A 72089-nucleotide genomic window follows, 5' to 3' on the forward strand; every position below is an offset into this window, starting at 1 on the left:
GGCACTATACTTTATGATGTTCCTCTGGTATGCACAACAAGTTGGTAAACTTGGTTTGGTCCAATTATACTTTTGCATCATCACTAAATATTTAATTTAGTAAACCTGCCATTTCTGGACAGATTCTATGTTTACTTGAATTCGATTTGATTAACGTAAGAATCATGCTTTGATGTTTATAAATGATTGGTAGAGAATTTCATAAGCTTTCCAGAATGTCCTCTTACAAGTCATTTGAATTTGTAGAACTCTTGTTGTGATTGAATTAAGGAACTGCTCGTTTGCATATGAAACCTTAACGTTTGATTTAAGTATGCCTTTACTATTCCTAAGCTTGTGGTAATGTTCCTATGTGTTAGGCCTTTAACTGAAGATGAGCATCTTTATCTTAGGTTATTCAAGTTAGGTAAGTTGATCTTGTTCTTCAAGTTAAGTTAGATACATGTTTTAAAGTGATTTGAAGAAAGCTATTCCTAATCGGTAAACGAGTGTCCAGTGATGTTTTCGTTAAACACTTACTGTTATCTATTCATTATGAGCATCATGTCATTCCTTATGCATCCATGATATTTATCTTATGCATCGGCATACAATAGGTGTACCGAAAGGAGTGACACTGCTGGAATTCAAGGAACCGAGCGGGGAGTAGCAGCAGCCAACACCGGAGGTTCAGGAGGTGCAGCCCTCAGGAGAAGTGCCAGACAAGGTCGCCGTTGAGTGCCCGGATCACCGTCCATGCAACTTTATGAAAGGCAAGCCCCAGAGCATATTAAGCCTCCTAATTTCCAAAATGCATATTATTGTTACATATATATATTATTGCATTAAGTTTAGGTGTCGGATGCAAACACTTGCTGCATTGGTTATCCAATCCTTGTCCAGATATTGATACCCTGAATCCTATGTAGCTCAGGCTCATGTAGTGCTTAGCCCTGCTTAAACACGGTAGAAGTCAGGTGATTTCCTGTCACCTGCGAGCTTTAGGGATATACATATGGCACGGTTGGCTATATTTGCTATCGTGGAAAAGAACCTATCTTAATTTGAATTGAAGACCGAGCAGAGGCTTGCCGGTTTGTAGTGACTCCGTCTGTGTCGCTTAAGGACTAAATCTTGGAGCCTTTCCTGTTCATGTTGAACGCATGCCTCTCTCTTAGTTGGCCAGGTCTAGAGACCGACCACGAAGCCGAGTAGCTCACCTCAGGCCGGGAGTCGATAAGTATAAAGTACGCCTTGGAAGGGAGCCGTAGGTGTGAGTCCAAGGGCAGGTGATTTAAAAGTCCTGATCGTCCTGGTAGAAGGGTAATCCCTGAGAGTGCTGGCGCTGATCGAACCCGCGAATTTAGTTCCTGAGTTGTACCAAAGGTGACCCACGGCTACCCTTACAAAGTATGCTAGGGTGAGAGTTAGGAATACCCTCTCAGCTGAGTTGTAATTCGATTCGAGTCACCGTCTCTCATCGGTTAGTGAGAACTTGACGGGCTTATCTCCAAAGTAGATACACTAAATAACATAATGGTTCAGAAATGATGATATGATGATGACAGCCTTAATATACCTACTATGGTTAATATTGTTTGCTCCTAATAAGTGAGTGCTCTAGTATAGGTGCTAATCTAGTGGACAGGTAAATGATGATAAACTTGATGCTAAGTTTAAATTGGTCACTATATTCATAAGCTCTTTTATGCGACTGTGTCAAGCTAGCCCACCTCATAAGCCTTGCATGACCCTTGGTGTCCTTTATTTCTGGTTTTAACGGGTACGTCTAGCTGAGTACCTTCTCGTACTCAGGATTTATCTCCCACCTATTGCAGATGACCAGTTCTACTTTGGTTGCTGCAAGTATTGCCTTCTCCCGGCTAGGGATAAAGACTAGACCATTGGGCGCGGTCTCTCCTAGTTCTCGTACCTGAAGATACTTTTGATGGGACATGACTAAGATCTGGCAATGTATTTGAAACTATGAAGTTATGTACTAAACTATGTTGCTTCCGCAAATTTGAACTTAGTTTGTAATATTTTATTTGAACTCTGATGGATGTAATCCGGATGCCACTTGTGAAATGTTGTAATGAATGATGTGTTGTGTTGAATCACTATGGTCTTGGTTTGTATGTTGGGAGTTGTTTGAAATCCTTCGTGGTTTCTGGACTACCAGGATTATGGGAGCTTAAGTATAGGAATTTAATCACTTCGGTGATTGTTTTTGTACTTACGTTCTTATAATTTGGTCGGTTCTGTTACAACTGGCATTAGAGCGAGATTCAACACTAAACATGTTATTTGTGTATTTAAAACAAAAGTATTTGTGAAAATTCTAAATAAATACTAAGTGTTGCCAGTGGTCATATCCTTTATGCCCAAATAAGGACTCTTAGGTGGCTTATTAAAGTACTAACTTGGGGGTTCCTACTTGTTTCTATTTCATTGTCCATACGGCATGCTATTGTATGGATGCCATCCGCTTGGGTGGTAATGTATGGATCAAAATACCTCTACGCTCTGGTAAGTGGGAGTTGTGAGAGCATGACCGTCCAACCGTCGGTCTAGGGGAGAGTAGTTGTGGTTGCTCGCATACTTACATGTTCGATCATGTATCTATGAGAGTACTTAAGTGTGGGTATCTCTGTCGGATAGCTGTGATACTAGAGTATATACATCAGGGGGTGTATGTATGAAAGTATTTAGTTTACTGCTTACTTTACATGCCTTTTTAGGAAATTATTGGGCTGAAATGAAATTTGCTGCAGGTACACTAACAACGTATCATTGTAGATCGACTAGCTACCGTATACGAGAGAACATATGTATGCCACCATATATTTCGCTAGCCTTTAATTTTTTTTTCTAGGTTTGTGAGGACGTACGGATCGTGCATGCATCATGTTCAAGCATACATGACATTCTTGCATTACTCCCTCCTTTAAAATTTGATGTTCTCGACTAATTAAATTTCGTATCCCTTAAATGATTCTCCCCTTAAGTTGCAACTTTTTGCTACAGATGGCATGCATGAAACGCACTGCTCGCAAGTCCGCCGGAGGTAGGGCGCCTCATCACCAGTTAGCTCCTCGTGAGCCCTGTTCGGAGCCTACTGAGGAGGAAAGGCTGAGGGCAGAGCTGGCCTGGGTGACTGCTGAGAGGAGTGCGGCTCAGCAGCGTTTGGAGCAAGTAACGCAGGAACGGGATCAAGAGACCCTAGAGGTTCAGAAGTTGACAGTTGCTCACCGCAACTGTGAACGTATGTTGATTCACATGTTGAATCAGTGGAATGAAGCCTGAAACAAAGAGAATGCGTTGAGAGTGCGACAGGTTGAGCTGGAGCAGCAGTTGGCAGCTGTAGAAGAGTACAATGACCATCTCCATGAGGAGGTTCACCTATTACACAATCAGCTTCACCCTCTCCTGCCCCCTGATAATGAGGATGAGACGGGTTCTGGTGTCATCATGGCTGAAGATGATGATGACATTGAGGTTAATGGACCTAAGGACGTTCCACCTGAAGAGGAGGAAGATGAGGAGCTAGAACCTGCTAGTGATGAAGATGGAGGAGAGATCTTTGACACTGACTCCGAGGACGATGCGTAGTTTAGCTTACTACTTAGCTAATGCACTAGAGCTAGTCTTTTGTTGATCCTCATGCATGAATGAGTAGCTTTGTAATAAGTTAATTGTTGGGGTGTAATGTCAAACCCTATGTTATCTTTGATGTAAGTTTGGAACCTCTATGGCTTGGATGTAACCTATCAAACGTGTTATGCTCCATGTATGTGAGCCTTTGATAAATTCCGTCTATACGGTCTATAGATCTCGTTGTTGGTTAAGTTCCTCGCATTAATGTGTCAATTAATGCGCTTGATGAGTTATGTGATTGTGATGGATGATTGTGCCTCTGTTGATAGTATAAATTTATTCTCTCCATTGGAGTCAGTTTGGCATAATTATATAATTTATCTACAAAAATTTCCACATCATCAGTGCTCATTGGCTATACATTTTGTAGATGGCTTATAATCTTTGTCGTAGTCGTAGCCTTAGAGATGAGGAACAACCACCTCCTCCACCACCGCCCACACCAGCTGAGCTAATGCAGACAATCATCGAAAGTCAGCGCATGCTAGCTGAGGCTATGTGCCAACTGGCTAACCGCGATGATCGACATGTCCACCAAGGACCCGAGCCAAACCAGTATAGTAGCTTTAAGGACTTCATGGACACAAAGCCTCCTATCTTTAGAGAGGCAGAAGAACCATTACAAGCTGATGAATGGTTGAGTACGATAGAGCAAAGGTTTGGATTGCTCCGATTGACAGAAGGTATGAAGGCCTCGTATGCAGGACACTAGCTCCAAGGCCCTACAGGCATCTGGTGGAACCATCACAAGACCACCTTCCCTGCAAACATCGAGGTGGTTTGGGACCAGTTCTAGGAAGCTTTTAGGGGACATTTTATCCCTCCTGGTCTCATGGTAATCAAGCATACCGAGTTCATGAAGCTAACTCAAGGCAACAAGAGTCTTAATGAATACCTCCAGGCATTTAACAACCTGGCGAGGTATGCTCCGGAGTTTATTGATACTGATGCCAAAAAGATAGCTAGTTTTAAGAGGGGACTTTCCCCTAAACTGATGAAGTCTATGGGCAACTGTAAGTATGTCACCTTCAATGAGTTTGTCAGTGACACCCTGACTCAGGAGAATAATGATAAGGTATATGCTGCTTCCAAGACCCGTAAAAGAAACTTTGAGGCAGGTGCTTCTCAGTCTAAGGCACCAGTGGTATCCAAAACCCAATATTGTCCACCTAATGCTAATGTCTGGTACCGCCCACCTCAGAAGAAGAATCAAGCTAAAACTGGTTTCCGCAAGGGGTACACAATTTCCTTGCTAAAGAATACCTCTGGGCAGGGCAGCTCCAATGTCCCACCAGCTAATAGGCCGTGCTGGAACTGTAACAAGCCTGGTCACCGGGCTAGTAATTGTCCCTATCCTCCTGAGCAGAATGCTCAGGGAAATGTCTGTCAGGGGCGTGTTCACTACACTACTATGGAGAAAATTTCTGCTGGTGAAGTGGCCATCGCTGGTAAGTTTCTTGTTAATGATCACCCTGCAGTTGTGCTCTTTGATTTGGGTGCTTCACATTCCTTTGTGAGTTCTACTTTTGCATCTAAGCATAAGATGAATGTGATTACAATTATCAAGGGGGGTTATTGTATTAGTGCTGCTAGAAATAATATCATGACTAACTAAGTAGTTAAAGATGTAAAGATTGAGATTGGGGATCGAGAGTTCCTTGCGAATCTTGTAGTTCTGCCAGGGGTAGGAATCGATGTAATCCTCGGGATGAAGTGGATGAGCGGGAATGGAGTGTTGATCGATACATCAACCCGTGTGGTAATGTTGAGAGATCCTATGGATAAGAAGGGTTTTCTAGTGCAGTTGTCTCGTGATATCGCTATCCACAATACAGCCAATGCTACCCTAGCCAAAGCCATTGAGGATATACCGGTTGTCTGTGAGTTTCCAGATGTCTTCCCTGATGACTTGCCTGGATTACCTCCGGACCGTGAAGTAGAATTCAAGATAGAACTTATTCCGGGTACGGCTCCTATTTCTCGAAGGCCCTATAGAATGCCGCCCAATGAGTTGGTTGAGCTAAAGATTCAGTTGAATGAGCTATTAAAGAAAGGTTTGATTCAGCCTAGTTCTTCTCCTTGGGGTTGTCCGGCTATCTTTGTGAAGAAGAAGGACGAGTCTCTACGCATGTGCGTGGATTATCGTCCTCTTAATGCTGTTACTATCAAGAACAAATACCCTCTTCCTCGCATCGATATTCTGTTTGATCAACTCTCCAAAGCTAAGGTATTCTCCAAGATCGATTTGAGGTCTGACTACCATCAGATCAAAATTCGTTATGAAGATATACCTAAGACAACTTTCTCTACTCGTTATGGCTTGTTCGAATATCTTATCATGTCCTTTGGGTTGACAAATGCTCCGGCACACTATGTACCTGATGAATTTGGTATTCATGTCGGAGTTGAACAAGTTCATCATCGTGTTCATTGATGATATCCTTGTATATTCTCAAAATGAAGAAGAGCATGTTGAACATTTGAGGATTGTTTTAACTCGATTACATGACAACCAGCTTTATGCTAAGTTCAGCAAGTGCGAATTCTGGTTGAACAAGGTACCTTTTCTAGGTCATGTGTTATCTGGAGATAGAATTTCGGTTGACCCTACTAAGGTGCAAGAAGTCCTAGATTGGAAGGCACCTACTATGGTCACAGAAGTCCAAAGTTTCTTGGGTTTAGCTGGCTATTATCATCAATTTATCCCAGATTTCTCTAAAATTGCCAAGCCCATGAATCGACTACTTCAAAAGGATGAGAAGTTTGTGTGGACCTCGAAGTGTGAAGAGGCTTTCCACACTTTGTGGACCTTACTAACTTCTGCTCCTGTATTGGCATAGCCTGACATCGAGAAGCCTTTTGATGTCTATTGTGATGCATGTGGCACCGGTTTGGGGTGTGTTCTTATGCAGGAGGGCTGAGTCATTGCTTATGCTTCACGCCAGCTTCGAAAGCATGAAATCAATTATCCTACCCATGACTTAGAGCTAGCCGCGGTTGTTTATGCCCTGAAGATTTGGAGACATTACTTGCTAGGTAATGTGTGCAATATCTATACTGACCATAAAAGTCTCAAGTACATTTTTACTCAACCCGAGTTGAACATGCTTCAACGATGATGGTTAGAATTAATCAAAGACTACAACCTTCAAGTGCACTACCATCCTGGCAAGGCAAATGTGGCTGCTGATGCCTTAAGCAGAAAGACCCATTGCAATTCCTTAGTTAGTGAAGACTTTCATCTGGCACACCTCCTTCATCCTATAGTACTCCACAATATCACTGTGGATTGCTCTCTTAGAAGTCGAATTATCGAACTCTAGAAGACTGATGTGGGTGTGTTTCACATCAAGCGAAAGATGAAAGAGCATGAGACCAAGCACTTTAGGGTCGATGACAAAGAAATTCTCTAGTTTGATGATAGGCTTGTAGTACCAAAAGACAAAGAACTTAGAAATCAAATTATGGTCGAAGCCCATTCTTCTAGATTGTCCATCCATCCTGGTAGCAGTAAAATATATCAAGATCTCAAGCCATATTATTGGTGGACCAAGATGAAGAAAGAAATCGCAGCCTACGTGGCAAGGTGTGATAACTATTACAGAGTCAAGGCTATTCACATGAAGCCTGGGTTATTGCAGCCACTCTCTATTCCTGGTTGGAAGTGGGAAGAAATTGTTATGGATTTCATTGTTGGGTTACCCACTACCAAAAAGGGTAGTGATTCCATCTGGGTTATCATAGATCGTCTAACCAAATCCGCTCACTTTATTCCAGTCAAGTCTACCTATCACCCTCACAATTATGCTGATATTTATTTTCAACAAGTGGTACGTCTCCATGGTGTACCCAAATCCATTGTTTCAGATAGAGGACCGCAATTCACGGCTCGCTTTTGGGAATGCTTACATCAGAATCTTGGCACTCATCTAATCCGCAGTTCTGCATATCATCCACAAACATCGGGACAGACTGAGCGTGTTAATCAAATTCTTGAAGACATGCTTAGAGCTTGTCTTATCTCTTGCAAAGGCTCTTGGGAGGAATGGTTGCCTCTCGCTGAATTCTCTTATAACAACAGTTATCAAGAGAGTATCAAGATGGCTCCTTTTGAAGCGCTATGTGGCCATAAGTGTAGGACTCCTTTAAACTGGGTAGAACCCAGAGAAAGAAGATTCTATGGTATTGATTTTGTAAAAGAAGTCGAAGAGCAAGTCCGAACTATACAGAAGAATATGACTGCCGCTCAGGCTAGACAAAAGAGCTATGCTGATAAGAGAAGAAAACATATTGAGTTTGAAGTAGGTGACCATGTTTATCTAAAGGTATCCCCTATGAGAGGAGTAAAATGTTTTGGAATCAAAAGGAAGCTTGAGCCTCGATGTGTTGGACCTTATCGGATTATCGAGAAAAGTGGAAGAGTAGCCTATAAACTCAATCTACCACGTGAATTGGGAGCTATATTCCTAGTATTCCATGTGTCTCAGCTGAAGAAGTGTCTCCGTATTCCCAAGGAAAGAGTAGCAATGAGGAGAATCGAATTGAAATCTGATCTTTCTTATGAGGAGAAGCCCATGCAGGTTCTGGATACTCCAGAAAGGGTAACTCGTAGGCATGTAGTTAAGTTATACAAGGTAGTTTGGAGTAATCATAGTGATCGGGATGCAACATGGGAGCGGGAAGATTATCTAAAGGAAAATCATCCAACTTTCTATACTAAATGGTACGCTTTCTAAATCTCGGGATGAGATTTTTCTAAGGGGGGAGGGCTGTAACACCCAAGGTGTTTGGCTCCCACAAAATTGCATTTCATTTCATAAATATGTGCATCATCTACCTCATCATGTCATTATTACTGCAACATGTATATGCAACATTCTCAATTATGTTTGTTTCATACTTGATTGCTTGTGAATGGTAATTAGTGCCACATGTGAATGCAACATGAGTTTCTCATACCTTGAAACATGGCAACATGGTAGTAATATGACAAGTTTAAAATTGCAACAAAGTCATGAAACATGTGAAACATGGAAGTGCAACATTAAGGTAATTTGAGTGTTTTGTTGTTTCATCACATGTGATACTTAGAAGTTGGTGTAGCACTTGTGTAGAGTGGTTAATTATGGTCTAATACACCTTAACTACACTTTGGGTAATTGATGGAACATTGTTCATGTGGACCAAAATGACTAAATTGCCCTCTAGGTGGAGGTTTGACTTAGGATGACCTATAGAGTGACTTTGTTTGACTGATTAAAAAGTCCAACCTAGAGACCTTGCATGGATGTGCACCCTTACCAAAGTTGTAGCCAATTTATCAAGGAACAAAAGTATCAATATGACCATCTCATGAAAATGGCTAGAACATGCTCAAATAGGGCCCACAAGTCAGGTTTCCCTGCTGATTTCAGACTTAGAAAATTTTTCTAAGTCCTAATGCAGTTTCAGTTTGATTGAGCCAACTTTGGCTTGATACAACTCATGATCCATGGAGAATTAGCTGTTGGTGTCTCAAGCATTGTTGGAGCCCTATCTTAACTCTACAACTTTCATGTACGTTTCTTCCACTAACTCATCATGGTTTAAGAGATCAAACGTCATCAAGTCTCACTGTCAGTCATCGCCATGGAGTACTAAATCGAAATTTCAGATCGCTACAGTGACCCGACTGTTCAAAAGATCACTGCTGCGTGGCGCCACCCGTCGCCGATCGCCTGAACACGTAGCCACACGCCATGGGCATCCTTACACGGCCGGCCATGACATGACCCCCCACGCGCCTGTCAACCAGCTCACCAGTCCAATTTCCATTTCCTCGGCTTCCTCCGCTCGCCCGTAGCTCCGCAGCAACAGCCGTAGTGTCGGTGTTTCGGACTGGGGGGTCCTCAACCAACCAGTGAATTTGAACTGCATGCCCCTAATCCCGGATGGTGATGCAAAGAGACACAAGGTTTATACTGGTTCAGGTAATTGATGCCCTATGTCTAGTTTGAGAGATTGATCTTGTATTCCTTGCACCGAAGTGCTTGTAGTAGGGGGTTACAAGCTAGGGGAGAGAGGGAGCTAGTCCCAGGTCTCGGCAAGGTGTCATGTGGGCTGCTTGCGACGTTGCTCTCAGGCAGCTGGGATGTGTGCGTGCGTGTGTTACAAGGTGTTCTTCTCTTCGAGTCCCCCCCTCTAAGTGGCCCAAGTCCTCTCCTTTTATAGTTGAAGGGAGGGCAAGGGTAGTACATGTGCTAACTATACGGCGTCATGCCAATAGGGGCGGCATGTTCGAGCCCTATGGCCTGTTCCTATGGTGGCGTGGTCGTCGGAGTGGTCTGTCCTTGGAGCACTGGGGCGGTGTGCTAGTCCCATCCGATCCTGTGCATCGTGGGAGCCCTGGGACTGCCTTGGAGCGGGTGTGGCGGTGGACATGCAAGCCACTGTGGATGGACTATGCGCGAGGCCGAGGCTTGGTCGGTGCTGAGGCTGCACCGCAGTGGGGGGTCTCGGCGGGCACAAACCCCGAGATAGCCGAGACCTTGGTGCATAGTGCCGAGGCCCCGAGTGGGCGGCTGATCTGGTGCGCTGGCTTGGAGGCGGTGATAACCCGAGCCAAGTTGTCCATGTCGTGTTGTTTTTGAGGCGGGGATCGCGGGGCACAGTGCAGTGTGGGCGCTGATCGTGGGCACAGCGTCAGAACACAGTGGCTAGTAATCCCCGCCGTGCCCTGTCCCAGCCGGTACGGCGTTGATGCGACCTCAGGTCCCATCGGCCATTCTGTGGCATCGAGCCATTGTCCAGCTAAGATTACGGGAGTGGTTGAAGTATTAATGAGACATGACGTGCTGTCGGGAAGATCGGCCGAGGTGAGGGCGACGGACTATGGATAAGCTGGTCTCGCGCGATACGGAGAATGAGGCCTCGCGCGAGACTGAGAGCGTAGCCTCGTGCGAGACGGAGATCGGACTCCTTGCCGAGGCCTTCCATGGAGGGCCTCACGCAAGGCGGAGATTATGTTCCCTACCGAGGCCTTCTATGGAGAGCCTCGCGCGAGGCGGAGATTGCGTCAGGACGCTGAGACCTCCTGCGCGAGGCTCGAGGTGAGGCGGAGGGCCTGGTGGGCTCAGACGTGGCGGGTGAGGGGCCCACGACTTACCTTCTAGCTTTGTTTTTTGATGGGACTTAAGTGACCCCTTTGATTGTTCACTCGGGGTACCCCGTTCTAAGGTACCCGACAGTAGCCCCCGAGCCTCCGGGGGAGTGCGTGCACTCTCCCTGAGGGTTTGCTGAGGCTTGGTTTATACCCGCTCCCATAGGAATTGGGTTTTGTTTCTTGAGGTTCCGATGGGTCCGCGTGAGCGCACCCGCCGGGTGTAGCCCCCAAGGCCCTGGAGGAGTGGGGTTACTCCTTCAGGGGCTTTTTTCATTTTCGCGTTTGAGCAAGTAGTTTTTATCGCATTTGCCGAGCCTATAAGCGCAAGTTCGGGTTGCGGGGGTCTCGGCGAGGCTGTAGGAAAAGCCCTCTAGCCTCCGCACAGAGCGAGAGGTCCGTCAGGGGTCCCCCTGACTTTGGGTATGACCCTCACGCTTCCTTTTTGCTCAGAAGAAGGGGTGGAATGTGCCAGGCTACCCTCGATGGGCACGAGCGTGGACACTTCCAATGAGCTGTTATTGGGTGAGTCCGAGTGGAGGCCTGTACCCCATTCGCTAGGGGATAGCTAGTGGTCCAGAGATGCACTCCAAGAGTACCAGAGGGTTTCTCTAGTGGGTGCCGAGGCCGTTCGCTGTGCCTCGATGGCTCGGTGCCTCCCAACGATGGGATCCCATTCAGAGACTTCACTGCCGGTCTCGGACATGACTTAGGATGCCCCGAGCGACTGTTCGCTCGAGCCTTGGCCATTCGTAGGCTCGCCTCGAAGTCGTCCCTAACTCTGTTGCCCTGGGGCGGCTATCGAAACCTCTTGGAGGCCCAGCCTTCGAACCCCTGGACCGTAACGGGCTCGGTGCCCTTTATTGTGTTTTGTAATGAAACCTCTAGCGTGGGCTTGGACCGTTTGTCTTGGTCTTGGGTGCAAGAGGAGCCCTGAAAGGTCCTAATATGGCTAGAGGGGGGGTGAATAGCCTATTTAAAAATCTACAAATCAACTAGAGCAATTTGATTAGTATGACAAATAGCGTAATGCAAACTTGCTCTAGCTCTACAAGGGTTGCAAGCCACCTATCCAATAATTCTAGTTGCAATGAATACTTAGGCACACAAACTTGCTATGTAATTACTCACTAAGAGCTCTCAACCTTGCTACTCTAAAGAGCTCAACTAGATGAATGTAAATAATAAAGCAAGCTCTCAATTCTAATTACACTAAAGAGCTTGTATCAACTAGTTTGCAAGAATGTAAATGAGTGAGTAGAGTGATTATACCGACGTGTAGGGGATGAACCAATCACAAGATGAATATATATAGCCAATCACCGGGAGAATGCCAAAGAAGAGAGACAATCGATTTTCTCCCGAGGTTCACGTGCTTGCCAACACGCTACATCCCCGTTGTGTCGACCAACACTTGGTGGTTCGGCGGCTAAGAGGTGTTTCACAAACCTCGTCCACACGATTGGACACCGCAAGAACCGACCCACAAGTGAGGTAACTCAATGACACGAGCAATTTACTAGAGTTACCTTTTGGCACTCCACCGGGGAAGGTACAACTCCCCTTACAATCACCGGAGACGGCCACAAACAATCACCAACTCGTGTCGATCCTCCACCGCTGCTCCAACCGTCTAGGTGGTGGCAACCACCAAGAGAAACAAGCGAAATCCGCAGCGCAACACGAATACCAAATGCCTCTAGATGCAATCACTCAAGCAATGCACTTGGATTTTCTCCCAATCTCACAATGATGATGGATCAATGATGGAGATGAGTGGGAGGGCTTTGGCTAAGCTCACAAGGATGCTATATCAATGAAAATGTGCAAGAGTTCTCCTTTGAGCCGGCCATGGGGCTATAAATAGAGCCCCCATCAAATAGAGCCGTTATACCCCTTCACTGGGCAAAATGCGCTCTGACCGGACGCTCCGGTCATACTGACCGGACGCTGGCCCTCAGCGTCCGGTCGCCCGATGGACGCCACGCGTCACCGGCTTCAAACGTTGTTCGTCAGATTTCAACGGCTATGAAGCTGACCGGACGCTCCGGTAAAACTGACCGGACGCTGAAGCCCCAGCGTCCGGTCGTTTCCAGTAAGCTCCCCGAGGCATATTTTTTCGACCGGACGCGTCTGGTCCACCTTGACCGGACACAGACCAGCGTCCGGTGCTCAACCCTAGCGACTGTGCCGTCTGACAGCTCGACCGGACGCAGCCCTTCAGCGTCCGGTCGCTGAGTGACCCAGCGTCCGGTCAGTAGACCGACGCCAGCATCATTTCGACCAACTCCATTTCAACTCTAACTACTTCACCCTTACTCCAATGAGCCAACCACCAAGAATTTTGCATCCGGCGCAATAGAAAATAGACATTTCATTTTCCCAAAAGCGCCGAATCCCGATGCATATGCAATGAGTTAGAGCATCTAGTGGTACTTTGATAACCGCATTCCGATACGAGTTTCACTCCTCTTAATAGTATGGCTATCTATCCTAAATGTGATCACACTCACTAAGTGTCTTGATCACTAAAACAAAATGGCTCCTACATTTTATACCTTTGCCTTGAGCCTTTTGTTTTTCTCTTTCTTCTTTTCTAAGTTCAAGCATTTGATCATCACCATGCTATCACCATTGTCATGATCTTCGTCATTGCTTCATCACTTGGAGTAGTGCTACCTATCTCATAATCACTTTGATAAACTAGGTTAGCACTTAGGGTTTCATCAATTAACCAAAACCAAACTAGAGCTTTCAAGCCCCCGAGCCTCCGCCTAGAGCAAGAGGGCGGTCGGGGGTCCCCTGACTTTTTCATCCGACCCTCACATATCCTTTTCATTCGGACGGAGGGTTTGTTTGCTGAGCCCATTCTGGTCTCAGCAAGGTTGCAGGAAGAGCCCCTAGCCTCTGCGTGGAGCGAGAGGGCCGTCGGGAGTTCCCCTGGCTTTTTATACACCCCTCGCGCGTGAGGGTTTGTTTGTCGAGGCCCCTTCTAGGTGTGAGCCCGGGTTGTGGGGTCTCGGCGTATTTGCAGAAAGAGCCCCCTAGCCTCTGCATAGGGTGAGAGGGCCGTCAGGAGCTCTCCTATCTTTTTGTATGACCCTCACGCTTCCTTTTCACTCAGAAGGAGGGTTTGTTTTGCTGAGCCCCTTTGAGTGCGAGCCGGGGTCACTGGGTCTCGACAAGGTTGCAGGAAGAGCCCCTTAGCCTCTGCATAGAGCGAGAAGGCCGTCAGGGGTTCCCCTAACTTTTTGTGCGACCCTCACGCTTCCTTTTTGCTCGGAAGGAGGGGTGGAATGTGCCTAGCTACCCTCGGTGGGCACGAGCGATGGCACTTCCGGTGAGCTATTATCGGGTAGTCCGAGTGGAGGCCCGAACCCCGTTCGCTAGGGGACGGCTAGTGGTCTAGAGACATACTCCAAGAGTACCAGAGGATGTCTCTAGTGGGTGCCGAGGCTGTTCGCTGGGCCTCGGTGGCTCGGTGCCTTCCTACGGTGGGATCCCATTCGGAGACTTTCCTACCGGTCTCGGACACGACTTTGGGCATCCCAAGCGTTTCGCTTTCTTGGGCCTCAGCCCTGTATAGGCTCGCCCACGATCGTCCCTGACTCTGTTATCCTAGGGCGGCTATCGAAACCCTTTGGGGCCCAGCCTTCGAACCCCTGGATCGTAATAGGCTTAGAGCCTGGTTCCTTCATACGAAAGGAATAGGACGCGGGGAATATCTTCCCTATTGGCTCGGCAACGGGTGGCACGCCTTTTGAGGCGGTTTCATGGGGAGACAAAATGACACCTGCTATCGTAGTGGCCGAGCGTGATGTGGTAGATGGGACGTAACTGTCCTCGCATTTAATGCGGGAGACGTGGGCGCATGGGCCGACGAAATTGGCTCGTGGTTAACTGCGCCGGATCAGGGGGAAAACCTCCCCGATTTCGTCGCCCGTTCGTTTTGCCTCCTCCCTGCATAAATACCCAAAGAGTCTCACCCCTCCTCGTCTTACCTTGCATGCATTAGCACCGCCTTTGTTGAGCTGTCGCTAGAGCAGCGGGTGCCGGGAAGAAGAGGAGAGAAGAGCGAGCCTAGGGAGAAAGCAAGAGCATGGGAGAGAGAGAAAAAACTCACCGCCGTACCCGATTCCTCCATCGCGCCCATGGCCGGCGACATCGTTGTTGTCGAGGCGGACCCCTAGGATCCGTCGAACGTCACCGAGGAGATGCTTCAGTCGCTTGTCGATGGTGGACTCCTTCGCCCGGTGACAGACCCCACTAGGCCAGAGTGGATTGCTCCGTACGGCGAGCCAGAGCCGAGGCCTCGCAATGGCTACGTCGTGAGCTTCATCTCCTTATACGAGCGTGGCCTCGGCGTCCTGGTGGATCGGTTCATGCGGGCACTCCTGTACTACTACGGCGTGGAGCTCCACAACTTCAATCCCATCTCCATCGCTCAGGCGGCTATCTTTGTTGCCGTCTGCGAGGGGTATTTGGGGATTGCTCCCCATTGGGAGTTGTGGCTCCACCTATTCCGGGCAGGGCATACTACTAAGCCGACGGGCACGTCAGGTAAGAGGAAGGCGACGAGGGCCGGCGGCTGCACTCTCCAAGTGCATCAGGACCGCCTGCACCTCTACATCCCGACCCAACTAGCATCCTCTAATCACCAGTGGTACACGAGTTGGTTCTACCTCTACAACGATGACAGAGGACTTCCCCCCTACACTGGGCAGATTGTGGGGAGTTGCCCGGAGAGATGGAAGTACGGCGTCCCGAAGGACGACTAGCCCAAGTTGCAGCCACTTCTGGAGGGGCTGGCGAGGCTACGGGGCCACGGTCTCACCGTGGCTGTGGTCGTGGCCGCCTTCCACCGCCGGAGTGTGCTGCCACTGATGGCTCGGTGGTGGCGGCTGTTCGAGATGAAGCCGGGTGAGCCTATTGACGGCACCCGGATGTCCTCCTCTGTCCTTTCCGACGAGGAGATTCTTCGTCGGGTGGGGGAGACGGTAGAGGCGAAGCTGAGGGACGGCAACTTGACCCCTATCGCGATGTGGCCATCATGGGGGTTCCTCTTGCTGGTAAGTCATGTGCCGCTATAGCCTCCGAGCCTCCTCAATCTCCCCTTACCCCTTGTTTCCTTATGCGCGGCTGTCGTTCCTGCAGGGGATGAGGGACGTGCGCTCCTCTCCGCTGCCCATTCCTAAGGATGCGAGGCAGCGGGCGATCAACCACACGCACGCCGACGCGCAGAAAAAGCGGAAAGACACCAAGGCGGCGAAGCGCATGAAGCAAATCCTCGCGCGCGAGGAGCTGGATAAGCGCCGCCGTCAACAAAGGAAGGATGGTCTCCCGCTGGAGGAATCCCTGTCGACGTCGCTGTCAACGGAGGCCTCGGACAGGGATGACGGCGGTGAGATGGGGCGAGGTCCCCTGGACCACCTTCCTGACGTGGTAGAGGTGGCGCCCGGGGCGTCGGCAAGCAGCCCGGCACTCCTAGGAGGAGGAGGAGAAGCGGACCCGGGGCCGGTGGTCGCTCGCTCTAGGTCCGAGGCCAACACGCCCGAGGCGTGGGCGTTGGGCAAACGCGCCGTCAGCTCAGTGGGCTCAGCGGCCATGGTGGAGCAAGTGGCGGTGGAGACAACACCACCGCCCCCGTAGAGGACCGAAGGGGCACCGGGGGTCCATTGAGGACCGACCGGCGCCTATGGATGCGGAGGCGACACCTCTACCGCCGCCTCCACTGTTGCGGACGAGGTTTGCCGTGGCGAAGCGGTTGCCGCCCCGTTCAAGGTAAGTGTATTTTTAGCAGGGTCATAGTGCATTCCGTTCGCTTTTTTGGTCTCGCGCTGACCCTGTAGGTTATTTTTCCTTAGTCAGAAGCAGCCTGCGGACAAGCTCCCCTTGGCGCCCCTTAAGGCGCTTAAGGCGAGCCCCGTCTCCTCCGCCCACTGGGTGGTGGAGGCACAAGCCGCTATCCAATGCAGCGCGGCATCGGCGAGGGTTGACCCGAAGGAGCCGGCCACCCAAGGGGGGCTGTCGAGGCGGCCTCTACATAGACGAGGGAGGGAGCGCTTCTGCCCGGCGGGGGCGAGGCTCACGAGTTGGATGGGGCTGGCGTGCCCTTGGTTACCAAGGCCCTCAGGGTCTCCGAGGCTGAGGCAACAGAGGACAGGGCGCCCAAGACCGCCGAGACCGTAGTGGCCGCGGTCGGTGTTTTTGCGTCCTCCGAGGCCACGGTGGCGGAGGCTGGAGCCCCTGAGGCCACCGATGTCGTCATAATGGTGGCGAGGCCATCTACCCAGGAGGTGGAGATGAAGGTGGGGGAGGCCTCGGAGGCGCCCTTGGTTTGGGGGTCGCCGTTGTTGCGGGAGAGCGCTCGGGAGGCAGAGGTCTATCCGATCTCTTCCGACGACACTTCCCGGGCGCGGGAGGTGGTCGACGCCGAGGATGCCGGTGTCGTGGAATAGCCGGCGCTAGTCTTGGACGAGGGAAACTCGACCCTCGTGCGGGCGCGACTCGAGCCTCACAGGTGGGATCACCTGTGAGTACTGTGGCGGAGCCGGGACGACCCTGAGGGGGAGCCTCTGTTCGCCCTTGAGGACGTAGCCAAGGGCGGGCGCTGGGGCACCTTTGAGCAATACCGCCAGCTGGCGGAGCAGTCGCTACGGACAGCCCTATCCGTGGTGGCTGACGAACTGCCTGGAGTCGCCTAGGTTTGCGTTTTCCTTTCTCGCGCGACGTTGTCCTTTTCTGGTTTTGTTGCAATCAATGACCCTTGTTCTGCTTCCCTAGGAGCTCGAGACCCGGTTGCTTGGGAAGTCGGTCTTTCTCTGGTGGGAGAGGGGCGTCTGGGACCAGCTTCAGTGGCAGAAGGGCCTTCTTGCCGGCGCCAACGAGCTCCTGTCGGCGCGGAGCGTGGAGGTAGAGGACCTCCGCCTTCATTGTGCCGACACGAAGGTCGAGGCGGCCATGGCCCAGACACAGCTTGCCCCTCTGGCAGCGCAGGTGAAGGAGTTGGAGGAGGAGCTCACCCGCGTAGTCAGGGATCGGGATGCCTTCAGGGGCTGAGCCATTGAAGCTATGGCCTCGGCCGCGGATCTCGCGGGGCAGCTGGGGGTAGAACAGAGGGCGCACCAGCTGATGAAAGGTGCCTTGGATGAGGCCCTTGCTGTAGCTGAGGCCTCGCAGACCAAGGCTATGGTTTGGAGGGGGACGGTCGGGGGTGAGTTTTAGTCCCCTCATTTTGTTTTCTTTTTCTTATGTTCGCTCCCTAACTCCCTTGTGTGACGTAGAGCTAGGGAGTGAAGCTTCTAGGGTGGCCGAGGCTTCTCGGGTCGAGGCCCAGCGCATGAAGGAGGAGGCCGAGGCTTCTAGGGCCGAGGCCCTGCGCTAGAAGGAGAAAACCGTGGCCTGTCAGGTCGAGACCCGATGCTGGGAGCAGAAGGCCAAGGGTGAGTTCCGTGGGTTTCCACCCCTAACTTCGGTTGTTTTTTCCCTCGATCGACCTCATTCCATTTTCCATGGTGCAGAGTCAGAGGCGGAGGTTACTTGGGCCACCGAGGCTTCCAGCGCGATGTAGACGGTGCTTGAGACCAAGATCGGGGAGCACAAGGCGCTGAAGCGTGCTGCCCTTTCCGCCTACGAGGCCCTAGAGGTTGAAGGGGTTTAGTCAGGCAGCTCCCTGGGGAGCTGTTTGATCATGCTGAGCAACCAGATGCGTGAGCGACTCTGAGGAGTGCTGCACACAGGTGTCAAGCGCACGCTGGCCGTCATCTCTTCTCACTACGTCGGCGTCGACCTCCCGACCATCAGCGATGGGTATGTCCTGCCTGATGATGACGAGGAGGCTGACGCGGCGGTCACGAAGCTGATGGAGGCGACGGAAGGCCCTGGCATGGCGCTAGCGACGCTCTTTGAAGAGGAGGTGGTTCCTCCCCTACCATCTACCGGTGTTGAAGGCCCTGAGCCTTGATCTGGGCCCCAGGGGCTATGTAAAAATAGAGTAGGAGTTATTTTTTGTATCGTAACACTTGCGGCCATTGGGGACTTTATTTTTGAAGTATTTGTGTTTCTTAGTTGTTTTTCTTATGTTTCTGAGCCTCTGCCCTCTGTTGCTCCTGATCAGATTTCGTTTGCAAAACACCCCCTTAGGGCCTAAGCCATCCCTTGGGTGAGAGGTAGTGAGGGAGTGCTGTAGCCCTAAGGGGTTTTTACAACTGATTCGTCAGAGCCTGCTAGAGTCTTGGCATAGGAATTTTTGCGAAAAAACAACTAAAGAATGGTGCATGGGACCTAGGGGGGAGTCCCCCATCTAGCCCTCGAGGGAGGCTTGGTTCTACCGAGGCAGAGCCGAGTCTCCCTTGCCATGTTATCAAATTGCCGAGACCTACGATGGGCTCGGGGGGTTTCTCGAAAAATTAGACCAACTAAAGAATGCTTTTTAATTGTATTTCGAGAAACGACATATACAATGCTTGGAAATTTAGGGATAAAAGCGACGTAGCTGTTCTATGTTCCAAGCGTTGGTGAAGACTTCGCCCTTCTCGTTGGCCAGCTTGTAGGTCCCGGGCTTCAATACTTGGGCGATGATGTACGGTCCTTCCCATGGCGGGGTCAGCTTGTGGCGGCCCTTGTTGCTCTGTGCTAGCCTCAACACCAGGTTGCCTACCTTCAAGTCTCGGCCTCGGACACGTTGGGCCTGATAGCGCCGTAGGCTCTGCTGGTATTTGGCCGAGTGTAGTAGCACGATGTCTCAGGCTTCTTCTAGTTGATCGAGGGTGTCCTCTCGGGTGGTGCGGTTACTTTGTTTGTTATAGGCTTGTAGCCTCGGGGAACCATATTCCAAATCGGTGGGGATGATGGCCTCGGCCCCATAGACCAGGAAAAAAGGCGTGAACCCCGTGGCTCGGCTTGGAGTGTTCCTCAGGCTCCAGATGACCGACGGGAGTTTGGCGAGCCATTTCTTACCAAACTTTTTCAACCGGTTGTGAATCCTTGGCTTGAGGCCTTATAGGATCATGCTGTTGGCATGCTCTACTTGGTTGTTGGTCCTTGGGTGTCCTACGGCCGACCAGGCCACATGGATGTGGTGATCGTCGCAAAACATCAGGAACTTTTTGTCGATGAACTGCGTCCCATTGTCGGTGATGATGGTGTTGGGGACCCCAAACCTGTGGATAATGTCAGTGAAGAACAGCACCGCTTGCTCGGATTTGATTCGATTGATTGGACGAGCCTCGATCCATTTGGGAAACTTGTTGATTGATACCAGTAGATGGGTGTAGCCCCCGAGGGCCTTTTGTAGAGGCCCGACCATGTCGAGCCCCCACACGGTGAACGGCCATGTGATGGGGTTGGTTTGTAGGGCCAGGGCTGGAAGATGTGTCTGCCAAGCATAGTACTAGCATCCTTCGCAAGAGCGTACTAGCTTGGTAGCATCGGCGACCACCGTCGGCCAGTAGAACCCTTGGTAGAAAGCGTTCCCTACGAGCGTCCAAGGCACCACATGGTGCCCGCAGGCACCTGCGTGCAAGTCCCAAAGCAGGGCTTGACCCACCTCGACAGTGATACATCATTGGAGGACACCTAAGGGACTTCGCCTGTACAATTCATCATTGTAGAGGGTGTAGGTCTTGGCTCGGTGCGCAAGCCGTCGTGCTTCGGTTCTGTCGCCAGGAAGCTCCCCCCGATCAAGCCAATCGAGGAACGGGATTCATCAATCTACGTCCTGATCAGTCTACGGAGACTCGGTGTTGACTTCCATGACCTCAGACTCGGTCAAGGGGGTCTCGGCAGTAGAGGGGGCATCGAGCTTTGCCATGGGTTCCACAGGTGGGCCCTCCTCTGTTGTCGAGGTGTAGCCAATGGAAGGTTTGTGGAGGTCTCTGGCGAAGACGTTCGAGGGGACCGGGGCCCATGCCGAGGCCATCTTTGCCAGCTCGTCGGCAGCCTCGTTGTACTTTCGTGTGATGTGATTTAGTTCAAGACCGTCGAACTTGTCTTCTAGGCGTCCTACCAACTTGTAGTAAGCCTCCATTTTGGGGTCGAGGCAATTTGACTCCTTCATCACTTGATCTATGATGAGCCGCGAGTCGCCTCGGACGTCGAGGCACCGTGCCCCAAGTTCGATGGTGACTTGTAAGCTGTTGATGAGGGCCTTGTATTCTGCCATGTTGTTGGAGGCGGCAAAGTGGAGCCGCACCATGTAGCGCATGTGTACTTCGAGGGGCGAGATGAACAGCAAACCCGCGCCTTCCCTGGTTTTCATCAGGGATCCGTCAAAGTACAGGGTCCAGCACTCCGTCTGAGTTTGAGCCAATGGCAGTTGGGTGTCTATCCACTCAGCCACGAAATCGACCAAGACCTGAGACTTGATCGCTTTCCGAGGCGCAAAAGTCAAGGTTTCCCCCATAAGCTCGACGGCCCACTTGGCTATCCTGCCCGAGGCCTCCCGATTATGAACTATCTCCCCAGGGGAAAAGATGATACCATAGTCACTGGGTGAGACTCGAAGTAGTGACGCAGTTTGTGCCGGGCCAGGACCATGGCGTAGACTAGCTTCTGGATGTGGGGGTAGCGTGCTTTGGTCTCGGAGAGCACCTCACTGATGAAATAAACAGGTCGTTGGGTGGGCAGAGTATGTCCCTCTTCCTGCCTCTCTACCACTTGGCAGTGCTGACCACTTGGGTCGTTGCGGCGACGTAGAGTAAGAGGGCCTCGTCCCTGGCCGGGGGTACCAGGACGGGAGTATTTGTGAGTAGCCTCTTGAGTCTGTTGAGGGCTTCTTCGGCCTCAGGGGTCCAGGAAAAACGCTCGGATTTTCTCAAGAGTTGGTATAGAGGCAAACCTTTTTCGCCGAGGCGCGAGATGAAGTGGCTCAGGGCCACAAGGCATCCCATGACCCTCTGTACTCCCTTGAGGTCTCTGATTGGTCCCATGCTAGTTATGGCCGAGACCTTCTCTGGGTTGGCTTTAATGCTGCGTTCCGAGACTATGAATCCCAAGAGCATGCCTCGGGGGACCCTGAACACACACTTCTCGGGATTAAGCTTGATGCCCTTCTCTCCAAGGCATTTGAAGGTTATCATCAAGTCGTCGACAAGATCCTTGGCCTTTCTGGTCTTGACCATGATGTCGTCTACGTAGGCCTCAACGGTCTACCCAATGTTGTCGCCTAAGACCTAGGTCATGCACCGCTGGTACGTGGCACCAGTATTTCTGAGGCCAAAAGGCATAGTCACATAGCAGTACATGCCGAATGGTGTGATGAAAGAAGTCGCAAGCTGGTCTGACTCTTTCATCTTGATTTGATGGTAACCAGAATATGCATCAAGAAAGGACAAGGTCTGACACCCTGCCGTGGAATCAACGATTTGATCGATTCGAGGTAATGGAAAGGGGACTTTTGGACAGGCTTTGTTCAAACCGGTGTAGTCCACGCACATCCTCCATTTCCCATTTTTCTTTTTAACTAACACAGGGTTAGCCAACCACTCTGGGTGGGACACTTCTTTGATGAATCCAGCCACCAAGAGTTTCTGTATTTCCTCACCGATGGCCCTACGCTTTTCCTCGTCGAAGCGGCGCAGGCGTTGCCTCGCCGGCCTAGATCCAGCCCGGATGTCCAGGGCGTGCTCGGCGACCTCCCTCGGTATACCTGGCACATCCGAGGGACTCCATGCAAATATGTCGGTGTTTGCACGGAGGAAGTCGACGAGCATGGCTTCCTATTTGATGTCGAGGGTGGCGCTGATCCTCAGCGCTCGGTCGTCGGGGCCGGCGGGGTCGATCGGGATGAGTTTGATGGCTTCCGCAGGCTCGAACGCCCCCGCACGACGCTTGGAGTCAGATGCCTTGTCACTGAGTTGGTCGAGGTGGGCGATGAGGGTCTTGGCCTTCGCAAGAGCCTCGGTGTACTCGATGCACTCAACGTCGCAGTCGTATGCATGTTCATACGTGGACTCGATCGTGATGATACCACTGGGGCCTGGCATCTTGAGCTTGAGGTAGGTATAGTTGGGGACTGCCATGAACTTGGTGTAGCATGGCCGCCCTAGGATGGCGTGGTAGGCTCCCCCAAACCTGACTACCTCGAAGGTAAGGACTTCCTTGCAGTAGTTGGAGGGGGTGCCGAAGCAGATAGGAAGGTCGATGCGTCCGATGGGTCGCGTGCGCTTCCCTTGCATGATGCCGTGGAAGGGGGCAATGTCGCCTTGGAGCCTCGACCGGTCGATCTCCAAGAGCTCCAAGGTATTGACGTAGAGGATGTTGAGGCCGCTGCCTCCGTCCATCAACACCTTGGAGAGTCGGGTGTTGCCGATGATCGGGTCGACAACCAGTGGGTACTGCCCGAGATTCAGAACATGGTCAGGGTGATCATCTCGATCGAAGGTGATCACCTCCCAAGACCAGTCAAGGTACTGGGGGGTGGCCACCTTAATCTAGAAGACTTCTCGGCATTCCCTCTTGTACTGCCACACCGTAAGGCACGCCGAGGGTCCACCGAAGATCATGAAGGCGTTGCGTACCTCGGGGAACCCATCATCCTTGTCTTTGTCCTGGTTGCCGGTGCCCTTCTGCTTGGTGTCATCGTCGGGGAGCCCGAGCCTGGCGTAGTAATGTCGCAGCATGGAGCAATCCTCGAGGGCATGCTTGACCGGGCCTTGGTGATAAGGGCATGGTTTCTTGAGCATGTCGTCGAAAGGCCTAGGGCCTCTGGGGCCTCGGGGATTCTTGTGTTCTGCAGCCCCAACCAAATCGGCCTCCAGGACCTCCTACTTCCCTAGGCGCCCCTTTTTCTTTCTCTTGGGGAGGTGGGAGGCCGAGGCCTCGGGGGCCTCGTCCCTCCGCTTTCCCTTGGAGTCGCTGTCGGGGAAGATGGCTCCGACAGCCTCCTCGCCCGAGGTGAAGTTGGTGGCAATATTGAGGAGCATAGCAGCGGAGCGTTGTACGTTCTAACCTAACTCTTGAACTAGGTCTCGGCAGGTGGTGCCGGAGAGGAAAGCCTGGACGATCTTCGAGTCGCCGACGCTGGGCAACTCGGTGCACTATTTGGAGAAGCGCTGGATGAAGTCTCGGAGAGACTCGTCTGGCTTCTGGCGACAGCTTTTAAGGTCCTAGGAATTCCCAAGGCGCGCGTATGTGCCTTAGAAGTTCCTGACGAAGATCCTAACCAAGTCACGCTAGTCGTGGATTTGTGAGGGAGGAAGGTGCTCGAGCTAGACCCGCGCTGAGTCTAACAAGAGCAAGGGGAGGTTGCGAATGATGAGCAGGTCATCATCCACGCCACCTAGCTAGCAGGCCAGACGGTAATCAGCAAGCCATAGTTCGGGGTTGGTCTCACCGCTATATTTCGCAAGATTGGCTGGTTGCCAAAACCAGGCCGGGAAAAGGGCAGCGCGGATGGCCCTGCTGAAGACCCGAGGGCTTGGCGGTTCAGGAGAAGGATTGCGGTCCTCCTCACTATTGTAGCGACCGCCTCGGTGTGGGTGGTAGCCCCGTGCCGTCAGGAGGCGGAACTCTTGGCCTGCTGAACTGCGGCGGTCTCTAGGAGATCCTGGAGCTCACCGCGGACCCGCCGCCCCTCTGTGGTAGAAGGCTCGGGCATTGCACGGACCAGCATTGCTGCAGCCGCGATGTTCTGGCTAGCGCGATTGAAGACTGGGGGTTGCTCACTCCCTTTGTCGTCATGGATGCGGTGATGCACATCGCGGGCCCTCCGTCGGGCTCCCCCGCCTTTGCCATGACCTCGCTGTTCCTGTTCGAGAGTGTCTCGAAGCTGCTGCAGAACAAGTTGGTCTTGTTCGACCTTGGCCTAGAGCTCACGGAGTTGTTCTAGGTCTAGGCGTTGAGGTCGCGCGAGGGCGGGGGTCTCGTTTCGTGTGGCCGACAGGACAATGCGTGGAGGTGTGGCAGTGCCTGTACCTGGGCAAAGCGGGGAACGGCTACCTACCGCCTCATCCTCCTCGCCCGCCCTTGGCATCTCGAGCTCGACGTGAAAACATTCGCGAGTGGGGTCGTAGGTACCCTTGTCGTCGGAGTTGGAGTAGCCAAAGCAGTAATCGCTTGTGGCCAAGAACTAGCGCATAGCCCTAGGGTCGTGGAGTCCGGAGAAATCCACTCTTGGCCATGCCTCGTCCTCCTCTGAGGAGTCGGCGTGGGTGCTCAGGTCGAGAGCGAAGCGCTAGCGGCGTTCTAAGGGATCCTCGTGAGCGGCAGTGTAAGCGTAGGCGTAAGAGGTGGCGACATTTCTCAACCCAAAGGGGTATGGGGATGGTGCCGTCGCCCGACTCTGCTCCGCCGGGATTGGCTCCTCAGGGAGTGGGGGAGCGGATCTTGACGACTGGGCATCACCGCGTGCCACCGGTGATTTTCCTTTGTCCAAGCTTAGGCTAGACAGGTCCCTAGCCAGGGACCCTGTGCCAACAGCTGGTCGTAGGATATTGGCGGGGAGCGGCGTGCTGCCCCAGATTCGCGTAGCATCGGGGTGGTCTTGCTCGCGTCGTGCCTGGCGAGCGCGGCGAGAGCGACCGCCCGGGCGCCGCCTATGCCTGGGCTGCCGGTGCATGACTTCATCGTCGGTTGGTGGGGCTCGAGGAGTGAGGAGTACCATGTCGTACTCATGCCCTAGAGACATGAACTCTAGGCTCCCAAACTAAACCACCGTGCTAAGGCGCAATGGTCGTACGGGGTCTGCCATCCGAGACTTGCTGGGATGACGAAACTGACACGCAGAGGCCCCTACCTAGCACGCCAACTGTCGGTGTTTCGGACCGGGGGGGTCCTCAACCAACCAGTGAATTTGAACTGCATGCCCCTAATCTCGGATGGTGATGCAAAGAGACACAAGGTTTATACTGGTTCAGGCAATCAATGCCCTACGTCTAGTTTGAGAGATCGATCTTGTATTCCTTGCACCGAAGTGCTTGTAGTAGGGGGTTACAAGCTATGGGAGAGGGAGCTAGTCCTAGGTCTTGGCAAGGTGTCATGTGGGCCACTTGAGACGTTGCTCTCAGGTGGCTAGGATGTGTGCGTGTGTGTGTTACAAGGTGTTCTTCTCTTCGAGTCCCCCCCTCTAAGTGGCCCAAGTCCTCTCCTTTTATAGTTGAAGGGAGGGCAAGGGCAGTACATGTGCTAACTATACGGCGTCGTGCCAACAGGGGTGGCATGTCCGAGCCCTGTGGTGGCCTGTTCCTGTGGCGACGTGGTCGTCGGAGTGGTCCATCCTTGGAGCACTGGGGCGGCATGCTAGTCCCATCTGATCCTGTGCGTCGTGGGAGCCCCGGGACTGCCTCAGAGCAGGTGCGGCGGTGGACGTGCAAGCCGCTGTGGATGAACTGTGCGCGAGGCCAAGGCTTGGTCGGTGCCGAGGCTGCACCGCAGTGGGGGGTCTCAGCGGGCACAAACCCCGAGATAGCTGAGACCTTGGTGCATAGTGCCGAGGCCCCGAGTGGGCGGTTGATCTGGTGCGCCGGCTTGGAGGCGGTGATAACCCGGGCCAAGTTGTCCATGTCACGTTGTTTTCGAGGCGGGGATCGCAAGGCACAATGCAGTGTGGGCGCTGATCGTGGGCATAGCGTTAGAACACAGTGGCCGGTAATCCCCGCCGTGCCCTGTCCCAGCTGGTATGGCGTTGATGCGACCTCAGGTCCCATCGGCCATTCTATGGCATCGAGCCATCCTCCGGCTGAGATTGTGGGAGTGGTTGAAGTATTAATGAGACATGACGTGCTGTTGGGAAGACCGGTCGAGGCGGGGGCGGTGAACTATGGATAAGCTGGTCTCGCGCGATACGGAGAATGAGGCCTCGCGCGAGACGTAGAGCGGAGCCTCGTGCGAGACAGAGATCGGACTCCTTGCCGAGGCCTTCCGTAGAGAGCCTTGCGTGAGGTGGGGATTGTGTTCCCTGCCGAGGCCTTCCGTGGAGAGCCTCGCGCGAGGCGGAGATTGCGTCAGGACGCTGAGACCTCCTACGCGAGGCTCAAGGCGAGGTGGAGGGCCTAGTGGGCTCGAACGTGGCAGGTGAGGGGCCCATGGCTTACCTTCTAGCTTTGTTTTTTGATGAGACTTAAGTGACCCCTTTGATTGTTCGCTTGGGGTACCCCGTTCTAAGGTACCCGACACACAGCAACTTCGATGAGCTCGTGCTTGCTCACCGCCGCAAAAACACGAACTACGTCTTCACCACAGCTCCGCCGTGTTCTCCTCTACCTGCTCCACCTCTCAGCCGTGCCGATTGGGTCTTGGTAAGGGTGCATTTGCCGTTTCCACCACCGCTGCCATGATGGGGTCTCGCCAGAGTTGGCGCTCCACGCGGCCAACTACCACCAAGGCTTTCCTGTCCCCTTTTTTTGCTTGGGTAGCATGGTAGTGACCTCCTAAAGCTCGTACCGAGCTTAGCCACACCCTACGAGGCCAGACCTCACCGAAGCACCGTCGGACCACGCCACCGTCCGCCATGCACGCCGTCGTCCTTGCTAGGGTTCAGTAGAGGTTGAAGTGAGGGCATGGATGAGTGCGCATCGTTGTGGGGAGCACGCCGGTGCCATCGGTTTCGCCGGAGGAGTCGCCGTCGACGAGCTTCGCCATGTTTAGCGCCGTCGGAGCCACCTCCCCTATTTTCATCTCAATGACAAGCGGGTCCGGCTGACAACCGGGTCCCACACGTCAGTGACTACTTGTTCCATAGGATAGTTTAAATTTCCAGTTTTGAATGCTGCTTTGTAAATTTTGTAACTCCAAATGTGTAGATCCAAATGGTGTGATTCAAATTTTGTTAGACTCATAGTGAGGTATAGTATTTAAGAAAAATATGTCTTGAGCACATGATGTAGAAATTTTGGATGAATTAAATAGGAATTTGAAAGGTATTTTTGAATGCATGCAAACTTTTTTAAATCATATCTTGAGTTTCTCTGATCCAAAAATTATGAAATTTTGTGGGTAAGCTAGTCTTGCTTAGTAGAAGCTCTGGTTAAAATTTAAGAGTCATTGCATGTATAGTTTTTGAGTTATAGATTTTCCTTTTATCATTGATGGATACTTGTATGAATTTTTGTAAATTATCTAGGAATCCTATAACCATGAAACTTGGTGGGTAGTATCTTAGTACCTTAAGGATGCTAGGAAAAATATGAAATATGTTGCTTGACACTTTTCACTAAGGTTTCCTAATTATGCTAGAAATAGACCTGTCATCTATTATTTTTAATACAGCAAGTTCTGGTTGTCCAATTGCTTTGAAATTTTTATGGTGGTCTATGTGAAGCATGAGGTAGCTACTGTAATTTTTGTAGATTTTTCTGTATAGTTTTACTATATGTTGCTTTAATCACCTAATTAACTAAATAAATTAGAAAAGGACATTAAATAATTTATTTAGAAGTTGGCACTATACTTTCTGATGTTCCTCTGGTATGCACAACAAGTTGGTAAACTTGGTTTGGTCCAATTATGCTTTTGCATCATCACTAAATATTTAATTTAGTAAACCTGCCATTTCTAGACAGATTCTATGTTTACTTGAATTCGATTTGATTAACGTAAGAATCATGCTTTGATGTTTATAAATGATTGGTAGAGAATTTCATAAGCTTTCCAGAATGTCCTCTTGCAAGTCATTTGAATTTGTAGAACTCTTGTTGTGATTGAATTAAGGAACTGCTCGTTTGCATATGAAACCTTAATGTTTGATTTAAGTATGCCTTTACTATTCCTAAGCTTGTGGTAATATTCCTATGTGTTAGGCCTTTAACTGAAGATGAACATCTTTATCTTAGGTTATGCAAGTTAGGTAAGTTGATCTTGTTCTTCAAGTTAAGTTAGATACATGTTTTAAAGTGATTTGAAGAAAGCTATTCCTAATCGGTAAATGAGTGTCCAGTGATGTTTTCGTTAAACACTTACTGTTATCCATTCATCATGAGCATCATGTCATTCCTTATGCATCCATGATATTTATCTTGTGTATCGGCATGCAATAGGTGTACCGGAAGGAGTGACACTGCTGGAATTTGAGGAACCGAGCGGGGAGCAGTAGCAGCCAACCCCGGAGGTTCAGGAGGTGCAGCCCTCAGGAGAAGTGCCAGACAAGGTCGCCGTTGAGTGCCCAGATCACCGTCCGTGCAACTTTGTGAAAGGCAAGCCCCGGAGCATATTAAGCCTCCTAATTTCTGAAATGCAATTAAAGTATTATTGTTACATATATATTGTTGCATTAAGTTTAGGTGTCGGATGCAAACACTTGCTGCATTGGTTATCCAATCCTTGTCCAGATATTGCTACCCTGAATCCTATGTAGCTCAGGCTCGTGTAGTGCTTAGCCCTGCTTAAACACGGTAGAAGTCAGGTGATTTCCTGTCACTTGCGAGATTTAGGGATATACATATGGCATGGTTGGCTATATTTGCTATCATGGAAAAGAACCTGTCTTAATTTGAATTGAAGGCCGGGTGGAGGCTTGCCGGTTTGTAGTGACTCCGTCTATGTCGCTTAAGGACTGAATCTTGGAGCCTTTCCTGTTCATGTTGAACGCATGCCTCTCTCTTAGTTGGCCGGGTCTGGAGACCGACCACAAAGCCGAGTAGCTCACCTCAGGCCAAGAGTCGATAAGTATAAAGTACGCCTCGGAAGAGAGCCGTAGGCGTGAGTCCAAGGGCAGGTGATTTAAAAGTCCTGATCGTCCTGGCAGAAGGGTTATCCCTGAGAGTGCTGGTGCTGATCGAACCCGCGAATTTGGTTCCTGAGTTGTACCAAAGGTGACCCATGGCTACCCTTACAAAGTATGCCAGAGTAAGAGTTAGGAATACCCCCTCAGCTGAGTTGTAATTCGATTCGAGTCGCCGTCTCTCATCGGTTAGTGAGAACTTGACGGGCTTATCTCCAAAGTAGATACACTAAATAATATAATGGTTCAGAAATGATGATATGATGATGACAGCCTTAATATACCTGCTATGGTTAATATTGTTTGCTCCTAATAAGTGAGTGCTCTAGTACAGGTGCTAATCTAGTGGACAGGTAAATGATGATAAACTTGATGCTAAGTTTAAATTGGTCACTATATTCGTAAGCTCTTTTATGCGACTGTGTCAAGCTAGCCCACCTCATAAGCCTTGCATGACCCTTGGTGTCCTTTATTTCTGGTTTTGACGGGTAAGTCTAGCTGAGTACCTTCTCGTACTCAGGGTTTATCTCCCACGTGTTGCAGATGATCAGTTTTACTTTGGTTGCTGCAAGTATTGCCTTCTTCCGGCTGGGGATGAAGACTAGACAGTTGGGCGCGGTCTCTCCTAGTTCTCATACCTGAAGATGCTTTTGATGGGACATGACTAAGATCTGGCAATGTATTTGAAACTATGAAGTTATGTACTAAACTATGTTGCTTCCGCAAATTTGAACTTAGTTTGTAATATTTTATTTGAACTCTGATGGATGTAATCCGGATGCCACTTGTGAAATGTTGTAACGAATGATGTGTTGTGTTGAATCACTACGGTTTTGGTTTGTATGTCGGGAGTTATTTGAAATCCTTCGTGATTTCCGGACTCCAGGATTATGGGAGCTTAAGTACAGGAATTTAATCACTTCGATGATTGTTTTTGTACTTACGTTCTTATAATTTGGTCGATTCTGTTACACTCGCGGCGACAGGTGAGAGTTGAGATTAGTTTATGTCTTGTTTAGTTACGGGTGTAAAGTTTTAGGGTGTCACATCGGGTCACATGGGGTGGCGCATGAAGCGTTTTGACACTGATAAGAAAACGAATTACAGAATCCGTGAGACGAATTTATTAAACCTAATTAACACATCAGCATATGTGTTACTGTAGCACTTTATTATCAAATCAGGGACTAATTAGACTTAGAAGATTCGTCTCGTAAAGTAGTCGCAATCTATATAATTAGTTATTTTTTAGTCTATATTTAATAATCTATGTACGTGTCAAACATTCGATGATAAGGCCTTACTCACGTCTCAGCTGAGGCTGAAGAACGCTTGCTGGACTGTTCGCCTGCGGCACTTGCCTAGTGCTTGCTGGCTGCGGAGGCACGGATGCACAAGACCTAAACCTAACCGTAGCACAATCTGCAATTGTTTAGAGATTCTTTTCAGGGTTTTCGGCATCCCCAACCCGCGTGCATGTGTCTACGACTGGAGCTACACGGTCCTTGAGGGAGGCCCTGCCGCGATTTCGATTATAAAAATAAAAAACAGCAAAGCCTGCGACCGCGCTGCTAAACCGGTCTGCTCCCCAGAGGCAGAAGAAAGCAAGGTCCTCAAAAACTAGGGCTCAAGTGACAGGGCCAGCAGGAATAAACAAAGTGGTGGCACCGGCGTCCGCGCGAGCAGCAATAAGTTAAGCGCACGGATGATCATCACGATGCCCGGCTCCGGGCAGATGCTAATCCAAAGCTCCAAGCCCGGCTCGAGACGGCGCTTTATTGATCAGTCAGCTAGCACTTTAATTAATTATTAATCAGTCAGCTGAGCGTGATTAAAGAACGCGTCCTAAATCCGGATCGGCGGCAGGAGCGGCGGTGCGGGGCTCACGAGACGGGGAGGAGGGACTGGGAGCGGCCCGGAGAGAAGAGGGCGCGCACCGGCACCGCATCCGCATCGCATGCACGTGGGCAGCGTGCTTGCCCGCGTGGCCCGGGGTCTGACCGGTCAATGTGGTCCACGGGGGTGCCCCAGCGCCAGCGCCATGCCAATGTGCCGGTGACGGGCAGGGCGCGCGCGGGGGGGCCAAGCGGCCAAGCCAGTAGCCAGAGGCAGGCAAGGCAGGGACCGAGGAGGAGGGGAGGGGGGGATTTCTTGATGCTGCCAACCACCTTTGCAGCCTGCCGCTTCCGCGGGGCGGCTCGCTTTGACCGTGACCTCACCAGCGGGCGGGCCGGCCGAATTTTTTACTTTTGAGCTTTTTTAAAAAAAGTTTTTCGCAAATAGACTCGCGGTGGAAAGATTTTAAAATCTGGACCCTTAGCTCGGCACCATCGATGCTGGCGCTGAACTAACACGTCTCGGCGCCAGCGTCCCTGGCACCGAGATCTTGGACTCGACATTGACGTGGCGCTGATTTGGCAGGTAGTTCGGCGCCATAGACGCTGGCGCCGAGCTCGGCGCCGTAGATGCCGGCACGCCGTAGACGCCGACGTCGAGCTCTGGTCACTGGCTCATCACGCGCACTGCATGTTGTCTTTGGCAGCTCCTACGTTGCCGCACCAGAAAACTGACTGCCCAGTAGTGGCGTGTACTAAAACCTGACGGTGACTACAGCGACGTGGGAGCGCAGCACAGCGCAGACAGCGACGTGAAGTGACAGTACAATGTTTGCCTGCGCTCTGGATGTGCCTACAACTCTACGCCAGTGCGTTGCTTTTAGCATCGCGTCTCAAACTCTGAGCTGCACAACGGAACGGGGCACCAAAGTATGATTGCTCAGCTTGTTCGTTTCGTCGTAAACGATCGTGGATTATTTACTGCTGGCTGGTTTGGTGTGAGAGAAAAATACTGTTCCAGCTTATAATACATGATCGTATACGAGCAAGCGAACAGGTTGTTTATCCGTCCAGGAGAAGAAAAGCTGAAAACATAAACGTGTCACGAGTACAACGTTTGAACGTGAACTCTGGTCCTGACAGCAATGCTAATGAGCCGGGGTTCTCCCTGAAACTCTTAAACAAACAAGAAGAAAGGGCAAACATACTCTGAAACAAAGAAGAAGAAGAAAGGGCAAACGTACACGAAAGAATGAAATCTGGCTTGTCTAGAAGTAACAATTTTAAGTTTAATTAAACATTTTTAAAAAGTAATAATAATATTTGTATGAGTAGAGTAATTGCGACACCTGGTGATGCATCATGGCTCACGCCGGTAATCGACATGATCAGCGGGAGCACACTCAATTGCTACTAGTATAACTGAGTACGTTTGCCTTTTCTTCTTGTTTGTTTCAGAGTTTCAGGGAGAACCCCAGCTCATTAGCATTGCTGTCAGGACCAGAGTTCACGTTTAAACGTTGTACTCGCGACACGTTTGTGTTTTCAGCTTTTCTTCTCATGGACGGATAAAGCAATCATACTTTGGTGCCCCGTTCCGTTGTGCAACTCAGAGTTTGAGACGCGATGCTAAAAGCAACGCACTAGCGCAGAGTTGCAGGCACATACAGAGCGCAGGCAAACTTTGTACTGTCACTTCACGTCGCTGTTTGCGCTGCGCTGCGCTCCCACGTCGTTGTAGTCACCGTCAGGGTTTAGTACACACCACTACTGGTCAGTCAATTTTTTGGTGCGGCAGCGTGGGAGCTGCCAAAGGCAACGTGCGGTGCGCGTGATGAGCCAGTGACCAGAGCTCGGCGCCGGCGTCTATGGCGTCAAGCTCGGCACCAGCGTCTATGGCGCCGAACTGCCTACGAAATCAGCGCCACGTCAGTGTCGAGTCCAAGATCTCGGCGCCAGAGACGCTGGCGTCGAGACGTGTTAGCTCGGCGCCAGCATCGATGGCGCCGAGCTAAAGGTCTAGATTCTAAAAAAAAATCTTTCCGTCATGGATCTATTTATGAAAAACTTTAAAAGAAAGGCTAAAAAGTAAAAAATTCGGCCCGCCGGCACTCGGTCGCTTCGGTTTCTGGGACGGCCTGTCCGGTTCCTCGGTCTGCCTCTGCCCTCTGGCGTTGCCGCCTGCAACTGTATCTATCCCGCCCGTCTCTTCTCACCTTTTCCTTTTTCTTCAATGGCGTGAGGTGAATCATGAGATGAGACGGGAGGACGGAGGCGCTGGCCGCTGGGCGAGATAATAGTGACACCACGAGAGGTGGGTGAAGAAGGGATGAAGGGGATCGGCAGCCTGATTGGTTCCTTTGCCGTGCCGGTAGGAGACTCGTTGCGCTGGGATGGATCCCACGGTCCTGGGGCTACGCTACACGAAATCCCCAGCTCGGCTGGGGTGTGGACCACGGAAAAAGACTACAGACACGTCTACACCGCACGGTGGCGCGCATCAGCATCGGCATCGGCATCGGACCCAAGACTGATTGGCGTATTTAGCGAAACACCATACTACTCCGGCGTGATTAAAGACCCTCCTAGCCAACCGCCTCCGAAACGAGTACGAGACGGTGCGTAATCCTGACTTCCTCCAACTAATAAAGGGCTATAAATAGTCTGGGACATGAAATTCAAATTTTGGGAATCAATTTAGAACAAAAATATGGTGATAGAAATTACCAGTAATAACCCTAAACAATCAACTTAATTTAATGAGAATTTGATGTGTGTTCTAAATTGAGATGATTTGTTACTGAAACCAGAACTTCATTTTTTATGAGAATTCCTTCGTCAGAAAGATCCGGTTGGCTGCAAGTGCTGGAAGTGGAGGCAAACCAAACCCGAATACTTGGAGCCACACATGTAGCAGGGCCCATTTTGTCGCTCATCGGTTGGACCTGATGGCCTAGTGTAGTGCCATCAACTTCAATGTGTACTGAGACAGCACAATGGGCCCGGAATATGCCAATCCGAATGGCCCCACATGATGACCGCCTGAGCGAGAATGATGGCGCGTCGCTTTGCTGCCCCTGCCCTGCTCTAGGCATGTTGTCGTTGTGAACTCCCTCGGCTGTGGAAGCAGATACGTATGCGCCAGCCCTCAGAAAATAAGAAATTAAGAAGTACTCTAAAATAAGTGCAGGCATGAGAAAAGAGTTAATATTTTTTCGTTCTAGAAAATAGTTATTTAAATAACAGATGGAGTTGTTTCGAGTGCATTCAGAACGGCCATGTTCTTACCCTTGAACAATGTGTGTGCCCCAAACAAACTTCTCATGCCCATGTGCACTAACAATGGCCCGAGCAAGCCTAGCCCAAAAGACCCTGTTCAGCAGCCCATTTCTAGAAGTGTGCACATAAATTATGGCTGAACAGACAATGGACATGTTTGACAAGGCTCTTCCTCGGCAACGGCTCTGATTGTGGGGGGTCTGACCTTAGCAGCCTGTTCGGCCGTAAATGATCGTGGATTATTTACTGCTGGCTGGTTTGGTGTGAGAGAAAAATACTGTTCCCAGCTGAAAATTTACGATCGTTTACGAGCAAGCGAACAGGCTGTAGGTACCCACGGCGAAGGATATGGGCTGGACCGAAGATATGGGCCGCACCGTTAGGGACGGTCTAGCCCACGACATCAAGACTTGCGGCGCACGGTACTGCTCAACGTACACCGCAAAGATATGATTTATTAGGACTCTCATAGATATTGTAATCCTACCATATAACCGACTAGGATACTTTTATTATAACTCTACTCCTCCAGAGTATATAAGGAGGGACATGGGTCCCCTAGTCGACATGCGGATACAGATCCTAGGCTTCGCATAGGATTCTCTCATCCCGAGTGATGAGTCTAGTATAGTACAGGTTGTATATCCTAGGAGGAGTGGGAACATTTGAGAGAATCTAGCAACTTGACATCCAGGATTTAATCCATGATACTAGACTACTCTGATGTCATCAACATGATAGAACAACACCTTTGACTCCTTGAGGAGTTACTGTTCATTCGAACTTATAAGCTATAAAATAGTGCTTTTCTCTCTAACGAATTAGCTTTAGCCGACTTAACGGCAGCAAAAACCATCGACCAAATTTAACTCTTTGAAGAGCTACTTCTGGCCCGGTCGCCTGTCCGCGTTCTCAATCAAATAGTTAAATGCCTGCATGTTGTTCACCCATGTATCCCTGATGATGTCATCGACATCGCCGTACCTAATGCCGGTGTGGACACGGGGCATCCAAGCCATCATCAGCCATGCTCCCAGTTCCAGTAGAACTGTAGAAGTCTTTGCGAAAATCGCAAGCTCGAGTTCACTGAACAGCCGGGCCGGTTCTGACGTTCCGAAGTCGGTGAGGACAAGGCCCTAGGCGGTAGCGGACTAGCGGATAGTATGTTGTACTGAACACTTCGGGACTCGGTCATAGTTACACTGGGCCCAATTGAACTCAGCCCGAAGAGGAGAGCAAAATCTCTCTTTTTTACAAAACTAGTATAATACTAACGCCACGGTTTTACCTTAAAGATGCACATGAAACAACCTAACAATTAACTTTTTCCATAGTTCAACTTTTTTCACAATAGTATATTGCCGCACGCTATGGTGGCGTCTACAAAGAATAAATCATAAAACTAAATAAATCATAAAACAAAAAATAAATCAACTAATGAAAGAAACACGAATTCACAGTCTCATAGAGATTAGTCATTTCACACACAGAAAAAATAGACAAGCCCACACAACACTACTAAGACGGGTCTTAAAGTTCATAAACCATCAGTCTATATATTATTCTATAAACAATGGTTTATGGTCGGGACGGGACTTTCTCCGCGGCGCGCTGCCACTCCACTCTGCCAGGCGTCCTTCAAATAGAAACCCCTACCACCAGACACATTGGCCCCTGCAAAAATGTAAATAGACAAAAGGTTGTGAGAGACAAACTTGACAACCTGTTCCACAAATGTTCTTATTCACAGCAAGAACACAAACATAGAACACATGCACATCGAAATTAGTTGAAGCAGGGTGATTGTTAGAAGCATGTTGAATATATAAAATGCATCTCTAGATTGCAACAGTAACTATGGAGGACTACCCATGGTTTGTATCTGAAATGACTGCAAAGAAAATCTCCATATATGTTTCCCTAGGATTCTACCACCACTTAGGTAGGATCACTATTTTTATTACATGATACTATTGATGTTGTGTAATAGAAGACATGAATACTTTCTTGTTATTACAGAAAGATGGGTGACAAATAATTTACTGATTCATCCTAGGACTCCAGCAGACTAGTTTGAAGAAGTCCACAATCAAATAGTAGTAATATATACTTTACCTATTTCATATTTAAGGACACCATGTGTAGCTGTCTTTGTTTCATCTTATCGAAAAGCTCATACGGGCCCAAAAACATATAGATCCTTGCTGTGGACCTTTGAACATCATGAACCTATGTTCCCATCACATGTTTGAGAACAAGCGAGATTTTCATCAGTTGTACAGATGTCACTTACCAATTGAAAAAAAGCTTGTCCAACACCGGTTGAGATGGTTTGGACATGTTCAACGGAGACCTCCAGAGACACCGGTGCGTAGTGGAATCCTAAGCCAGGATAGTAACGTGAAGAGAGGCAGAGGAAGACCGAAGTTGACTTTGGTAGAGACAATAAAAGAAGACTTAGCCTTAGATAACCTACTATACTGTAGAAACACTACAGAAGCTAATTCAATATTTCATTACAGGCAAGACAACCTACTAATACGTGGTTAACATGAACAGACTTTATTTCCGTACCAATTTTAGTCAATTGGCTACCTAGAAATGGCTGCAGCAAAAGGAGGAAAGGTAGTCTAACGACAGACTGTGATGAAATTATTATTGCGGCATGCAGGTGCAGGGCATCATCCACATAGCCCTACCCCTACACAAACGGCCGCATCCCCTTCCCATTTTATTACCCTATCGAAACATATATATTATTATGTAGCAAGATAAAAGAGGGCAATTGGTCTAGAGCAGTATATGGTTGTACTGAAAGCAGAGAACAAAAGCTATAGTAATCTACTGCAAACAAGTCTTAATAGCCAAAAGAACTACGGTTGTTCCCAAATTCATGCCTAGCAAGGAGAAAAGCAACTACGATTGTTTATCTAGCATGATTTCTCATGTACCCAAATGAGGAGTGATGGATATGCCCAATTTGATAGATTGGAACCATGACACTTATTTTTTGATTAAGCATGTTGCACAATACGATAAACTAACACGCAAGAAATGACCTTGTAATTAAGTAGTGATGCAGCGCTGCTTGTTGAGAATCCTCCGATGGAAAGTGTTTCCCATCTGTGCACCTGCAGATTGTAGTGCAAAAGATTAATGGCTCACAAAATAAAACATGAAAATTAGAATAGGACATTCTTATTATGATGGTTCCATGAACTGACCTCCTATGTCCTCAGATGGTGACGATGCACTCATCGACAGAGACATAACTGCTGAGAAAGGTCCCCAAGACAAGGCAATAATTTATTTCAGCAGGTTAAGCACTATGAATTATACAGTTTGAAAAGAACTTACTTAGCAAGGTTGTGAAGTTTATCAGGTTCGTGAGACTGCACAGACTGAGATCGAAAAAGAATGGATTTAGTGAGGTTTCCAAAAAACCGTGATAATACTAACCTGGATTTCAAGTTCAGGCTAATACCACCCCTGGGCAGTACAGAATCAGGTAGTGCATCCCTCCTATTCCACTTCAGTTCTGCCGCTCCTATTCTCCTCAGATGGATGCGATGCTCTTCCTCTGTCTCAAAGCCATCTTCTCTGATGCCATGGCTCCCATCCCTCTGTAAATATGGGAAACCACAGAGGCATCAAATTTAAGTGGCAAAGCACAAAATTAAAGGAAACTGTAATGTAATTTTTTTCAGAATACATCACATGGCCTGAAACTCTGAAGCATTTGCTATTGGTCTGTCTCAAAGCTACCTCCTCTCATGCCATGGCTCCATCCCTCTCTAAATATGTGAAACCATAGAGGCATCAAGTTTAAGTGGTAAAGCGCAAAATAAAAGGAAACTGTAATGTAAAAGATATTCAGAATACATCATAAGGTCTGAAACTCTGAAGTAGCAACTGATCAAATGGACAAAATTGTTTAACCCATATGCCATTGCGGGTGGTAAGATCATAAAAATCAACTCATGTGGTGCTATAGTTTTTTTAGAATTTGCATACATGGCATATGATGAATGTCAGGCCACAGGCAGATTAAGCATCTGTGACTCAAGTGACTATATCATTATGGTGTGATGAATTTCACTGCTTGTCACATATGTTTTTAATCAAACTACAAATCCAACAAAATCAGTGGCTATTTAGAAGCGGTGAGCCAGCACAAACTCTTGATAACCAATAGGAGGTGCTGAAATCTCAAAATGGGCTTGTCTTTGACGGTATTTTTTCTGCATTTTTAGTCCCCAATTTATTGAACAAGCAAGAATGGAGTAATTGAGGAAAAATGAAGAGACACTTTCAGTCACAGCAGTTAGCTAGGTGGGTACCTTGTCTTCTTGTCACTTATACTCGAGGCATGACCAAATTGGGAAGGCAAAAATTTCGAAGAAAATCAACCTTAGCCTAGAATAGATCAAATTAAAACAGAGTATCAGACGCAGTCATCGCGAATTGGAACTAAAAATACATAATAAACAAGATGGCATATGAACTTGATAGGTCAAATATAGCACATACAACAAATCAGGAGGAAGCGTACGCCGTCGCCGCCACCAGCCGCACGCGCAGATGGAAGCCCTGGCGCCATCCCTACGAACCGTGTCGAAGACATGGGAACGACAGCTAGGGTTTCTTGGAGCACGGGAGGAGATGCAGACCGGCGAGAGGAAGCCACGTCATGAAGCACCCGCGGCAGAAGCCACCGGAGGGGCCTGCTCCCGTGGCGCCGTGGCCGGTGATGGGCGACGCCGCGCCATAGCCCAGGGTGCCCCGTCGCGCCCTGCCAACGCCTCACGTCATGAGCCAGCAGCGGTGGACCGACTAGCACGCCGCGACGCGAGGGGAAGAGGAGGAGGAGTAGGGCTCGATCTGAATCTAGATAGCAAACCCCAGCATAAATCTATTTTACTGAAATTGATTACAACAAACACAAATCAATCTTTGATGAGCAAAATTATTGCGGCGAAAACCTTGGGCATCAAACACAGGCTCGATCTGGACCTAGACAGCAAACCCCAACATAGATCTATCGAATCCAAAGCATCATCGTTTCCTCAAAAAAAAATCCAGAGCATCATGGTTTTACTACTACTACGGTACTACCACAAGAGCAACAAGCTAGCAACTACGCTACGCTAACGACAACACGCAAAGGCGAGGATGGACCTCGATTGATGCACGTAACGATGTACGATCAGCCGAAGAGGTTGAAGAGGCCAACGTCCTCCTCCTCCTCTTCCTTCTTCTTGGCCTTCTCCTCGGCTTCGGTAGCGGCGGCGGCAGGAGCGGCGACCATGACGGCGGCAGCGTGAGTCATCCTCGGTCAGGAGCGCGGGGACCGGGGTCAGGAGCATGAAGGCCCCCTCCTCAGTAGCCGCGGCGGCGTCCGTGCCTAGGCACGCCATTAGGTACGCGACCGTCGCGCCGCCCATGAATTGCGCGCGGGTTTTGTTTTTCTGGGAAAATGCATGGGCGGAAGTAGGAATCAAACTCGGGCGTGCCGGATGCGGGGAGGAGCGAGGGCACGGCGTCGGCGTGCGGGATGTGGATGCGTGAGAAGGCTAGCATCCCATATCGAAACATGGCCATCGAATTTAATTTAGATGTTTTATTAGCCTTTGATTTTAATGGAGATGAATTTCTTTGTGTATTTTTCTAGGTGTATAATGGTTGGAAGTTCTCAGCGGGGGGTGTTTTTTGGGAAGACCTAGTATAATTTTGATTGGTCTATTATAGTAGAGATACTCAAACGCAGGCACTCATATATGAGTTTTTTTATTACAAAATACACAGATACAGACACTCATATATGAGGCGGCAGATCGTGTTATCCACATGTACGTCATGTACCAATCAAACAAAACCACCATTAAATCTTGAAATAAATCTAAAAAAATATGAGCATCTGTGTCAAATTACGTACTTGAACCCAGATGAGCAGGGTTGACCACAAAAGAACCCAACTACCTGAGCTACGCTTAGTTTGTACTCCTGTTGTCCCTAAATAAGTGTCACTATTGGTGTGTGTGCCGCAAGTTTGACTCAATTTATAAAAAATGCGTGTAACATTTGTATCTCTAAATAAATTTATTAAAAAACTAGATTCAAAAATCTTTCCTAGGATACTAATTGTGTACCATAAATATTAATATTTTTTAATATATTTAGTCAAAGTTATTTTTCACGAAGCGAAAACAAGTATTTAAGGATGGAGGGAGTATCTCTTTTATTTTTGGGTTAATTGAAACCATACCATTACAACTTTCACGAATTGAAAAGACACTGTTACTATTCATCATATTGGAACGATGCCATTACTATTCATAGTTCATTTGAAATACACCACTTTATACACTCTGAACACCGTTGGGTCCACGCGCAAGCATCTGTATTTTCGTGTGGCCCAAAAGGCCCCTGCTGCTGCCCCCGTCTCCAGCACAACGACACGCGGGGTCGAACGTCATCTCCTTCCTCCGTCTCCTGCAGCTAACCTCCACAGGCCAACGGACGGGTTGCACGCGGGCCGCGGGCGGGCGAGCTCTACCCCGGCGTGCATACGGGCGAGCTCGGCCCAGCTGCAGCCACAGGACCTCCGCCCCGGTGCGCGGGCGAGTGAGCTCGGCCCCACCGCGGGCTAACAGGGTGGTCGGAGCTGAGGACGGCGGCGGATGTGGTGGCCGGGGGCAGGAAACTCCGCCTCGCGCGCCGCCCACACAGGTCCACGCGAGCTCCTGCCTCCCACCCTAAATCTCCCATTCCGGAGCGCCGCGGCCATGCCACGGTAGTAGGGCCACGCAGCTCGCTGCTGCTAGGCGAGGGCAGGGCAGCGGCGAATGCGTGGAGTCGCCATTTTCTGAGAAAGCTTAGGCCAGAAGATGAGGTGTTGAAGGAGGTGGCCGCGGTGGCATAGCGCCACCGGATCTCCTACAGCCATGACGCGAGAGGTGGCATCTAGGATATGAACGGAGCGGCGCATGTGCAGGAATGAGGTGCGTGGCTAGGTATCGCCTACGGTGGTGGTTGGAGACGACACCATGGGGGCTCGGCGGAGGCGGTTCGTTCTGTCCATGGAAAAAGACTAGACAGCAGGGCCAAGTGCCAACGAAGAAGACGAGGACATTTTGGTCATTACGAAAATACAATGATCCGTGAGTGGGTCCAACATCATCTAAGTCGTATAAAATGGCATGGTCCTGATACATGATGAATTCTAATGGCACTGCTCTAATATGACAAATATTAATAGTAGTTTTTCAATCCACAAAAGTTGTAATGGTACGGTTCCAATTAACCTTTTATTTTTCTAAACTATCATGGTATGATTTTTCTACTAACTTTAGAATCGAACGTCTTACCTATCGACTTTCAAAATAGTTTAAATTACCTTTTGCCCTGGTTATAATTGGTCGACGGTGGTTTCATCCTTTTTGTTAGAACCCCAATAAAGTATATGATAAAATTCTGAAACTAGAAAAATGTCCCTAAACTTCTACAAATTAGAGGATAATATTCTAGATATATAGATTGGTACACGACAAATAAAAAATTTATGTAGAACTCTTGAAAATATCTATAGAAACTTCCAAAAATAGATTTAGCTCTAGAAAAATACAAAAAATACATAAGAAAATCCAAACAATTCCTAAAATATTCCAATCAATGTCTAAGCATGTTTTCAAAAGTTTCCACAACAATAAAATCAGATGCAACCACTATTAATGCATTCATCATTGCATTCAAGCTAGTTGCATCTCATATTTTTGTTGGACAAGTTATGAAAATACATTAGACATCGATTATATCGTTTTAGGAATTTTTGAGATTATTATGTTGTTCTTATTTTCCTAGAGCTAAATCTGATTTGTTAAGGTTCTAAATATATTTTCATGTGCTCTAAATATATTTCATTTCATGTCCTAGTCTATCTCTAGGATTTCCTTAGATTTTTAAGGGCTTAGAGGCATTTTTCATCATTTAAAAAATATTATCATGTTTTTACACGTGGTTATTAAATATGAAAGTTGAAACCGCCTCCAAAAACACATCTAACCTAGAGGTAATTTAAATGGTCTTGAGAGTTGAGAGGTAAGAGCATCTCCTAGAGTCTTTCTAAATTTTACGATATAAATCATCATTTAGAGAGTAATTTGAGTAAAATCGTTTTCTATATCTTTGTATCCTCCAACAACTTTTCTATATCTTCTGTTCACTCTAGAGAGCCATCACCGCTCTTCATATTTGGCTAGCGAGAAATTCAGAATACATGATGTCTATATTTGGAGATCCAATTAAAAAGGCCGTTAGAGAATATTTTTCGCTAAAATTTATATTTCTATAAATTAGGAAGGCTATAGAAAGTCTTTTGGAATTGTTCTAAGTTATCTGGTTTTAGATTTGAGAGGAAAATCATACCACTATAGTTGAAGTTGGTAAAAGAGACTTTTTTCGCCTAATGACCAGCTCAGACCCTACAAACAAATCCTCTCCTGAAATTGAAATGTGTATGTGTGTGGAAATGATTTAGAAAACTGGTTGAAGGAAAATTTTGATTTGGACCAAATTAAGCTCCGGGCTAGGACATTTTTTTTTTCTTTTTGTAAGTCCGTCTCAACATAGACAAGCACAAGTACATGCAATGTAACGCATGTAAATCTTCACACGTGACTAACACAGTTCACACTAGTACTCCTATAATTTCATCTCAAATTCTCAATCCTCAGGCGCGACAAGTTTTAGGATCCGACCACCTATTTTCAGTAATCACTACATTTTTGCTCACACGATACAACGCCGATCTGTTCTATACTCTCTCCTGCCTCCGATATCTCAGCAATTATGCTCTTCACAGCGAAATCGGTACTGAAGAAACCTTCGTGATGGACACCGGGCAACCTAACGACCTTCAAGACCTGGCCTTCCACCTCCGACCATTTCTCGACGGCCGCCAGGCTTACCATGTTGATGTCCCCGTCGCCGTCGCCGTAAAGCACCTCGGCTTCCCCCTCGAGCCCATCGGTCCCGAACACGTACGTCTCGGGCGTCCTGACACCGAACCCGATGACGCTGGTCACCGGCACCATCGGCGCCGGCAGCGCCTCCCACATCGGCAGCACCCGCGTCAAGTACGGCCGCACTCCTTCAGCGAAGCCGATGGCCTCGAGGAACTCCGACATGTTGCGCGCCGAGTAGGTCGCGGTCCTGGTCACCGCCAGCGGCCGGTCCCCGAACACCAGCGGCGTGGGCAGGCGCCACAGCGCGCTCTGCTGGCTCCGCGCCAGCCGGAGCATCGTCGGCCGCGTGACGTTCGGGAGGCCGTAGTCCATGCCGGCGCTAAGGACGTACATCCCCGCGGCGAAGCCGCCGAGCGCGGGACCCAGGAGGACGACGCGCTTCACGTAGCGGCGGCGCCAGGCGAGCGGGCGGGAGAGGAGCAGCTGGTAGGTGAGCGCGCACCCGAAGCTGTGCGCGACCACGATGGCCGGGCGGCCCTGGTTGAGGCGGCTCGCCTGGATGAGGCGCCCGAGGTCGCGGAAGTAGCGGTCCCCCACCGCGGACGGGTGGCCGGGAGGCGCGACGGCGTAGCGGAAGTCGTACGGCGCGGCGTAGAGCGTCTCGCCGTCGCGGTAGCCCATGCCTTCCAGCTGCTGCACCAGCCTGTCCCACCTGGCAGTGGGATACAAAGCGACCGTGCATATGCGTCAGTCCTGTCACACGCATCGAGTGGGACCAGCACGGCAGCCCCAGGCTGCCGGTGCAAACGTGACAGTGTATGCTAGGACGGAAAGTAACGCGAGACAGGTGTGCGGTGGGTGGAACGTAGGGCTCAGGCTCACCCGATGAGGGCGCGCGCGGAGCCGAAGTACGGGGTCCTGGTAGCGACGCCGACGGCGTCGCGGTAGTCGTCGGCGCCGGCGTCGTAGACGAGGCTCATCTGGTCGGCGAAGCAGGGGACCTGGCTAGCATCGCGCATCGCCGTGTGGTTTGGCCAGAGCGGGAACCAGCCGTGGTCCGCGGCGCCGGCACAGGCAGGCGCCGGGGGCTCGTACGCCGCCGTCAGCATCGCCTCCAGCTGGTTGGAGCCGTACCCCGGCACGAGCACGACCGGGTGCAGGTCCCCGGCCCCGGCCAGGAGCGCCGCCACGACGAGGAGCGCAGGAGCGAGAACCATTGGTCTGACCCGTGGTGGTAGCATGTTCTTCTGAGATATTTTTTCGTCTGTCGTCTGGGCCACAGGCGACAATTATAGAGCTCGTCTCGATGTAGCACATGCCTATTTTCACCGTGGATCTTGTGTTTCTGAAAAATTGAGCAGGCAAATTAATTCCACCGATTCTGCTTCAGGAAAGCGATTCTGTTGAGCAACTGTGCCTTGCAAGCTCACCAGCAATGCAGCATCTGCCCTGTTGGGTCTTGTCTGCTCTTTGCCTCTTTCCCCATGAAATAGACGGTGTGAACGTTGAGTTTAAACAGGTAGGCCGCCATCCCTTGCTCTATTCCACATTTCTGGAAACACGGTGACAACAGGGAGGACGTCAGAGTGGACACTCGGATGCATTTCCTGTACTCCTGTGTCACTTGCTAATGTGTCAGCCTAAGACAGCGTCACGGATGATGGACGAACCCAAGTTGCGAGATCATAAGCGTTCACTGTTACTACTTTCTTGTAATGGATGGAATTTGGACAGGGAGCGCCGGCCTCCGGACGTCTGATGGATACTGATGCATCGGACGGTTCCGTGGACGCAAGCCTAGCACACAGCCCGTGTACTGAATGGTCCAGAAATCTCGCTTCCCTTTCTTCTTGTCGCATGCTGCTCCGGTCGGCCGTGTTTCTTCCCTGCCGCGCGCGCCGCTTGAGCGCGGCTTCTTCCATGCCGCACACGCCGCTTCTTCCGCGCCGCGTGCCGATCGACAATCGTTGCAACAATCGATCCCCAATGTCTCACCTACCGCAACAAATTGAGTTTCCCCTAGAGAATCATCCCTATGCACATCACCCACCCCCAATCGTTGCAAACGATTCGACGAATTTGTTCAAGCAAACTCATGGAGGAGGTGCTTCGAGCAGCAAATTACTAGTTCGCCGATTAGATGGAGATCTCACAGCTGCCAATTCCAAGAGCGTTCCCATATCTGTTCATGGCGTGGCTGAGGTAAGATCTACGATTTCTAGCTTCTTCCGACCTATGCTTGCAATAGTGGATAGTTCCTTGTTCTTATCTGTAGCAGACTGTATGCAAATTATTATTTGCAACAGAGTATTATAGAACGTAAAACATCGACTTATGTAGTTTGCAACAATGGGTGTAAAGCAGGATGACCTCGAATTTATGATGCATTTACTGTGTTTATTTGATCTAGTCCATGGTTGCTTGTCTTCATGTTTGTACCAAGGAAACATAGAATTATAGCACGTGAAACATCTACTTATGCAGTTTGCAACATGGGGTATATGCAGGATGTAAATAGTGCTAGCATGCAACAACAAACATTTGTTGGACTGCCACAAAATACCGTAAGCTCGAGCAATAATAATTGCAGTCACACAATTGTTCGTACATCACGTGGAATTGTTGCTGAAGTAAGATTTTTTTACTACATCAAGCATTGTTTCATTAGTTTCCTTTAAGGAGGTTGCATATGTGTGTCATGCTTAAAACTTTTGCAACATTGTTTTGCAGGACCAAGGTAAAATTGATATCAATCAGAGTGTCTCCAACAATGCCACTGATGTGCAAGGCTATATTGATGTGGATGTGTCATATGAAGAAGAAGTTTACCATGAATAAGATGTTGTGTGTTCACAGCCTGTTGTGCCATTTGTGGGGATGGAATTTGACAGTGTTGAAGAAGCGAGGAGAGTTTACAATGCTTATGCATTCAAAATGGGTTTCAGTATCCGGGTTGCATCATCAAAGAACGGTACTATTACTAAGGAGCTTATTAGGAAGGAATTTAAGTGCACACATGCCAGAAGGCCAGATAGTGAGCAGGATGACAACACTTTAACTAGCACGGTGACCAATAATGTATCAAAAGCTAAGGCCTCAAAGAGGAAAAGCTCGACCAAAGATGTAGCACAAGCTAAGGCCTCAAAGAAGAAGAGTTCTTCGGCTGTACTGACCACAACTTCAAAGAAGTGCAGCACTGTCAAGAAATACGACTGCAAGGCACATATGGTAGTTGGTCTTCGGGACGGTAAATGGAGAGTGGTTGTGATGAAAGCAGAACACACACATCCCTTGGTGAAGCAGATTGGAAGAAGGAAACAACTAAGGTCCCACCGGCGCATTTCGTTTGTAGATTATGAGCTTCTGAAGACACTCCACCATAGGAACATTAGCACCATGCAAATCATGGCTGTGCTTTCTAATTTTCATGGTGGGATTGGAAACTTGTCGTACAACAGCAAGGATGTTTCAAACTTGAGGAGTCACATGAGGAAGGGAGTTCATTTAAGAGATATGGAGGCAACATTGGAGTATTTCCAGAAGCAGCCGTCTGAGAGTCCAACCTTTTTTATGCGGTGAAGATTGATAGTGACAATCTTGTTAGGGGCCTGTTTTGGGTGGATGGAAGGACAAGGGAGATGTACAAGACTTTTAGGGATTATATCTTTTTTGACACAACCTTTTGTGTTAATAGGTACAACATGCCATTTGCACCGATAGTTGGTGTGAACAACCATATGCAGAGCATATTGCTTGGTTGTGCCTTGCTTCCGGACAAAATGATTGAATCATTTGTCTGGGTATTCTAAACTTTAAAAGAAGCAATGGGTGGGCTCAAACTAAGGAATATAATGACTGACCAAGATAAGGCCATGAAGGCTGCAATAGCGCTGGTGTTCCATGATGCTGTACATAGATGCTGTAAATTTTATGTAGTGAACAAGGCTTGTGAGAAACTTGGTTGGCTGATCAACTCTAGTGAAGAATTTGCTAATGAGTTCGATTCTTGCATTAATCATACTAAAACGCTAGAAGAATTTGAACTCATGTGGCATAGCTTGGAGGAGAAGTAAAACCTGCATAATAATGTGGCATTTCAGAACATGTCAGTTGCTAGGACAATGTGGGTGCCAGCATACTTCAGGAAATCATTCTGCCCTTTCACAAGCACTACAAAAAGGTTGGAAAGTATGAATTCACTCTTCAAGAAGCTAGTGCATCCACAAGATTCGGTGCTACAATTTGTAACACAATATGAGTACATCATGGACACAAGGATTGAGAAAGAGAATCTTGAAGGCTACAAGGTTGAGATTTCAAAACCACCGCTTTGGGGGAGATATGCATTTGAGAAGCAAGCTGCTCGCTTCTACACTAGGAGTGTTTTCTTCAGATTCCAGGAGTTGTTACGTGACTCAACATCATGCAAGAAGGGGCAGGTCACTATAGAGGGTGAAGGTGTTTCTATAGAGATATTGAAACAAGTGCGCAGATGTGGTCAACTAACATGGAAAACCTACAACGTTTCAGCCCAAGATAATGCAACAACATATTCATGCACCTGCAATATGTTTGAGCAAGATGGACTTTTATGTCCCCACATTCTGAAAGTATTCACCAGCTACGATGTAGAATAAATTCTAGAGAAATACTTGCTTAGAAGATGGTTAGAGGAAGCAACCATTAAGATCAGTGAAAACCTCTTGTCACCTAAAGCTTGTTTTGGTGTTCTGCAACCAACAAGCTCAGATATAATGCATTGTGTAGAAAAATAAGTGGGCTAGCAGCAGATGCTTGTTTTGCTCCTGACAAGTATAAAATTGCTTCACAAGGGACATACAATGTTTGGGAAGATGTTAATGCAGTCGAAAGTGCAGCAAGTATGGAAGTAGATGAATGATAGGAACAAAGGACGGTCAACATAACCATGGAGAACAACCCTCCCGCTAATGATCCACTAGGAAGGCCAAAGGATAAAGTGGAAAGGAAGAAGAGCATTGTGCAGCAAGTGAGGGAGAAAGCTATAAAGAAGAGTAAATCAAAGAAGAAGAAGGGAAGTAAGAAACCTCCCCCATGCTCCAATTGCCATGAAGACGGGCATAGCGTTCAAACATGCAAATACATGCAAACAGCACAAGAGATACTAAAAGCAATGAAAGAAACGGAGTTGAAGCTCTAGTTTGAGTTCTTGTTCATAATTAGGTCATAGCACTAGATCATTTTTAATTTAATTTATAGCATTTTACAATACAATTAATTGCTGCTCTTGCAAGTGGCGTTCTCAAATGTGATGTATCAAAGTTTGAGTGGATGTACCCTAAAGACTACCCATGGCAAAAGACAGCTGCATGTGGTGAAGTATGGCAAAAAGCACATTGATGTTCTGTTATGCCATTTTCTAAGACTCTAATCGACCATGTTGAATTGGTAGTAGCGGTCTGTTACAAGTACCTAAATTATATGTTGCAAGTAACTAAATCATATGTTACATTTGAAAAAATGTGGTCATGAAACAGCATAATTTCACTACTATTACATCTGAAATGCTCTAATGAAATGGCAGAGTCTCACTACTGTTACATCTGAAAATGTGGTCATGAAAACAACAAAAATTCACTACTGTTACATCTGAAATGCTCTGATGAAACAACCGAGTCTGACTACTGTTACATCTGAAAATCCTCTAATGAAACAACATAAATTCACTACTGTTACATCTGAAATGCTCTAATGAAATAACCAAGTCTCACTACTGTTACATCTAAAAAATGTGGCCATGCAACAACAAAGGTTGACTACTGTTACATCTAAAATGCTCTAATGAAACAACCGAGTCTCACTACTGTTACATATGAAATTGTGGCAATACAAAAGCAAAGGTTGACTACCAGATCGTGCAAATGGTCAATATTGTTGCAAAAGTGGCCAAACATTGACAAGCATGGACCAATAGAAAAAGAAATGTTGCAACACAAGCTAAAGAACTAACCAATATTTTTAGAAAGATGTTCACAGTACACAACATTGCAACACTAGCAGACTTTAGTTGCTACCAAAAGTAGATCAACATCATGCTAGGATGTTTCTAGGGTACGATGACCTAAGATTACAGGCATTCACATATTGCCACATAGCATAACAGGACTCCATATTTACAAGAATTCTGGTGTTTTAATGCACATTATTCTCCTGACACCTCCAAAGGTACATATCATCAACTTGATTAGGTCTTTTTGGCATCATACTTCTTCACAAAGTCATCTAGCTTAACCACATTTCATTCTGATAGAAGGAGTAGTGCAGCAGCATGATTCCTGTACTCTAGCACCGACCCCTAGGCAAAGAGATAATGAAAAAAAGAAAGAATAGCAAAACTGAGCAAGCATATTTAGAGAAAAACATAGGAGTGGCAAAAATAAGAAAATTTTAGAATGGAAACCCATACTTTCTCAAGTGATGAAGCTACAATCTTCTTGCCATCCCATGTGTCCATATAATCCATTGTGTACAGCCCACAGTCAAACCTTTTAAGAAAAAGGAACAATAAAACATGTGAACATCCAATCATTAGGCGATAATGACAAGGAGGGACATGCTAAATTAGAAATATACAAATTCTTTTGTTTAGGATATCCTATAGGGTAGATCTAGTCAAAACGAGACACATCAGTTTTGAGGACCCCATGTTTTAGTGTTGTGGCTGCAAAATTCTGAATCTGAAAAACAATGAAATAATTCAGGAATACACATGCAACAGATAATCAAGAGCTACTTCAACACCTTAAAAATGAATGTGCAACGTGTACAAGAGGTAGGGACAAATTAAAAAAGGTGACACTAGATTTTCATAATCCTCTTATTTGGTATTTTTTAGCTTGCTAGCTAAATTATATGCGCATCATATGTCATCACATGTGTTGAAATTTACACCAAGAACGACAATTATGTTGCAACAGGTAATCGAGAGCTATTTCAACAAAGGTGGAATGAATGTGCAACAACTAAAAGTAAAAGTTACTTGAAACACCCAAGAAAACACAGGATAGAGCAAGTGAAAGGATCAAGATGCCCAAGAGGGGGGGGGGTGAATTGGGCTAATTCTAAATTTTCTTGCAATAATCAAATCCTACGGTTAGCCCAATTAACCCCTTGTGTCTAGAAAAGTGTTTCTATTAATCTAATGCACAACAGACTTGCAACCTATGTTCCAAACTTACTCTAGCATGGAAATTCTATGAATGTAAGAACAAGTATTGAATTGCTCAAAGTAAATGCTCAAAGTAAATAGAGAGAGAGAGGAATGCGGCGATGTTTTGCCAAGGTATCGGAGAGTCGCCACTCCCCACTAGTCCTCGTTGGAGCACCCACGCAAGGGTGTAGCTCCCCCTTGATCCACGCAAGGATCAAGTGCTCTCTATGGATTGATTCTTTGACACTCCATCACGGCGAATCACCCAAAGCCGCTCACAACTTGAGTTGGGTCACCCACAAGCTCCGTCGGGTGATCACCAAGCTCCCAATCACCACCAAGCCATCTAGGTGATGGCGATCACCAAGAGTAACAAGCATAAACTCTCACTTGACCACGCGAAGCCTAATGAGAAGATGGATGCACACTTGGCTACTCTTGATTCACTAATAAGGCTACTCTTTTGGATTCTTGAATCTCAATCACCTTACTAGGACCTTGCTCTTCTTGGCACTCACAAACATGCTTCTCAGCTGTTGGAATGAGCAAAAGTAACTCCACACACGAGTGGAGCTTCTATTTATAAGGCAGCCTGAAAAACAAATCGTTATGAGCTTCTACGGGGTGACCGGACGCTCCGGTCGTATTGACTGGACGCTCCGGTCAGTTCAACCTATGAACCAGTGAAAATGTGTTGATCGGACACTGGCAGGGTCCGGTCGCTACTGACCAGATGCATCCGATTGCATTAAACCCTTACTGGAACCTTACTGTAGTCGACCGAACGCTGCCTTTCAGTGTGAAAGGTCCTTGTTTGATTTTGGTAATTGAGTGACAACCTAGGTGGACTAATTGTGTTTATGTGAGATACACAGGTGATTAGTCCACAGGTACATGTGTGTGAGCAGCATATGCCATGGAGGTGAAAATGGCTTGGAGATGTTGCAAAGCTCACACATGTGATGATGAAGGAGCTTATTGCACATGAGACATGACATTGAGTCAGGTGATCAAGGTGGAGAAGATCAAGACAAGACTTGGCTTCGTGGACCGGTTGCAAGCATGAAGGGCAAGTCGAAGGCTTTGGAGTGATGGACCATGTGGCGGTGAAGCTTGAGCAAGACTTGGCACCGATGGACGATGGCAACGGTGAAGAGCAAGTAAAGTCAAGATCGATGAACCAATATGATCACGTGATGATATGAAGTGGATCATATCATTGTTGATCGAGTTGGTGCATGTGTTGCATCGACAATGGAGGAGATGGAATGGAATGCGCAAGGCAAAGGTATAACCTAGGGCATTTCATTTCACCGGTCATAGGTGTGTAGAGAAGTTTATGATCGGGTTTAGGATAGATGGCCGTACTATCAAGAGGGGCAAACTTGTTTGTATATCGGTCATCTAGTACCACTCGAGTGATCTAACTTTGCATCGTCGCTAGGATCGAGTGGCATGGCAAGTTGAGTGGCTAACATCCTTTGGGAAATGATTGTGAAAAGCTAACACACATACACATAGTGGTGTACACTTGGTGGTGTTGGCACATTTACAAAGGAGGTGGTGTTTGCAGGGGTGAGATGGGTTTGGGTCGATTCGGCGCTTTTGGGAAAATGGAATGCCTATTTTCTATTGCGCCGGATGCAAATTCTTGGTGGTTAGCACATTAGAGCAAGGGTGAAGAAGTTAGAAGTGAAAATGAGTTGATCGCGAAGACGCTGGCGTCAGTCAACTGACCAGACACTGGGTCTGAAAGCACTGGACGCTGGTAGGGTGCGTCCGATCAGGCTAACATATGGTGACGCAGAAGCTGGAGTGTGACCGAATGCTGGGCTGCGTCCGATCAAGTGTGACCGGACGCGTCCGGTCAAGGTCGGTACCTTACTAGAAACGACCGGACACTGGGGGTTCAGCGTCCGGTTAGTTGAAGCTGCTGCGTCCGGTCAGGTTAAGTGACCATTGTAATCGGGACACGTGGTTGTCTGCGAGCGACCAGACGCTGGGGTCCTACGTCTGGTCAACACGACCAGATGAAAGGTCCTAATATGGCTAGAGGGGGGGTGAATAGCCTATTTAAAAATCTACAAATCAACTAGAGCAATTTGATTAGTATGACAAATAGCGTAATGCAAACTTGCTCTAGCTCTATAAGGGTTGCAAGCCACCTATCCAACAATTCTAGTTGCAATGAATACTTAGGCACACAAACTAGCTATGTAATTACTCACTAAGAGCTCTCAACCTTGCTACTCTAAAGAGCTCAACTAGATGAATGTAAATAATAAAGCAAGCTCTCAATTCTAATTACACTAAAGAGCTTGTATCAACTAGTTTGCAAGAATGTAAATGAGTGAGTAGAGTGATTATACCGATGTGTAGGGGATGAACCAATCACAAGATGAATATATAGCCAATCACCGGGAGAATGCCAAAGACAAGAGACAATCGATTTTCTCCCGAGGTTCACGTGCTTGCCAACACGCTACGTCCCCGTTGTGTCGACCAACACTTGGTGGTTCGGCGGCTAAGAGGTGTTTCACAAACCTCATCCACACGATTGGACACCGCAAGAACCGACCCACAAGTGAGGTAACTCAATGACACGAGCAATTTACTAGAGTTACCTTTCGGCGCTCCGCCGGGGAAGGTACAACTCCCCTCACAATCACCGAAGGCAGCCACGAACAATCACCAACTTGTGCCGATCCTTCACCGCTGCTCCAACCGTCTAGGTGGTGGCAACCACCAAGAGAAACAAGCGAAATCCGTAGCGCAACACGAATACCAAGTGCCTCTAGATGCAATCACTCAAGCTATGCACTTGGATTCTCTCCCAATCTCACAATGATGATGGATCAATGATGGAGATGAGTGGGAGGGCTTTGGCTAAGCTCACAAGGTTGTTATGTCAATGAAAATGTGCAAGAGTTATCCCTTGAGCCGGCCATGGGGCTATAAATAGAGCCCCCCATCAAATAGAGCCGTTGTACCCCTTCACTGGGCAAAACGTGCTCTGACCGGACGCTCCGGTCATACTAACCGGACGCTGGCCCTCAGCGTCCGGTCGCCCGATGGACGCCATGCGTCACCATCTTCAAATGTTGTTCATCAGATTTCAATGGCTACGAAGTTGACCGGACGCTCTGGTCAAAACTGACCGGACGCTGAAGCCCCAACGTCTGGTCGTTTCCAGTAAGCTCCCCGAGGCATGTTTTTTCGACCGGACATGTCCGGTCCACCTTGACCGGATGCAGACCAGCGTCCGGTGCTCAACCCTAGCGACTGTGCCGTCTGACAGCTCGACCGGACATAGCCTTTCAGCGTCCGGTCGCTGAGTGACCCAGCGTCCGGTCAGTAGACCGACGCCAGCATCATTTCAACCAACTCCATTTCAACTCTAACTTCTTCACCCTTGCTCAAGTGTGCCAACCACCAAGAATTTTGCATCCAGCGCAATAGAAAATAGACATTTCATTTTCCCGAAAGCACCGAATGAGTTAGCACTCCACTAGATCCTAAATGCATATGCAATAAGTTAGAGCATCTAGTGACACTTTGATAACCGCATTCCGATATGAGTTTCACTCCTCTTAATAGTATGGCTATCTATCCTAAATGTAATCACACTCACTAAGTGTCTTGATCACTAAAACAAAATGGCTCCTACATTTTATACCTTGGCTTGAGCCTTTTGTTTTTCTCTTTCTTCTTTTCCAAGTTTGAGCATTTGACCATCACCATGTCGTCACCATTGTCATGATCTTCGCCATTGCTTCATCACTTGGAGTAGTGCTACCTATCTCATAATCATCTAGATAAACTAGGTTAGCACTTAGGGTTTCATCAATTAACCAAAACCAAACTAGAGCTTTCACCGGAGCGTCCGGTCAGCCTGATTTTTGCCCAGTGAAGGGGTAACGGCTAGTTTAGCCCTTGGGGCTATAAATAGAAGTGGCCTTCGGCCATGGCTGGTGCGGAGCACCAAAGGGGACTTAGTGTCCATGCTTATGAGTGCTTGGGAGCCCTCCATCTCACACATACTTGATAGTGATCATTCGATTGTGTGAGTGAGCGATTCTAGTGTGATTGCATCGTGAGGTTGCATCGAGTGGCACTAGGTGATCGAGTTGCAAGCCGGTGGTGCTTGTTACTCTTGGAGGTTGCCACCTCCTAGATGGCTTGGTGGTGGTCTCCATGGAAGCCCGCAAGAAGCTTGTGCGGCGCTCCGGAGAAGTGCTTGTGAGGGGCATTGTGCTCGCCCCACAGGAGCCGCGAAGAGCAACTCTAGTAAAGCATGTCATTGAGCTACCCTCACTTCCAGGGTAGGTTCTTGCAGTGCTCGACATGCGGGCTTAGCGGGTGATGCTAACTAGCCGCCGAACCACCAAGTGAGCGGTCGACACAACGGGGACTAGCGTGTTGGTAAACACGTGAACCTCGGGAGAAAATTCATCGTGCCACCTTGTTCTTCCCGTTGGTTTGCATCCCCATTACACAAGCTTGCAATTACTTTTATACATATTAAGCTTGTGTAGTTGCTCTTGTAATTAGATAGCTTGTGTAGCTTGCTAATTACCTTCTTGCTTGTGTAGCATAGAAGTAGCTCCCTTGCGTGGCTAATTTGGTTTTAGTAACCTTGTTAGTCACATTGCTTAGTTTGTGTAGCTAAGTATTTGCGCTCTCTAATTAGGCATTGGTTGCCTTGTTATTGAGCATTGCTAGTGAGCTTAGTTAGCTTTGTGCTTTTGCTTACTAGCATGTGTAGGAGCTCTCTTGTTGCTTAAAATACTAGTGGCATAGGTTTGTGTAACCTTGCTCCTAGAATTGTTTAGGAGAGCTCTAACTAGCCTGGCACCTTTGTTGCATAATTGTTATCTTTGCAAGGTGCTAGTGAACATATATAGTGGGGTATAGTCTTGGCTAGACCGATAGTTTTAATTCCGCATTTGTATCGGTTAGCCGACGCGATTAAGTTTTAGAAAAGACTATTCACCCCCCCTCTAGTCCGCCATCTCGACCCTTCATAGCGTCCGGTCACTTGACCTCTCCAGCGTCTGGTCACATCGAATGCAATCTGCTTGATCAAATGAACTGATCGGACCCTGCGGCCAGCGTCCGGTCACACCGGGACCAGCGTCCAGTCAGCATTTGACCCTCCATTCACTTCCAACTCTCGATCATATGTGAATGAAGTTTGCTCCAAAGGATCTTAGGCATTCATAGGAGCTACCTAGAGCTAGTTTTAATAAGTGTGCACCACACCTAACTCACTAGACTCACCTAGGTCAAGCTACCCATCCATACCCCCCTTTATAGTACAGCCAAAAGAAAAACAAAGTCCTAAACTACTCTAAGTGTCACTCCAACTCCAATCGACACTTAGAACTAGTCATCATTAACCTTGTCATCCATCCTTTGAAAACTGAAATGATTTCCATCGTAGGGGCATGACAACATTGATTGCCCAATTGATCTCCATTACCATGACCTAACTTACTTGTCTCTAGAAAACACACGTTAGTCATAGTAATCTTGTATTGTCATTAATCACCGAAACCCAACTAGGGGCCTAGATGCTTTCAATCTCCCCCTTTTTGGTGATTGATGACAATACCACCTCGAGTATGTAAAAGAGTGAGGTTTTTGACGAGCTTGGTTCATATAAGCTTTTGTCGATAAGAACAAAAGTGTTAGTCAAGCTTATATGACCCAAGTCAACACAATGTACTCAAAGAATATGAATTAAGCAAGAGTACAAGTAACAAAGCTCATTTGCATCGGAGTATAAAAGCAGAAGCAAAGGCATATGAGCATAACACAAGTGATATGACATATAAATAGTGTAAAGTAGAGAGCACACATGTCATATATCACAATCATATAGATATCACTATCACATAGATATAATAATATGCATGAAAGTAACACATGAATGCATAGAAGTAATAGTATATCACACAGATAAAACTACAAATGTATATAGTAAGCTAATAATAGATAACTAGCTCCCCCTAAAAGTCACTCCCCCTGAGTCTACATACTTGAACCCTCTCCCCCTTTGGCGCCAAACACCAAAACCTAAGGGTCGGACGGCGAGGCTGCAGCGGATGAGTCGGGCGCTGAAGTACGTGGAGCAAGATGAAACTGAGAGCCATCATCATCTGACCCTAAGCTCTGTACTGACTGACCCTCTATAGCAGGAAGTGTCACTGAAGCGGTCTGGATCTGAGCTAGGGCAGATGCTGCCTGTGAAGCTGCTGGTATGTCTGTCGTAGGATCTAAAGAGGTGACAGATGAGGGGAGCCACTGAGTAGTTATGACAACTAGAGCTGCTATAGAAGGACCGGCAGCATGCATATGTGGAGGTGTAGGCATGCCGGTCAACTCACTGAAGGATGCTCCAAGACTCCTGGAGACTGATGTGTCAGGCATAAAAAGCGAGGAAGACTAATCCGGTGAGAAGCCCATATGATATGGAGTAAACTATGGGGCAACCACTAGTGAGGACAACCACTGGGACACCTGAACTATGGGTGAAGCAAAAGAAGCTGGAGGCTGTCCCTGACTCTGAAGCCCACTGGGCTGTACTACTAGAGTCATCGTGGTGGTGGCAGGCTGAGCAAGCTGGGGCGAAGGCTATGGCTGTGGGGCCCCAAGTGCTGTTACTACATGCTGCATGAATCCCATAAGCTGCTGCTGCATGAGTAACTACTATTGATGCATCTGCTGCTGCTACTGAAGAAGCTGCTGCTGCCGCTAGAACTCATCCTGATGAGCCTAAAACTGTGCGAAGTTGGCAGCAGTCTCCTGAGCCTGTCGTGCCTGATCCTGCTGCATCCGCTCAAGAATAGCAATCAAAGCGGGGTCAGTCTACGGTGCAGGAGGAGCTAAGCTAGAACTGCCGGCCTCTGCATCATGTCTGCATGGAGGCATCTAAGGAATCGACTAATAGTCATCATCTGAGCTGTCACTAGACTCGATCATCTCCTGCTGTGCCTCAAGCTGCTCCTCCTTAGTAGCGGCTATGCCTCTGATGATCTTGTCCTGCTGAGCTGCTGACTCTAGAACATCTGGATGACGACTAGGATGAGCGGGTGCCTATGGTGTGCTATGCCAGATCCTCTGTGCCATGTTATAAGTAGGAAACTCTGTGGTGGCACCTCTGTACTCGGCAAACATCTCTGGGGTCCGAACCTGCATAGACTAGAGCATCAGGAATGTAATCCAATATGCATATGGAAGATGTCTGCGACCCTTGAAGCCCTTAGCTATAGTATCCTCCATCTCTGATAGAAAGAGGTCCCAAATGTTGAATACGGTCTGCTGCATCAGGGCGTTGAGGAGCTAGAGCTATAAGCGAGTCAGACCCTCTCTGTATCCCAACCTAGGAAGTAGTGTCCTCCTGATAATAGCCTCTAGTACTCGAGCTGTAGGAGTCAAGTCACTGGGGTTCCTCCTCGACCCCTCATCAAAGGGCTCCTTGAAGCAATGGCGCACAAGATTAGTAGGGGGCACCAACCCTCCATGAGGATGCCTGGGAGGCTCCTGCAGTCTGTAACATACCTCATGCAATCTAACAGGCTGATCCTATAGCCTCAGTATCTCTCGGGACCTGAAACTCATCACCCTGTAATCTCTACCATTGATAGCAAAGTGAATGAAGTTATGATGTGGGTTAACATGGAGTGATGCATAGAACTGCTGAATCCAAGATGATACATATACTCCTATCCGGCCAATCAGATCTATGAGCCCTGGCAAATATGACAAGTAGGGGCGGATATGCTCTCTAGCTACTGCCACAATAAACTATATACTGCAGACTCTCTAAGATCTGAACACTGCCCCACTGTTAAGATAAGCATTATAGAAATCCTCCTAGAGCAGTGTATAGAAACCCTTTGCTGCTCTCTCATCCCTCCTCGGAGGGAACTACACGTCAAACTCAACAAACCTCAGCTGGCGAACCTGTCTGGCTGTGGCGACCCTCAAGTCAAGGTGTACCACTAGAGGTGGACCCTATGGTCTGAGCGGTGGGTGTGAACCCCTATGCTGTGTAGTTGGCCTCGGTGGAACTGTAGCACTGGTATGACCAGAGCAGCGTAGCTAGGGTGCCGGCTTGGTCTCCTCGGCCTACTGGCCCTCCTGAGTCTCCTAAGCTGGCTGAGGCTCTATTGGTGGGGGCTGCTGCTGTGGCTCCTGCTGGGACTTCCCCTGACACTGAGGCTCCTCAATAGCCAGACGACATAATGTAGACGGGGATCCCGATCTTTCGTCAGGTTCAAGATAAACAATGATTTGTTCAGAGAGCGACACATCGATCTGATTTCAGATAACAAAGACCCAAACCCTACAACCTTAGCACCACGTCTCCTCTAGTTATCAACCGTATCACAATCCAGTTGACCTCACCAAGAAGGCTAATCCCTGCTATGAATCAAAGAACACAAGCAAGAACAAGATAAAAAGCAACTCAATTAAAGTGACAATTGCAGATGAATGATTAAGCATTCGAAGTTAGGGTCCTGCAAACCGATAACGGCGACTGTTCAATGACAGATTGATCTAAAACAAAACCCCAAAACCTAATGTAGGTGGTGGCTACTGATTATATAGCCTAAGGGACGTCCAAGGATCCCTCTTCACGTCCTAAAGGTGTCCCAACACATTACAAGGTCCAACGGCCCAAAAGACGACGACGCAGCGCCGTGATAGATTTTAGACGTTAACTTGTTTTGACGATTCCCATCGATTCTGATGGAATTTTGATGTGGGACTACTTCTATTGGTTTCCTTATGAAATTATCTTTCCATCCATATGTGGATCAACAAAAACGGAGTCTGAATGCGTCCTAGGCGTCCGTTTTATTGCAGACTGGTCCTGATGGCCGAGGCAGACTCGAACTCGGATTGGACTGGGCCTCTGGCTTGGCTTGGACATCCTTGCTGGCCTCCTAAGGTGGTGGCCAAGGAGGAGGACGTACAAGGCCATCTCTTAGGCATTCTCCATCTTCTTGGGGTGTGCTCCAACTTAGGCCTGGGTCCCAAGGATGTCTAACTTGCCCATGATGATAGTGTAGCTCACGCAAAAAATAGTGACAGAATATATTGGTGATTTGGAGGCCTTGCCAATGTGATATTGAGATGGAACTAGATCTATTTGAAAGCTTATCAAACAAGCTTTCCATCAAGTGCTCATTGACCTCGATCGCACTCCGGATAGATGAGTTATGGCCTTCCCAATGAGGCACTGTCGGCTGCCGACGAACCAAAAGTTCAACTTTGATGAACTTCCATTATGAAACACATTTGAACCTACAATCAAATAGTGACATGTACATGTAGAACCAAGTGAATTATAACTAAAGCCACTATGCAAATGTAGGAACAAGTGCACCTTATAATCATTGTTCATATCCGAAGGTGCCATGTCCTCATAATCCTCCCCTTTTTGACAACAAACCGTCCTCGGTTTGAGCTTAGCTGGTGGACAAGTTGTCGGTAGTAGCCAACATTGCTTCCCTTCTTGAAATTTAACCTGTTGCCTCATTACAAAACTTGGAGATTTCAACATGACAACATTATCGCTATTGGTGCCCTCTAGTTGATCATATTTTTGCACAATGAAAGGAGATTTCAGAGTTGAACAAATATAGACACGATGCACCATATACTCTCCTTTACAATTATATTTGCCAATAAAGTGACATGTACATCTAGATAACCATGGCAATCCTGCACAATTAAATTTCTCCTCCAAACTACTCAGAGCACATTGTGTCTCAAACTCAATATACCCCAAAGTATTTAGAGAAGACAACAATTTTAGTTCATCTTGTTCAGTGGCAATTGGAAGCAATTGTTTATTTTTAGCACAAGTATTTGGTTCCAAAACAAAATAATCATTCTCATTCACTGGTTGCGGCACATTAATAATCATATCACTATCACACAACTCTTCTCTATCGCAAAGATCAGTAGAACATTTGCCATGTGTCAAAGGTAAATCAATAGAAGATTTTAGTATAGAATTATTAGCATCATTGGTGGAAAAAATTAGCACATCAAGAGAGCTCTTACCTGATACATTTACCTGATCTTTCTCAGTCACCTTGTCCTCTTTTTGGGATACATGCTGCAAAATATTAGTTCCAACAAGAGGCAAAGCACTATCTCCATTTTGTAAAAATTCAGATTTAGATGACGGTATTGTAACATCTGAAATAGCCCATTCTTTTCTAAAAGGCTCATTTTTTCTTCTCTCTGCTCTCATGAGATCTTCTCTTAAAATTTTAGTAGCAGTCATAGGTATAAAAGTAAATTTTCTACCATTATATCTGAGCAAATATTTATTAGTAGTTGTGTTGTGCAAAACATTATTTTCAGATATCTATGGCTTGCCTAGCAATAATTGACATGCTTGCATAGGTACTATGTCAAATTCTGCGCTGTCCTTATAAAGACCAATTGAAAACTCAATACAAGCAATTTTAGTTACCTTTATCTTATCCTAAGAATTTACCCATTGCATGTAATATGGATGTGGATGTGGCTGTGTGGTCAGACCAAGCTTCTCAACCATCTCTAAGCTTGCAAGGTTGTTGCAAGTCTCACCATCAATCATAACACGACAACGTCGTTCCTTCACAACAAAGTATGTTTGGAACAAGTTGTTGAACTGGTTTTGCTCTGCCTTCTCCATTTGAGAACTGAGTACGCACTGTGCAAACTCCATAGTACATGCGGGAGGTGACAGTGATGACGTTGTTGTAGCAGCGGAGGAGGAAGGTTGTGTGCACGCTCTAGTGACCGCTTTTGCAATTATTTCATCCATCCTTGTAGTCAGTCGGTTCATGATGTCCTGCATTTCACACTTAAAAAGAAACTCGTTGTTTGGCATTGTTAGCAATCAAAATAAATGCCCTATCAACTATTTATTGGTCAGTGGAATCACACTCTCACATGTCTTACCAAGTTCTTACAAGGTTCTTACCAACACAAAGCAGTGGACGACACAACAGGTGGCTGGTTCGAGATACCTGTGAGGGTGTGACACCAAGATTGCAAGGGTCTTTTTCTGTACCGATCTAAAGTATATGTGGAGCTTGGGAGGCACGCAAAAGAACAAATATGTATATGTGGCACACAAGTCAGTGACAGACAACAATATTGAATAAATGTCCAGAGCACTTGTCCTAGTTGCTGGCCTATACGTGTTTCTATCACCAGTTGTGATAAACAAGAGAGAAAACAAGGATGAAAGGAAACAAGTATTAAAGGTAGCAACGGATATGAACAAGGCAAAAGGTACCACAAACAATAGAGCTATTGAGTGTTCCTTATGTGCTCCTTTTCGATATCTTCTATTCTCTTTTAGTATTTTTTTCTTTTATTTTTTTGTCCAATCTTTTTTTTCTTGCTTTTGCTCTTTTGATATTTTTTTCTCAAAAAGGAGCACACAAGAATTAACCACAAAAAAATTTGAGCTCAATTGAATAAAAGATGTGGCCTATAGAAAATTAGGACTGTGCTCTAAAAAGCATACCAAAACTTGTGGGCCTAGAAACTCAATTTTCCTAATCGAATTTCGCAAATCTAATTTTTGCGAACCAAGCAAAGCTGGGATGAAATAGATCTAAAATTTTTTGCTGTTCTCCGTAGATATAAAATTTGTCCCGTTTCGAGTTCGGATGCAAAAGTTATGACTGTTTTAAGAAAGCTGCTTGAATCAGGGATTTAGTGGACACAAGATGCAAACCGATGGTGATATGGAATAGCGGCGGATGGAGGTATCAACACAAACTAGAAAAGAACACAATCTAAACCAGCAACAAGACTTTGACCTAGAACACAAACTCAACAAAGCGGACTCTGAAACTGAATCATGCAAAGGCTATGGCGTGGATGGTTATAGGATAGGAAATAAATATGGTATTGGACTATGGGATAAAAGCAAAAACACTCGAACTAAGGGTAAGATGCAAACTTGACGGTATACCTGAAGCTCTGATTACCACTTAATGTAGACGGGGATCCTGATCTTCCATCAGGTTCAAGATAAACAATGATTTGTTCGGAGAGCGACACACCGATCCGGTTTCAGATCACAAAGACCCAAACCCTGCAACCTTAGCACCACGTCTTCTCTGGTTATCAAACATATCACAATCCAGTTGACCTCACCAAGAAGGCTAATCCCTGTTGCGAATCAAAGAACACAAGCAGGAACAAGATAAAACGCAACTCAATTGAAGTAACAATTGCAGATAAATGATTAAGCACTCGAAGTTGGGGTCTTGCAAACCGATAATGACGACTGTTCAATGACAGATTGATCTAAAACAAAACCCCAAAACCTAATGTAGGTGGTGGTTACTGATTATATAGCCTAAGGGACATCCAAGGATCCCTCTTCACGTCCTAAAGGTGTCCCAACACGTTACAAGGCCCAACGGCCCAAAAGACGACGATGTAGCGCCGTGATAGATTCTGGATGTCAACTTGTTTTGACGATTCCTATTGATTTTGATGGAATTTTGATGTGGGACCACTTCCATTGGTTTTTCCTTATGAAATTATCTTTCCATCCATATGTGGATCATAAAAAACGGAGTCCGGATGCGTCCTGGGCGTCCTTTTTATTGCAGACTGGTCCTGACGGCTGAGGCAGACTCGAACTCAGATTGGACTGGGCCTATGGCTTGGCTTGGACGTCCTTGCTGGCCTCCTAAAGTGGTGACCAAGGAGGAGGACATCCAAGGCCATCTCTTAGGCATTCTCCATCTTCTTGGGGTGTGCTCCAACTTGGCCTGGATCCCAAGGATGTCTAACAAGTCCATGACGATAGTGTAGCTCCCGCCAAAAATAGCGATAGAATATATTGGTGATTTAGAGGCCTTGCCGATGTGATATTGAGATGGAATCAGATCTATTTGAAAGTTTATCAAACAAGCTTTCCATCAAGTGCTCATTGACCTCGATCGCACTCCGGATGGATGAGTTATGGCCTTCCCAATGAGGCACTATTGGGCTACCGACGAACCGAAAGTTCAACTTTGATGAACTTCCATTATGAAACACATTTGAACCTACAATCAAATAGTGACATGTACATGTGGAACCAAGTGAATTATAACCAAAGTCACTATGCAAATGTAGGAACGAGTGCACCTTATAATCATTGTTCATATCTGAAGGTGCCATGTCCTCATTACCACTTAATGTAGACGGGGATTCCAATCTTCCATCAGGTTCAAGATAAATAACGATTTGTTCAGAGAGCGACACACCGATCCGGTTTCAGATCACAAAGACCCAAACCCTGCAACCTTAGCACAACATCTCCTCTGGTTATCAACCGTGTCACAATCCGGTTGACCTCGCCAAGAAGGCTAATCCCTGTTGCGAATCGAAGAACACAAGCAGGAACAAGATAAAACGCAACTCAATTGAAGTGACAATTGTAGATGAATGATTAAGCACTCGAAGTTGGGGTCTTGCAAACCGATAATGACAACTGTTCAATGACAGATTGATCTAAAACAAAACCCTAAAACCTAATGTAGGTGGTGGTTACTGATTATATAGCCTAAGGGATGTCCAAGGATCCCTCTCCATGTCCTAAAGGTGTCCCAACACGTTACAAGGCCCAACGGCCCAAAAGACGACGATGCAGCGCCGTGACAGATTCTGGATGTCAACTTGTTTTGATGATTCCCATCGATTCTGATGGAATTTTGATGTGGGATCACTTCCATTGGTTTCCTTATGAAATTATCTTTCCATCCATATGTGGATCATAAAAAATGGAGTCCGGATGCGTCCTGGGCGTCCTTTTTATTGCAGACTGGTCCTGACAGCTGAGGCAGACTCGAACTCGGATTGGACTGGGCCTATGGCTTGGCTTGGACGTCCTTGCTGGCCTCCTAAGGTGGTGGCCAAGGAGGAGGACGTCCAAGGCCATCTCTTAGGCATTCTCCATCTTCTTGGGGTGTGCTCCAACTTGGGCCTGGGTCCCAAGGATGTCTAACAAGCCCACGACAATAGTGTAGCTCCCGCCAAAAATAGCAACAGAATATATTGGTGATTTGGAGGCCTTGTCGATGTGATATTGAGATGGAACTAGATCTATTTGAAAGCTTATCAAACAAGCTTTCCATCAAGTGCTCATTGACCTCAATCGCACTCTGGATGGATGAGTTATGGCCTTCCCAATGAGGCACTGTCGGGCTGCCGATGAATCAAAAGTTCAACTTTGATGAACTTCCATTATGAAACACATTTGAACCTACAATCAAATAGTGACATGTACATGTGGTCATATCTGAAGGTGCCATGTCCTCATCACGACGTCCTGCCATCATGACAGTCCCGGGTGGACTACCATGAAGTCGCTCAATCTCCCTCAGTTTGCCCTGCGCGTCTAGTGCCAGATGATCTGCTATGACAACTCCACTACGGGCACCTCCTCTCTCGGCACGCTCTGTGGCCTCAGCGACTGTTGTTGCTCTCGCTGTCTCTACGTCGGGGTACTTGCGCTTCTTGGATGTCACCTGCTTCGTTGCCTTGCCTTTCGATCCTATAGGCTAGCGAGGCGGGGTCCTCCAATCATCATCTCCTGGACCACCACAAACATTCTTCATGCAAGCCATCTGATCTGACAAGAAGATGAACTGCCGCTGATGAAGATCAACTGTCAAACTGACACTCTTGAGGCTTAGCCTCGATCCGTACTCGCGAGCTTGGCTCCGAGTTGACTGACAACTACCACAAGAACCTCAATGGCACCGACTCGCTGCACAATAGAATAGATGGATATACGAATAAATACAATATATCTAATAGATGCAAAAACCCTAGGAAGCAAGCAATGTAGGTATGAATATTGAAGCGACGGGCATGCTACCTAACGATCAACGATCTGGGAAAAGGAGAGACGTCGCATGGGGAAACACTGAATTGGCTAGGGTTAGGGTTCACGAAGCTCTGCAAAGAATTGGCTGGGGATCAGCGACAATGACGAAGTTGGGGTTGCTGCACTGACGCTAGGTAATTAGATGAATCGGTAGAAGGGCCTTACTAGCGCAGATGCAGGGCTGGGGTAGACAGATCGGCGTGGAGGAGCTACGCGCTGGCTAGAGACACCGGACGCACTGGCTCGGCTCTGGCGGTGCTGGATCGCGAGAGGCGCGTGGGAGCAGGGGATGACGATGAGGTGACGTGCGGTGGCTTGAGCGCATGAGGAGGCTCGCTGGCGTGCGTGGCTAGCAAGGGCATGGAGCAGGGGCGGACGGTGGTGGCATGCGGCTGCAGTGGATGGCGGCGCATGGAGCTGGACGGCGGCGTTGGCACGGGAGGCGCGCGGTGAGCTGGCGAGGCGTGCTGTGGCGGCATCGGCGGCTAGGGCATTGGACTGGAAGGGGTGGTATGGCTGGATTGGATTAAATAGGTCCCCCAACGCAACAGATAAGAAAACAGAAGATGAGTCCTGATGCCGCGCGAGATCCACTGACTGGACGCTCCGGTGGTAGCGACCGGACGCTACCACCCAGCGTCCGGTTGATTCTAGAGAGGTCCAATTCCTTTGGAATCATGACCGGACGCGTCCGGTGGTCCATGACCGGACGTAGGCAGGGTCCGGTCAATACAGCCTGTTTCTTCTTCAAATGACCGGACGCTGGATCCCTTCCTGACCGGACACACAAACGCAGCGTCCGGTCACTCCTTCAGCAGCAGTTCACCTCCTGTGAACTATCCTGAACGCTAGGACAGCAGCGTCCGGTGGATCCTTTTCCAGCAAATCTTCAAAGTTCCTTCGCGCTGCCTAGTTCCCAATCAAGTCCCAACTTGAATAAGATCCAAATAAACACCAATTGGGACTGATGTGAGTGACCTCTCTCAAACCCTCATATTTTTTAAAATATTTTGCCTTAGGCTATAATTCTTTTTAAGAAAATAGGCAATAAGAGGGCAAATGGAACAAAACGACAAAACAACATCCATGCATATGCAATACTTTGTAAGTAAATCTAGTTGCTTGTTAAGTTTGATCCAAGGTTAAGCTTCTTCACACGCTTTTCGGCGGTTATCTTAACCATGTTAGACAAGCCCTATATGCATTGCCAAAAATTAAACATGTTGTATATTATAATGAATGCAAGGGACAACACAAGCTCAATTTTGAGTGAAGTTGCTAAAGTCAAGTACATTGAGCTCATTCCGCAATCTACAAAATGTAGCCTCATCTAGCGGTTTAGTGAAGGATATCCATTAATTGATCTTCGGTTCTTACACCTTCTAGTGATATATCATTTTTAGCAACATGATCTCTTAGAAAGTGATGGACGTATATCTATGTGCTTGATGCGAAGAGTGTTGAACTAGATTATTTGCAAGTTTTATCCGCACTTTCATTATCAGCACAAAAGAGGTACCTTTTCTAGAACTATACCTATAGTCTAGCAAAGTTTGTTTCATATATAAAATTTGTGCACAACAAGCACCCACTGGCAATGTATTCTGCTTCGGTGGTAGACAAAGCCATACTATTTTGTTTCTTAGAGGACCAAGATACAAGTGATCTACCAAGCAAATGGCACCCTCTGTATGTGCTCTTTCTATCAACTTTGCATCCAGCGTAATCCAAATCGGAATAGCCAACTAATTCAAATATAGCTCCTTTGGGATACCAAAGGCCAATGCTTAGTGTGTGCTTAAGATACCTAAGGATTCTTTTTATGGCAATTAAATGTGTTTCCTTAGGACTAGCTTAAAATCTAGCACACATATACACACTAAATATAATGTCGGGCCTAGATGCGGTTAAATATAACAAGCTACCAATCATAGAACGGTAGAGAATTTGATCAACCGGGTTACCTCCCTCATCTAGGTCGAGATGTCCATTGGTAGGCATTGGTGTCTTGATTGACTTATATTCATCCATCTTGAATCTCTTGAGAAGATCTTTTATGTATTTCTCTTGAGAGATGAAGATGCCTTCTTTCATTTGCTTGACTTGAAAACCAAGAAATAATGTAAGCTCACCAATCATGGACATCTCGAACTCCTTTGATATCAAATCACCAAATTCTTTGCATAAGTCTTCATTTGATGATCCAAAGATGATATCATCAACATATACTTGACAAATGAAGGTATGCCCATCAAGCTTCTTGGTGAATAGTGTGGTGTCGACCTTCCCAATGGTGAACCCCTTCTCAATGAGGAAGTCCCGAAGGCGCTCATACAAAGCTCTTGGGGCTTGCTTAAGCCCATATAGTGCCTTGGACAACCTATAAACATGATTAGGATATCTAGGGTCTTCAAACCTGGGAGGTTGATCAACATAGACTAGTTCATTAATAAAGCCTATTTAAAAATGCACTTTTCACATCCATTTGATATAGTTTCATTTCATGATGTGATGCATATGCAAGAAGGATACGGATGGCTTCTAATCTTGTAAACCGGTGCAAAGGTCTCTCCAAAATCCAAACCTTCAACTTGAGAGAACTCCTTTGCAACTAGTCTTGTCTTGTTCCTCACAACAATACCTTGATCATCTTGCTTGTTGCGGAACACCCACTTTGTTCCAATGACTCTTGCACCATTTTGGTCGCTACTTCAAGAGTCCTAAACTTCATTGCGAGTGAAGTTGTTCAACTCTTCATGCATGGCATTGATTCCAATCCGGATCTTTGAGAGCTTCTTCTACCTTGGTAGGCTCATAGCAAGAGACAAAAGAGTGATAAGCAATAAATAAGTAAGTTTTTGAGATCGAGTCATTACACCCTTTGATGGACTCCCTATGATGAGATCTTGTGGATGATCTTATAGGAGAGGTGTATTTCTTCTATTAACCACTTGAGGAGGAGGTTGTGGAAGCATCAATATCTTGTGCTTGTACCACCATTTGCTCATAGGAGATATGAGTATCTTCATTTTCTACTCTCCTATCTTTTTCACCATCTTATGGCACACTTGATGAAGAAGGTTGATCAATGACTTGTACATCATCTTCATTCATCTTTTGGCTTGATGTCTCCCATCTAAATATTCTTCATAGCCTCCCTCAATGGTTCATCACCTACATCATCAAGATTCTCATGTGCTCCTTAGGAGCCGTTAGATTCATCAAATTCACATCATATATTTCTTCAACCAAGCCAGGTGGCATGATTAAATACTCTATATGCTTTGGACTTTGATTGAGTAACCAACAAGAAAACCAATATCATAACATCTTTGGAACTTCCCTAGGTGTTGCCTCTTCTTGTAGATGTAGTATTTGCAACCAAACACCCTAAAGAAAGAGACGTCCGACTTCTTTCCATTGAGTAACTCATAAGAAGTCTTGCCAAGGAACTTTTGAAGGAATAGGCAGTTTGATGCATAACATGTGGTGTTGATTGCTTTTTCCCATAGAGCTTCAGGGGTGTTGTACTCATCTAGCATTGTCCTTGCAAGAGTGATCAAAGTCCAGTTCTTTCTCTCAACTATACCATTTTATTGAGGAGTATAAGTTGCGGAGACTTCATGCTTGATCCCAACTCATTACAATAAGCTTCAATGTTTGTGTTGTCAAATTCTTTTCTGTTGTCACTTCTTATCTTCTTGAGCTTCACTTCAAATTCATTTTGAGCTCTCTTGGCAAACTTCTTGAAGTAAGATGCAACTTCAAATTTGTCATGAAGGAAGAATATCCATGTATGCCTTGAATAGTCATCAACAATCACAAGACAATAGAAATTCCCTCCCAAACTCTTGTATGTTGTTGGTCCAAATAAATCTATGTGTAGGAGTTCTAGCACTCTTGTGGTTGACATGAAAGCTTTGGTTGGATGAGTATTTGCAACTTGCTTGCCGGCTTGACATGCACTACAAAGCTTGTCCTTCTCAAACTTCACATCATTCAACCCTCTTACCAAATCATTCTTCATAAGCTTCTTGAGTGAGTTCATCCCAACATGAGCAAGTCTTCTATGCCATAGCCACCCAAATATTGTTTTGGTGAATAGGCAAGTCTTCAAATTTACATCTTCGGAGGTGAAGTCCACTAGATATAAGTTATTGTATCTAAATCCATTGAATATCACTTGATTGTCATCTACCTTGGATACAACAACCTCCTTCTTGGTGAACAAGCCTTGGAAGCCAAGATCACACAATTGTCCAACGGATAGCAAGTTAAAGCTCAATGAAGCAACATAGAGCACATTGGAGATGGAATGATCATTTGATATTGCCACTTTACCCAATCCTTTAACCTTGCCCTTTGAGTTATCTCCAAATGTTATTTTCTCTTATCCATCTAGCTCTTCATCTAGTGAGGTGAACATACGAGGATCACCGGTCATATGTTGAGTGCAACCACTATCAATAACCTAATGACTTCCACCGGTCTTATAGTTTACCTACACGCAAGAGATTCAAGCTTTAGGAATCCAAACTTGTTGAGGGCCCTTCACCTTCTCAACAAGTGACTTAGCCACCCAAATCTTCTTAGGCCTATTCTTGTTAGGGGGACCTAAAAACATGACTTTCATCTTTCCATTAGAGTCCTTTCTAAGCATGTAGTGAGCATTGAAGGCAAAGGGTCTAGCATGCTTGGGCAAGGGTTGTGGCGGTGGAGTTTGACACTTATGAGCAAAGTGGCCTTCTTGTCCACACTCAAAACATCTCTTTGGCTTTGGCTTTGGCTTTGATTGTTGTTGTTGAACTTGAGCCTTCTTCTTCTCTATAATTGCCACATATCCAATGCCACTTCTATCCATCTTCATGATGGTGTTCATAAGTAGCTCACTTTGGAGATGCTTGCCTCTAGCAAACTTGCTCAATCCAATCTTGAGATGCTCTTTCTCTAACTTGAGCTTCTTATTTTCTTCCTTTAGAGCATCATCTTTCTTCTCTTCCTTGAGCTTCTTGTTTTCTTCTTTGAGCTTCTCATTCTCAAGAATCAACTCTTTGTCATGATCAAGAGTTTCTAGCACAATAGTGTTGTGGCTTTTTATTTCTTTAAGACCTTTCATGAGCTTCTCATTTGTGTTCTTGAGCTTGACATATTCATCATAGTCATTGCACTCAACCACTTGCTTGCCTTTGCCACTAGATCCTTGCTCAATGCTCTCATCAATCAAATCATTACATGATGTAGCTATATCAATCTTAACAACATGGTTAGTAGCATCATGTGACTCATTTGGTAGGAATTCTTAAGCAATGACAAGAGTATCATGATTGATCTTAAGAGTTGTATACTCATCTTTTAGCTTGTTGTGACTAGTGATGAGCTCATTGTGCACCCACTCAAGTTTATCATGTTTATCTTTAAGCTCTTTCTTAGAAGATTTGAGCTCCTTGAGTTTGGATGATATAGCATCATTAGTTTCTCTAAGCTCATCATTAGCCTTTTCCAATGTATCACACTTAGCTAAGAGTGAATCATTTTTAGCATCAAGCTTTTCATTTGTAGCTCTACTCTTTCTAATGATCTTAGTGTATTTTCTTAGTATTTTGACAAGATCATCATATGTAGGTGAATCATCATCATTGCTATCGCTATCATCATCACTAGCTTGCTCATCATCACTACTATCATCATTCTTAGTTACCTTGCGTTCACCCTTGGCCATAAGGCATAGGTGTATAGAAGATGATGGCAATGGTGGCGGTGAAGATGCAAGATCAATAGCAATGGCGGCCACCTTCTCATTGTCACTATCATCATCAGATGATCCACTTGATGAATCAATGTCTGTGAGCCAATCACCGACAATGTAGGCCTTTCCACTCTTCTTCTTGTAGAAGTCCCTCTTTTTGCCATCTCTCTTCTTGTATGGCTTGTTCTTTTTCTTCTCATCTTCATCTTCATTACTTGAGTCATCTTTCTTGCCCTTGTTCTTGTTCTTAAACTTGTCTTTCTTGGGCTTTGTGCATTGATGAGCTAGATGACCATGTTTGCCACAATTGTAGCAATCCATCTCGGAGATTGGCTTTCTTCTTGAGCTAGTGAAGAACTTCTTCTTCTTGCCGTCAAACTTGATGCCACTCTTGTTTAGCTTCTTTAGCATCTTGTCGGTCTTATTCACCATGAGAGCAAGACTTTCTTCATCATCTTCTTCATCACTTGAGCTCTCATACTCAAGTCTTGCTTTGCCCTTATCTTGGCTAGCTTTGAATGCTAAGTCCTTCTCTTTCTTCTTTGTAGAGGATGAGCCATCTTGTGGCGTGATGTACATGTACATCTCATGAGCATTGATCTTTCCCAAGATTTGTGTCGGTGTAGCGGCGAAAAGATCACCTTGATGTAGCACGGTCACAATGTGCCCATATTTGTCAATGGGGAGGACACTCAAGATCTTTCTTATAACATCGGATGGTGACATTTGAGTAA

The 72089-nt window shown here is 47.3% G+C and overlaps 1 protein-coding gene and 1 pseudogene across 1 annotated transcript; one reads left to right on the forward strand and one right to left on the reverse strand.

Moving 5' to 3' along the window:
* Nucleotides 1–43098: 43098 nt before the first annotated feature.
* LOC136503683 (lecithin-cholesterol acyltransferase-like 1) lies at nt 43099–44851 on the reverse strand. Its single transcript, XM_066498680.1, has 2 exons — nt 44389–44851; nt 43099–44218 (listed from the first exon to the last, which is right to left on the reverse strand). Exons 1-2 carry the CDS (start codon nt 44745–44747, stop codon nt 43309–43311), a joined length of 1269 nt encoding a protein of 422 aa, XP_066354777.1. The 5' UTR covers nt 44748–44851; the 3' UTR covers nt 43099–43308.
* A 1532-nt stretch (nt 44852–46383) lies between these two features.
* LOC136467618 (protein FAR1-RELATED SEQUENCE 5-like) lies at nt 46384–48685 on the forward strand (annotated as a pseudogene).
* The last annotated feature ends 23404 nt before the right edge of the window (nt 48686–72089 follow it).

This window comes from Miscanthus floridulus, chromosome 1 (genome assembly GCF_019320115.1).
Source record: "Miscanthus floridulus cultivar M001 chromosome 1, ASM1932011v1, whole genome shotgun sequence".
Lineage (NCBI taxonomy): Eukaryota > Viridiplantae > Streptophyta > Magnoliopsida > Poales > Poaceae > Miscanthus > Miscanthus floridulus.

Excerpts from the sequence above, each read along its gene's own strand:
- LOC136503683 (XM_066498680.1), bottom strand. The coding sequence starts at position 44,747 with ATGCTACCACCACGGGTCAGACCAATGGTTCTCGCTCCTGCGCTCCTC. Across the intron at positions 44,219-44,388 it reads TCCGCGCGCGCCCTCATCGG|GTGGGACAGGCTGGTGCAGC; the intron begins GTGAGCCTGAGC and ends TCCCACTGCCAG.